Below are 67801 nucleotides of genomic sequence, written 5' to 3'. Positions count from 1 at the left end.
TGGCAAAGACAAACCAACAAACAAAAAAACAGTCAACAAACAAATTATTTTAATGTCTGGCTTTTTTCAGCAAGATGCCAATAATCTGATAGACCAACTCCTTCTTAATGGACATGGGTAGACTGTTTGCTACTCATGTTGAGTCTCCTTTAAGCAAATCATAAAGAATGTTTGCTAAACGTGACAACAAATATTTAGTCAAAGACAGCTTTCCAAATATCTGACTCTGTACTGGGCCTTTATTTCGATCACACAATGACAACATTTCATTTTGCACCTTACATTTCCTCATAAATGATATTTTGCCCTATACCAGTCTCATCCTGGTAATTACAACCACTTTGACATTTACTCAAAGTTAAAACATCCGCTTAATGGAGTTAAAAACAAAACTAAAGAACTGTACATGTTTCTGTTCACTTTTGCAGATGGGCATCAATCTTTTCGCAAACAAACCACATCTTTGATCATTACCCCAATTTAGTACAAAATACCAGTAACTGATGCCATCACAATTCTGCTGGTTGTGCAACTGTTTCTGGGTTTGGTGGCCACTTGCCCTCCTTGATCAGCTTCTCTTTTTGTCTTTGAATCTTTCCAAGTCTTGTATACTATGAGAAAGAAAAGCAGCAAGGACATCTAAGGTGGGGTGATAGTATTTTAGGGTTGGACGTGAATGAATGAAAAAGAGGTTGAGTATTCTGTAAAATGCTGTGTAATACTACTGAGAATTTTAATTGGCGAGCTTTCATTTTTTCAAGCCTCAGAAAACAACTGATGCAGAAAAAATATCCAGTAATGTTACACACATTTCCTCTGAATAAATCATTTATTATTATGCCATTTTTCTTCAAAACTACACTATTCACTCTTTCAGCCAAGGTGCATACAAATAGTATACAACTGTGTGGTCTGGTGTTGGCACTAGTTTTGGTGCATGTCTGTACTATAAAATGCTGTGTGATAAACATATCACACTTAAGTCATATGAGCGCACAAAGGAGGGGAAATTAAAGGTGTTGGGGAGGCAGGATAAAGGGAGCTCTTAAGTGAGATTTCTAGAGTGACAGAAAGTGAGAGAAATCCCACAATATGTACTGACAGCTTGTTACAACAGAAAATGTGCAAAGGGATGAGAGCCACTGAGGACGGAGTGGAAACTGAGGGATCAGACCAGCCTTCAGCTTGCATATTTAATGAGGACAGTTAACTGACTTTTAACAATCAGGGTTGAGTTGCTCAAAGCATGGTTAGCGCTAACCATTGGTTAAGAGGTATTAAAACTTATAGGTTGTCATGGTATTTAACCCGGGTTAGCGCTAACCATGCTTCGAGCAACTGGGCCCAGGGTGTCATTGCCATTGTGTTGTCGTAAGTTGGGAAAATCTGGGATGATCTGCAAACAATAAGATAATTCTCAATCACCTGTGATTTTCCCAATGTACAAAAACCAAGGGTTACTTTAACCAGATGACCCTGAAGGTGCTACTTTTCAGTGCATTACAGAATTTTCCTCCTTTCGATCACCCATCAGTTGAACTGTGCTGCGTATGCTTGACTGTGGGTGTGTTTCTTTGGTAAAATCCAAATCCGGATTTCTGATCCAAGATCACTTGGATGTTGGTGTATCAAAGGAACCGACAAATCCACTCTGCATAAGGATTTGTCGGTTCCTTCATACACCATGATCTGAGTGATTTTGGATCAAAAATCCGGATTCAGATTTTCCCATAGAGACGCACCCTATGCATTATACGCTGTAAGGTTATAGAGGGTTTTCACAGTGGCCATGTTGGACGAACAGAACAATAAAAAAATATCTGCATAACAGTTATATTTATTTCCCAAAGAGCAATCGTTATAAATTGTTTTGTACCTCAAACATGGCCCCCGTCAAAAACCTCTTTATGTAAGGTTAGTATTATAAATGCTGTATGTTGTGAAGGGAAACTTGATTTTGATAACACATCTAGTAGCTTACCAGTTTTTTGTGATGCAGACATTCAAAATAATCTTCCCTATAATTCGCACACTGCGTCCACTGATGATTACGACCAACTCGATAAACACAGCTCAAAAAGTCATCCCAAAAATGCGAGCAACGGGACCTATTCCCATCTATACCGTACATTGACATCTTTCCAGGTGAAGTCTGGCCAAATAAAATGATTGCAGTTAGACTAATGCCCGCTAACAGGTCTTTGAGAGATAAATTACCAAAAATGTAAGATATATAATGACAAAAACCTAGCTTACCAACTTCCAATATCTGTGTTTCTGTTGGTTTCAGAAGTACAAAACAAAATGGCGCAGGAATATCCGGGGATTTTTCAAGCGACCATCTGCTGGTTAATGTCACGCGGGCGCTAACGCATTGTCGTTCTCGTCTGGGAACGAGGCTGGCACAAAGGGTTTTGTTTCCCGCTGTTTTTTGTTGTTTGCCAGCTATTGTTCTCCAAATATGGCAGAAGATTGGCACCGCATCAAAAAGAGACTTTTCCCGGGAATGAAGCCAGCCAATTAAAATCAATATTTCTTATATAACACCGTCGCTGATTGGCTATTATATTTTGCCCGGGTAAATTCAAGTTTTAGCGTCGCGTCGTTCATCGATCATTCCTTCCTCTGCTTCTTTGTACATTGCATCTCCCAGCTTTTTGTAGTTTCTTCCCTGTAGTCAGTTTTAGCTCCGTAAATAATCATGATTGGAGAATTCAACTATATAGTTAAGAACGACGACCTCAGCAAGCTCACGAAGAACCTCAAGGATATTGATATCAACGAGGACGACGACAAATGCAACCAAAAGAACGTCGAGGTAGGACGGTTGAATCGCAACCACAACTTCGATTTTGGCGGGAGAAAAAAATTTCATTTCAGATTTCTGGCCGTTTATGAGTGTGCAGGCTACCAAAAATAGCTCAAATGAGTGAAGTTTGTCTACGTACTTTATCTTAAGGTCCAAGACTTTTCCGTTCTAAAATGTTTTTAGCTCCAAATGCCCAACCGGCTTGAGCTTCGCCACAAGCGTGCACGGATATCACGAGGGCTTTTGGAATGGTAGACTTTGGCACGTCTTCGCTGGGGTATAAATGATTTGGCTAAATTTTACTGAAAGTTTCCTTCGCATAAGTTGAGATTGTGTCGTAGGTTTGTAATATTTTGCTCTTTTGGCAAACAAAATGTTGAAACCAACGTTGGTGAACAAAAGAAGTTCGTTGCAACTACAATGGTATTTGGCGCTATAAAATCCTAAAGCGGAAAAAATTCTTCTCGAAAAGGCGTGTTTACAGCAAACTATTTCATAGGTTTCACATAGTCCAACACTTTATTTGACTGTAAAAATTAAGTTGTCATGCTTTTTTTTCTTCTCAGCATCATGGGCCCGAGAAACCAGTCTACAAAGCCAAACCGAAGTTCGATACCGAAAGCGAACCCCTTCTTCGTGAAAATCCACGCCGATTTGTTCTCCTACCCATTCAATATAAAGACATCTGGCAAATGTACAAAAAGGCTGAAGGTAAGAGCGTATTTTAAAGAGCCTTGTATTAACATAGCAATACCTCAACCCTAAAAAATAGAATCTGCTACGCCAATAAAACAATAATTACAAGCTTTTGAGTCAGAGAGCTGCACCACTACTGTTTTAAGAGCTTTTTAAAGCTAAAAACTCCTTTTTCATTGGAACTTTATAAAGAGAATGGTCTGTGTACTGTTTCCCTGTAAGAAAAACTTTCAAAAGATTGTTAAACAAATAAAATCGGTAATGGTATTGACGGGGTTTATGGTAGGTTTACATAACTTCTGACAATAGTGAATTTATTTCTTCCATGTTTAATTAAGTCTTGACTGGAGACTTCATAATGTCCAAGAAATGCAGACTTAGAACTAAATGAATATAAATCCCTTTCATAACGAAGATTATCTTGGTTTTCTGCTTTTCTACCTCTGTTATGAATTGACTAACTTTATTTTTATGATAACAGCATCCTTCTGGACGGCAGAGGAAGTTGATCTCTCCAAAGACAAGGATGATTGGGCCTCTCTTTCGGTAAGATTTGAAACCAGTGCTCAGCATCATATTGCTCCTTACAATCTCACTCCTTGTTCAAACATCCAACTAATGAGAATAGATGAAATGATCACCAAAGCTGAACAACTTGATGTTTAAGAAAATTCTTCCAACTGGCACCATAAGAAATATTGAAAACAATAAGAAGAATATCCGTATTGATATTGTGGCGTAAAGGTTGTCCATTGTGCTAACCTCTGCTTTTCTTCTAAACATTTTCAGGACAATGAAAGGTACTTCATCTCGCATGTCCTGGCCTTCTTTGCTGCCAGCGACGGCATTGTCAATGAGAACTTGGTGGAATGCTTCAGTCAAGAAGTCCAGGTACCAGAAGCAAGATGTTTCTATGGTTTCCAGATTGCAATTGAGGTGAGAAAGAATTCCTATGCATTTTGATGATGATACTATTTTGTGCAGTGAATTGCATATATAGTTGTCAGGTTGATTGGCTTCAGTAAACACTTATAAAGAAGTACTTGAAGATTCATTACTTTTGTTTCTTTTATTTGCCAGAATATCCACTCTGAGATGTACAGTCTGTTGATTGAAACCTACATTGAGGACTCCATTGAAAAGTAAGTTATCTCAGTCAGGTCAATTTGTATCTCTCCCTTTTCATTATGCACCCTTGTTAGGAACTTGACCCCTCCCATGTATACAAACCTAATTAGTAGCAGACATGGCACAACAGCCAGTTACTTTGGGCCCATATAAAAATATAAAATCTTGACTCTAGATTGCGAGCAGCATCACACTTCAACCAAATAGTTTTCATTGCGTGAGAATCATTACAAAGATACAGAGGAAATCTGACAGGACAAAATGCCAAGGGGCTAGGGAAGTGTTCTTTCTAATGGAGATTTGTAATATCAGGCTTCTGTTACATGCATTGTACTACAACTGGGCTGAAGAATAGAGTTTGTGGTTTTGAGGTTCCATGGCAGATGGAACTCACGGCCCTGTGGCCATGACCTAAGTTCAATTTCCAGCTGCTGTAAGGGAAATGAGACTAGTCTCCTTCTCTTCCTTGGAAGGAAGACACGGAGGCAAGGGAGTAGAGTAAATTGTGTTATGTAATCTAAAGACTGCCCTCTATGTGTGCCATGTGTAACCTCTGTCATGATTGTTTCGTAGGGAGCGGCTGTTCAATGCTATTGAGACAATGCCTTGTGTCAAGAGGAAGGCTCAGTGGGCTCTTAACTGGATCAACCCTGAGAGAGTGAGTAATTTTCTTATCTAGTCTTAATCCACTTGTTCTTTTATGTGGGTGTTTACTGTACTACAGCTGTAGGAATCCTTGGTGAAGTCTTGGAATGTTTCTTGTGGAAATATTGGGGCTTTTACATGCAAATATTTTGCTACTCTAGCCTTGGAAAATATAAAAAAAGTCCTGGAAGTTGTTTTTTGATAAAACATTTATGTATGCATTGGATAAACAAATTTTGGGTTTAAAAAAAAATAAAAAAAAAATTGGCATAAAAATTCGTGAAAGTCTGTGAACTCATTGTTGATTCTATCCCATCAACATAGGTGAGCCTTTTACATGTCTAACATTTATAATTATTAAATCTTCACAGGCATCCTATGGCGAGAGGGTAGTTGCCTTTGCTGCTGTGGAAGGGATCTTTTTCTCTGGATCTTTTGCTGCCATCTTCTGGCTGAAAAAGAGGTGAGAATGCTCGAATCTACTTCATGACATAAAGATAAAGGCTTACACTGACTATAAATATCTCTTTTGTAATGTCAAAGTCTCAACTGCTGTGCTTTCTCCCCAAGGGGCAAGATGCCAGGACTGACCTTCTCAAATGAACTCATAAGCCGTGATGAGGTATGTGAACAATTTAGATATAACACCTGTGCCAAGTGTACAAATGAGTACAAATTAACCATCTGTGAAGACGACTCCGCCATGTTGAATGGTAAACTGAAGTAGATTTAGGGAAAATGCAGTGTTCTACTGATCCCTTGAATATAATTACTTCACTCACTGACTTTAAAGCTTTTTATCTGGAGCACTGTTGACTCTGTCTAATGTATTGCACCAATCTGTTCCCTCCAGGGTCTTCACTGTGACTTTGCCTGCCTGATGTTTTCGTACCTGGTCCACAAACCATCGGAAGAGAAGATCAAGGAAATCATCAAGGATGCTGTTGTCATTGAACAAGAGTTCCTCACAGAAGCCCTTCCTTGTAAACTCATTGGCATGAATCACACTCTTATGAAACAGTACATTGAATTTGTTGCTGACAGACTTCTAGTGGCTCTCAACTGCTCTAAGGTAAATATTTAATGATCAACTTTACCTCCGCTGTGCAGTTATGAATTGGCCTCCAGGCATTAAAAGGAAGGTTTCACCCCGTTTATTGGAGTACATTTTGTTTGAGACTTGCCAAAAAATTTACCTTTAATTTCAAGGAACAAGTGTTTAACAAATAATGCCTGAAATTTTACTGAGTCCTTTTTTCAGGACTTGAAAGTCTAAGAAAATGGCTTTCATTACAGGTCCTCCAAAGACTTGGACAATTTACACTATTTCGGGATAATTTGGAGCCCTGGAGAATCTGAGATCTGTTTTGTAATTTAACTAGAGCTGTGCATGAGAAATTTCTGAGTAAGCACTCTTTTATTGTTCTGTTGGCGATTATTGTAATTAAATATTTTTTCTTTTTTTCACAGGTTTACAATGTTCCAAATCCATTTGACTTCATGGAAAACATTTCCTTGGAAGGAAAGACAAACTTTTTCGAGAAGAGAGTTGCAGAATACCAGAAGGCTGGAGTGATGTCCATGAGCAAGAAATCGACTTCAGAGCATACATTCCAAACAGACGCAGATTTTTAGATAACAATATTAAGTGTTTCTGAAACAGCAAAAAAAAAAAAGGCAAAATGAGCAAGTTTTTACAATTTAAACAAGAAATGGAAACAAGTCGTGCTTGCACATAAAAACTGTACATATTGTGCACTATGGCCACAATTAATTAGATAGTTTTCTTTTTACTTGTAAGCCAAAGCTCTAATTTAATTTTGTGAAATGACTTTTTCCAAATGCATTAGTTTGATTTTTTACCAGTGTACATATTTTTTATACTTTTGTTTCTCATTGTTAATTATTGTATTACTTTGTACAGTTAGTATATTTTTAAGTTTTTCCTAAGGCTCTCTTTATTAAAAATTGCCTTGAGTAATGTTTGTTCTTGGTGAGTTTCTGTCTTCAAACTCCTTTTTCCTTTCATTCCTACACAGGCATTCAAATGTTTGTTGAAATCTTGCTTTTACACAAAAGCATTTTTTTGCAATTTATGTTCTTTATTTTTTGAGTTATTTTGTTCTTGGTAAATCATGGTACAACTGCTTTTTCTTTATACACTGAACAGAATGGCATGCACGGGGTGAAACTTCTTGTTTAAGCCCTGGTTCAATACTTTGGGTAGGGTGCTTGTTTTTCAAACTGGGTCGGGTTGACAAATACGTCGAAAATCACGTCTCGTTGGTAAACCATGTTTTCACATACCAGTACAGTCGAAACCTCCGTGTTAGACCTCCCATCCAAAACACCAAATTTTTTCGGAAAGACGAAGCTAACCTTCAGGGGCTGCAAAAGGCTAAGTGATTAACTTTTGTAACATAAGTGTATCTGTACAATTTTTGTTCTCTTATGTTACAGAGAAACAATAATGTAAAGCAAAATAACTGATGGGGTTTTTTGGACTCGAGGCATCAGCTGCAGAAAATTTCGTGAAGCATATTATATTGACCTCTTTTGATAGATAGATCCTGATGAAGACCTTTGAGTTGAAAGGTCGAGGGAACCAACAAAGTTACATTCTACCACTTAAGTCCAGGAAAGGTATAAAAAGGTATTTTTTAAATTGTGTCAATTACTTGTCTTTATAGAAATGAATTTAAGGACGGTGCCTAATAATGAAGAAGTATTTTTGTGCGGTTTTTGACTATGCGGGAAAAGCAGATCTTAGCAAGGTCTATTGGTATCCAAAAGGAAAATTGGGGGTAACCACGCATTTTTCAGAGATAATTTAGCAACAATATTTCTAATAAGTGCCAAAATATAAAGCAATGTATGTGATTTTTTTCTAAATTGAAGATCAATTATCTCTGAAAAATGCATGGTTACACCCAATTTTCTTTTGAGATACCAAAAGCATTTGGTAAGTTCTGCTTTCTCCGTATAGTTTTAAGGACGGTGCCTACTATTGTTACTGCGTATACGTTCTGCGCATCGCGAGATACTCGGGTTTCCTATAGGTAGTGCCTACTAATACAGAAATATTTTTGCGCGGTTTAAAACTATACGGAGAAAGCAGAACTTAGCAAATGCTTTTGGTATCTCAAAAGAAATTTGGGAGTAACCATGCATTTTTCAGAGATAATTAGGCTTCAATTTAGGAAAAAATCCCATACATTGCTTTATATTTTGGCGCTTTTTAGAGATACTAATGTTTAATTATCTCTGGAAAATGCATGGTTTCCCCCAATTTTCTTTTCGGATTCCAATAGGCCTTGCTAAGATCTGGTTTTTTCGCATAGTATAAAAATGGCACAAAAACACTTCGGTATTAATAGGCACCGTCCTTAAACCGCGCAAAAATATTCCTGTATTAGTAGGCACCACCCATAGGAAACCCGAGTATCTCGCGATGCGCAGAACGTATGCGCAGTAACAATAGTACACACCGTCCTTAAGAACATTGCACATTGAAATATTTGAATGAGAGTGTTTTCTTGTTTTAGCCATCCAAAGAAACCACGCCCTTCTAATTCTCTTGGACGACGAATCTGGAAAGAATAAACAAAGAATGGCACAGGTTCAAATTGGATTTCTGCTTGCATGGGATTCTTCATGAATAGAAAACTGACAAGAAAATGATGACGTCGATATGGTGGCGGTAGCGGTGGTGGCGGTAACTTTTAGTTTAAAAGTTTTAAAGTTATCCGCGTTTTCTCTAACTTTGCTTTACTACGCTTTGTGATTGGCTAGCAAATTTCGTGCCACTCGCCACTTTCTCAATCGATGAGAAGCCAAACCAAAACCAATCGTGACTGCTCCCATGCGTTTTCCCGCGCTTGCCGCTGGTGACATACATTTTCTTTGAATTCTGATTGGTTCATTGCGTTGTTTGCGTCTCGTGATTGGTCAGAATAATTACTTTGTTTTTGGTTTCACAACACTCAACTGAAAACCGCTATTTTGAGTCCCAGATAGGACAGAATCAATTTTTCAGTCAATTGATTTGGTACAGCTCTTAGCAGGTGAAAGAGAATTTAAGGTACGTCAACAAAACGAGATTCTGAATGGTATCTGTAAATTTTAGTGTTTTCCGATAATCATTTTGAGTCGTCTGTAGTCTACACAAAGACAGCTCACGTACCTGTTGGGCTTTAAGGATAGCTGTACTCTTCTTGTCATCGATAATTTTTCTGGAAAAACGAGAAGAAAAACTGATAAGCGACAGTTTGAAGAAAATATCAGAGAAAAATTTTTGGCCAGTGAAAACTTACTTCTCAATCACTGCTTTGTCATAGTATTCCTGAAAGAAAAATGAACGAATAGCTTCGCCATGAACAACATTGAATCAAGGAAAGAAAAAATAACTAAAAAAAACGAAACAAATACAAAACAGCTAATAGCAATTAATACTGTAGCCCCTCAACAAAGAAAACATAACTGAAAGAAACCAACAAACACTTCAGACAAGCAAAAAGTTTGTCATCATTTCGGATGATTACTTTTATCAGACCTGTGGTAAAATAATCACTACTATTTTTTTGCCGAACGTTGCCTGGATTTTTCGCTACCAAGACGAACACGTTTCTTTTTTATTTTACTCTAGATCGTTTAACTCCAAAGGTTTTCGACTTTTATGGAAGCGTATTGGAGAAAACACGATAATGCCGGCGTTTAACCGGGTGTACATGGATGCGTTTTTAAAAGTGAGGTGACCTTTATCGAAAGCTCCGTAGCCAAAAGCACTTCTTTTCTTTTTATGAGTTTCATTTTACAAGCAGGCGCCGGAAATGCGGGAGGACCGCAAGGTGAAATTGTGTCACTGTAGTCCCGAAATCTTTAGGTTTTCAAAAGGTTGTTTTTTGTTGTTTGCCATGCATTGTTCTCCAAATATGGCAGAAGATTGGCAACAGACTTTTCCCGGGAATGAAGCCAGCCAATTAAAATCAATATTTCTTGTGTAACACCGTCGCTGATTGGCTATTATATTTTGCCCGGGTGAATTCAAGTTTTAGCGTCGCGTCGTTCATCGATCAGTCCTTCCTCTGCTTCTTTGTACATTGCTTCTCCCAGCTTTTTAGTTTCTTCCCTGTAGTCAGTTTTAGCTCCGTAAATAATCATGATTGGAGAATTCAACTATATAGTTAAGAAGGATGACCTCAGCAAGCTCACGAAGAACCTCAAGGATATTGATATCAACGAGGACGACGACAAATGCAACCAAAAGAACGTCGAGGTAGGACGGTTGAATCTCAACCACAACTTCTATTTTGGCGGGAGAAAAAAATTTCATTTCAGATTTCTGGCCGTTTATGAGTGTGCAGGCTACCAAAAGTAGCTTAAATGAGTGAAGTTTGTCTACATACTTTATCTTAAGGTCCAAAACTTTTCCGTTCTAAAATGTTTTTAGCTCCAAATGCCCAACCGGCTTGAGCTTCGCCACAAGCGTGCAAGGATATCACGAGGGCTTTTGGAATGATAGACTTTGGCACGTCTTCGCTGGGGTATAAATGATTTGGCTAAATTTCAATGGAAGTTTCGTTCGTTGAGATTGTGTCGTAGGTTTGTAATATTTTGTTCTTTTGGCAAACAAAATGTTGAAACCAACGTTGGTGAACAAAAGAAGTTCGTTGCAACTACAATGGTATTTGGCGCTATAAAATCCTAAAGCGGAAAAAATTCTTCTCGAAAAGGTGTGTTCACAGCAAATTATTTCATGGGTTTAACATAGTCCAACACTTTATTTGACTGTAAAAATTAAGTTGTCATGCTTTTTTTTCTTCTCAGCATCATGGGCCCGAGAAACCAGTCTACAAAGCCAAACCGAAGTTCGATACCGAAAGCGAACCCCTTCTTCGTGAAAATCCACGCCGATTTGTTCTCCTACCCATTCAATATAAAGACATCTGGCAAATGTACAAAAAGGCTGAAGGTAAGAGCGTATTTTAAAGAGCCTTGTATTAAATTTTGAAGTTGAAATTCTATTTTGTCTCACGTGATTAGATTGCGACCCTTCAAGAAAACGATAGAACTAACATAGCAATACCCCCAACCCTAAAAAATAGAATCTGCTACACCAATAAAACAATAATTACAAGCTTTTGAGTCAGAGAGCTGCACCACTTTTGTTTTAAGAGCCTTTTAAAGCTGAAAACTCCTTTTTCATGGGAACTTTATGAAGAGAATGATCTGTGTTTCCCTGTAAGGAAAACTTTCAAAAGATTGTTTTAACCAAATAAAATCGGTAATGGTATTGACGGGGTTTATGGTAGGTTTACATAACTTCTGACAATAGTGAATTTATTTCTTCATGTTTAATTAAGTCCTGACTGGAGGCTTCATAATGTCCAGGAAATGCAGACTAAATCTTTATTATCAAAGGGATTTATATTCATTTAGTTCTAATAGAACTAAATGAATATAAATCCCTTTGATAATAAAGATTATCTTGGTTTTCTGCTTTTCTACCTCCGTTATGAATTGACTAACTTTATTTTTATCATAACAGCATCCTTCTGGACGGCAGAGGAAGTTGATCTCTCCAAAGACAAGGATGATTGGGCCTCTCTTTCGGTAAGATTTGAAACCAGTGATCAGCATCAAATTTCTCCTTACAATCTCACTCCTTGTTCAAACATCCAACTAATGAGAATAGATGAAATGATCACCAAAGCTAAACAACTTGATGTTTAAACAAATTCTTTCAACTGGCACCATAAGAAATATTGAAAACAATAAGGAGAATATCTGCATTGATATTTGTGGCGTAAAGGTTGTCCATTGTGCTAACCTCTGCTTTTCTTTTAAAAATTTTCAGGACAATGAAAGGTACTTCATCTCCCATGTCCTGGCCTTCTTTGCTGCCAGTGACGGCATTGTAAATGAGAACTTGGTGGAATGCTTTAGTCAAGAAGTCCAGGTACCAGAGGCAAGATGTTTCTATGGTTTCCAGATTGCAATTGAGGTGAGAAAGAATTCCTATGCGTTTTGATCATGATACTATTTTGTGCAGTGAATTGCATGTATAGTTGTCAGGTTGATTGGCTTCAGTAAATACTTATAAAGAAGTACTTGAAGATTCATTACTTTTGTTTCTTTTATTTGCCAGAATATCCACTCTGAGATGTACAGTCTGTTGATTGAAACCTACATTGAGGACTCCATTGAAAAGTAAGCTATCTCAGTCAGTTCAATTTGTATCTCTCCCTTTTCATTATGCACCCTTGTTAGGAACTTAATGCCTCCCATGTATACAAACCTAATTAGTAGCAGAGATGCCACAACAGTCGGTTACTTTGGGCCCATATAAACATAGAAAATCTTGACTCTAGGTTGCGAGCAGCATCACACTTCAACCAAATAGTTTTCATTGTGTGAGAATCATTACAAATATACTGCAGAAATCTGATAGGACAAAATGCCAAGGGGTTAGGGAAGTGTTCTTTATAAGGGAGATTTGTAATATCAGGCTTCTGTTACATGCATTGTACTACAACTGGGCTGAAGAATAGAGTTTGCCGTATTGAGGTTCCATGGCAGATGGAACTCACGGCCCTGTGGCCATGACCTAAGTTCAATTTCCAGCTGCTGTAAGGGAAATGAGACTAGTCTCCTTCTCTTCCTTGGAAGGAAGACACGGAGGCAAGGCAGTAGAGTAAATTGTGTTACGTAATCTAAAGACTGCCCTCTATGTGTGCCATGTGTAACCTCTGTCATGATTGTTTCGTAGGGAGCGGCTGTTCAATGCTATTGAGACAATGCCTTGCGTCAAGAGGAAGGCTCAGTGGGCTCTTAACTGGATCAACCCTGAGAGAGTAAGTAATTTTCTTAATCTAGTCTTAATCCACTTGTTCTTTCATGTGGGTGTTTACTGTACTACAGCTGTAGGGATCCTTGGTGAAGTCTTGGAATGTTTCTTGTGGAAATACTAAGGCTTTTACATGCAAATATTTTGCTACTTTAGCCTTGGAAAATATAAAAAAAAGTCCTGGAAGTTGTTTTTTGATATAACATTTATGTAGATAAACACATTTTGGGTTAAAAAAAAAAATGAAAAAAAAAAAATGGCGTAAAAATTCGTGAAAGTCTGTGAACTCATAGTTGATTCTATCCCATCAACATAGGTGAGCCTTTCACATGTCTAACATTTATAATTATTAAATCTTCACAGGCATCCTATGGCGAGAGGGTAGTTGCCTTTGCTGCTGTGGAAGGGATTTTTTTCTCTGGATCTTTTGCTGCCATTTTCTGGCTGAAAAAGAGGTGAGAATGCTCGAATCTACTTCATGACATAAAGAGAAAGGCTTACACTGACTATTAACATCTCTTTTGTAATGTCAAAGTCTCAACTGCTATGCTTTCTTCCCAAGGGGCAAGATGCCAGGACTGACCTTCTCAAATGAACTCATAAGCCGTGATGAGGTATGCGAACAATTTAGATATAACACCTGTGCCAAGTGTACAAATTAACCATCTGTGAAGACAACTCCACCATGTTGAATGGTAAACTGAAGTAGATTTAGGGAAAATGCAGTGCTCTACTGATCCCTTGAATATAATTACTAGCTGACTTTAAAGCTTTTTATCTGGAGCACTGTTGACTCTGTCTAATGTATTGCACCAATCTGTTCCCTCCAGGGTCTTCACTGTGACTTTGCCTGCCTGATGTTTTCGTACCTGGTCCACAAACCATCGGAAGAGAAGATCAAGGAAATCATCAAGGATGCTGTTGTCATTGAACAAGAGTTCCTCACAGAAGCCCTTCCTTGTAAACTCATTGGCATGAATCACACTCTTATGAAACAGTACATTGAATTTGTTGCTGACAGACTTCTAGTGGCTCTCAACTGCTCTAAGGTAAATATTTAATGATCAACTTTACTCTGCTGTGCAGTTATGAATTGGGCTCCAGGCATTAAAAGGAAGGTTTCGTTCTGTTTATTGAAGTACATTTTGTTTGAGACTTGCCAAAAAAGTTACCTTTAATTTCAAGGAACAAGAGTTTTAAAAAATAATGCCTGAAATTTTACTGAGTCCTTTTTTCAGGACTTGAAAGTCTAAGCAAATGGCTTTCATTACAGGTCCTCCAAAGACTTGGACATTTTTAAATACATGTAGCAGTAACTGGCTTATGGGAGTTTTTGCACACGCAATTTACACTATTGTGGGGTAATTTGGAGCCCTGGAGAATCTGAGATCTGTTTTGTAATTTAACTAGAGCTGTACATGAGAAATTTCTGAGTGAGCACTACTTTCTATTGTACTGTTGGTGGATATTGTAATTAAATATTTTTCCTTTTTTCCACAGGTTTACAATGTTCCAAATCCATTTGACTTCATGGAAAACATTTCCTTGGAAGGAAAGACAAACTTTTTCGAGAAGAGAGTTGCAGAATACCAGAAGGCTGGAGTAATGTCCATGAGCAAGAAGTCAACTTCAGAGCATACATTCCAAACTGATGCAGATTTTTAGATAACAATAGTATAGAGTGTTTCTTAAACAAAAAAAGGCAAAATGAGGAAGTTTTTACAATTTAAACAAGAAATGGAAACAAGTCATGCTTGCACATAAAAACTGTACATATTGTGTACTATGGCCACAATTATTTAGATAGTTTACTTTTTACAAGCCAAAGTTTTACTTAATTTTGTGAAATGACTATTTTTCCAAATGCATTAGTTTGATCTTTTACCAGTGTACATATTTTTTATACTTTTGTTTCTCATTGTTAATTATTGAATTACTTTGTACAGTTAGTATATTTTTAAGTTTTCCCCCAAGGCTCTCTTTATTAAAAATTGCTTTGAGTAAGTTTTGTACTTGGTGAGTTTCTGTCTTCAGACTCCTTTCCTTTCGTTCCACACAAAAGGAATACAAATGTTTGTTGAAATCTTGCTTTACACAACGGCATTTTTTTCGCAACATACAACGCTACTCTAGCACTGCTCGTGTTGTAACTAGAAAAATATGCAACATAAATGCTCTCAGTCTTATCTTTATGAGAGTTGTCCGTGTTATTTGAGAACATTTTGTTTTTTGCGGTACATATACAGATATACTTGTGCTACGCTAGTTGATAATTAACTAGCAAATAATGGAAGGACCACTTGTACAAACAGCAGCAAAGTGAAGCCGGATCTTTGTAGATCAGTAGCAGCAATGTTGAATAAAACACAAAACCAAATGCAAGGCTGATTGGACAGCTAAAAAGGGTTATTTTATTGCCCAATATTTTGGAAAGACAAAACTAACCAGGGGCTGCAAAAAGCTAAGTGATTAACTGGTGTAGGATAAGTATATCTGTACAATTTTTGTCCTCTTATTTTACAGAGAAACAATGATGTAAAGCAAAATAACTGAAGGGGTTTTTTGGACTCGAGGCATTAGCTACAGAAAATTTCATGAAACATTTTATTGACCTCCTTTGATAGATAGATCCTGATGAAGACCTTTGTGAGTTTAAAGGTCGAGGGAATTAACCAACAAAGTTACATTTTTTCTACCACTTAAGTGCAGGAAAGGTATAAAAAGGTTTTTTTTGAATTGCGTCAATTACTTGTCTTTATAGAAATGAATTTAAGAACATTGCACGTTGAAATATTTGAATGAGTGTTTTCTTGTTTGTGCCATCCAAAGAAACCACGCCCTTCTAATTCTCTTGGACGACAAATCTGTAAAAAATAAACAAAGAATGGTACAGGTTCAAAATGGATTTCTACTTGCACGATATTCTCCATGAACAGAAAACTGACTGCAAAATGATCTCGACGATAACTGATTGGTGGCACAGGCAGTGGTCGTGGTGGCGATCATAATGATAGTCTTGGATGGGTGTCACGCACCTTTTACGGTTTGGTACCGTGTAAATGGCAATCGTTAAAGTTATGGCGGTAACTTTTAGGTTAAAAGTTAAGCCCTTTAACTAATTAGCGTTTTCTCTAGTTTTGCTTTACTTCACTCTGATTTGCTAGAAAAAATTCGTGCTACTTTCTCAGCCAATAAGAAGCCAAACCAAAACCAATCGTGACTGCTCCCATGCGTTTTCCCGCGCTTGCCGCTGGTGACATACATTTTCTTTGAATTCTGATTGGTTCATTGCGTTGTTTGCGTCTCGTGATTGGTCAGAATAATTACTTTGTTTTTGGTTTCACAACACTCAACTGAAAACCGCTATTTTGAGTCCCAGATAGGACAGAATCAATTGTTCAGTCAATTGATTTGGTACAGCTCTTAGCAGGTGAAAGAGAATTTAAGCTACGCCAACAAAACGAGATTCTGAATGGTATCTGTAAATTTTAGTGTTTTCCGATAATCATTCTGAGTCGTCTGTAGTCTACACAAAGACAGCTCACGTACCTGTTGGGCTTTAAGGATAGCTGTACTCTTCTTGTCATCGATAATTTTTCTGGAAAAACGAGAAGAAAAACTGATAAACGACAGTTGAAAGAAAATCTCAGAGAAAAATATTTGGCCAGTGAAAACTTACTTCTCAATCACAGCTTTGTCATAGTATTCCTGAAAGAAAAATGAGCGAATAGCTTTGCCATGAACAACATTGAATCAAGGAAAGAAAAAATAACTAAAAAAAAACGAAACAAATACAAAACAGCTAATAGCAATACTGCAGCCCCTGAACAAAGAAAACATAACTGAAAGAAACCAACAAACACTTCAGACAAGCAAAAAGTTTGTCATCATTTCGGATGATTACTTTTGTCAGACCTGTGCTAAAATAATCACTACTATTTTTTGCCGAACCTTGCCTGGATTTTTCGCTACCAAGACGAACACGTTTCTTTTTGATTTTACTCTAGATCGTTTAACTCCAAAGGTTTTCGACTTTTATGGAAGCGCATTGGAGAAAACACGATAATGCCGGCGTTTAACCGTGTGTACATGGAGGTAAAAGTGAGGTGACCTTTATCGAAAGTTCCGTAGCCAAAAGCACTTCTTTTCTTTTTATGAGTTCCATTTCACAAGCAGGCGCCGGAAATGCGGGAGGACCGCAAGGTGAAATTGTGTCACTGTAGTCCCGAGCCCAAATCTTTAGGTTTTCAAAAGGTTGTTTTTTGTTGTTTGCAATGCATTGTTCTCCAAATATGGCAGAAGATTGGCACTGCATCAAAAAGAGACTTTTCCCGGGAATAAAGCCAGCCAATTAAAATCAATATTTCTTATGTAAGACCGTCGCTGATTGGCTATTATATTTTGCCCGGGTGAATTCAAGTTTTAGCGTGGCGTCGTTCATCGATCAGTCCTTCCTCTGCTTCTTTGTACATTGCATCTCCCAGCTTTTTAGTTTCTTCCCTGTAGTCAGTTTTAGCTTCGTCAATAATCATGATTGGAGAATTCAACTATATAGTTAAGAAGGACGACCTAGGCAAGCTCGTGAAGAACCTTAAGGATATTGATATCAACGAGGACGACGACAAATGCAACGAAAAGAACGTCGAGGTAGGACGGTTGAATCGCAACCACAGCTTCGATTTTGGCGGGAGGAAAAAAATTTCATTTCAGATTTCTGGCCGTTTATGAGTGTGCAGGCTACCAAAAATAGCTCAAATGAGTGAAGTTTGTCTACATACTTTATCTTGAGGTCCAAAACTTTTCCGTTTTAAAATGTTTTTAGCTCCAAATGCCCAACCGGCTTGAGCTTCGCCACAAGCGTGCACGGATATCACGAGGGCTTTTGGAATGATAGACTTTGGCACGTCTTCGCTGGGGTAAAAATCATTTGGCTAAATTTCACTGGAAGTTTCCTTCGCATAAGTCGAGATTGTGTCGTAGGTTTGTAATATTTTGCTCTTTTGGCAAACAAAATGTTGAAACCAACGTTGGTGAACAAAAGAAGTTCGTTGCAACTACAATGGTATTTGGCGCTATAAAATCCTAAAGCGGAAAAAATTCTTCTCGAAAAGGCGTGTTCACAGCAAATTATTTCATGGGTTTAACATAGTCCAACACTTTATTTGACTATAAAAATTAAGTTGTCATGCTTTTTTTCTTCTTCTCAGCATCATGGGCCCGAGAAACCAGTCTACAAAGCCAAACCGAAGTTCGATACCGAAAGCGAACCCCTTCTTCGTGAAAATCCACGCCGATTTGTTCTCCTACCCATTCAATATAAAGACATCTGGCAAATGTACAAAAAGGCTGAAGGTAAGAGCGTATTTTAAAGAGCCTTGTATTAAATTTTGAAGTTGAACTTCTATTTTGTCTCACGTGATTGGCTTGCGACCCTTCTAGAAAACGATTGAACTAACATAGCAATACCCCCAACCCTAAAAAATAGAATCTGCTACACCAATAAAACAATAATTACAAGCTTTTGAGTCAGAGAGCTGCACCACTACTGTTTTAAGAGCTTTTTAAAGCTGAAAACTCCTTTTTCATGGGAACTTTATGAAGAAAATGGTCTGTGTTTCCCTGTAAGAAAAACTTTCAAAAGATTGTTTTAACCAAATAAAATCGGTAATGGTATTGACGGGGTTTATGGTAGGTTTACATAACTTCTGACAATAGTGAATTTATTTCTTCCATGTTTAATTAAGTCTTGACTGAAGGCTTCATAATGTCCAGGAAATGCAGACTTAGAACTAAATGAATATAAATCCCTTTGATAATGGAGATTATCTTGGTTTTCTGCTTTCTACCTCTGTTGTGAATTGACTAACTTTATTTTTATCATAACAGCATCCTTCTGGACGGCAGAGGAAGTTGATCTCTCCAAAGACAAGGATGACTGGGCCTCTCTTTCGGTAAGATTTGAAACCAGTGCTCAGCATCAAATTTCTCCTAAGTTACAATCTCACTCCTTGTTCAAACACATCCAACTCATGAGAATCGATGAAATGATCACCAAAGCTAAACAACTTGATGTTTAAGCAAATTCTTCCGACTGGCGCCATAAGAAATATTAAAAACAATAAGGAGAATATCCGTATTGATATTGTGGCGTGAAGGTTGTCCATTGTGCTAACCTCTGCTTTTCTTCTAAAAATTTTCAGGACAATGAAAGGTACTTTATCTCGCATGTCCTGGCCTTCTTTGCTGCCAGTGACGGCATTGTAAATGAGAACTTGGTTGAATGCTTCAGTCAAGAAGTCCAGGTACCAGAAGCAAGATGTTTTTATGGTTTCCAGATTGCAATTGAGGTGAGAAAGAATTTCTATGCATTTTGATCATGATACTATTTTGTGCAGTGAATTGCATGTATAGTTGTCAGGTTGATTGGCTTTAGTAAACACTTATAAAGAAGTACTTGAAGATTCATTACTTTTGTTTCTTTTATTTGCCAGAATATCCACTCTGAGATGTACAGTCTGTTGATTGAAACCTACATTGAGGACTCCATTGAAAAGTAAGCTATCTCAGTCAGGTCAATTTGTATCTCTCCCTTTTCATTATGCACCCTTGTTAGGAACTTAATGCCTCCCATGTATACAAACCTAATTAGTAGCAGAGATGCCACAACAGTCGGTTACTTTGGGCCCATATAAAAATATAAAATCTTGACTCTAGATTGCGAGCAGCATCACACTTCAACCAAATAGTTTTCATTGTGTGAGAATCATTACAAAGATGCTGCGGAAATCTGATAGGACAAAATGCCAAGGGGCTAGGGAAGTGTTGGTTCTAATGGAGATTTGTAATATCAGGCTTCTGTTACATGCATTGTACTACAACTGGGCTGAAGAATAGAGTTTGCCGTATTGAGGTTCCATGGCAGATGGAACTCACGGCCCTGTGGCCATGACCTAAGTTCAATTTCCAGCTGCTGTAAGGGAAATGAGACTAGTCTCCTTCTCTTCCTTGGAAGGAAGATACGGAGGCAAGGGAGTAGAGTAAATTGTGTTATGTAATCTAAAGACTGCCCTCTATGTGTGCCATGTGTAACCTCTGTCATGATTGTTTCGTAGAGAGCGGCTGTTCAATGCTATTGAGACAATGCCTTGCGTCAAGAGGAAGGCTCAGTGGGCTCTTAACTGGATCAACCCTGAGAGAGTAAGTAATTTTCTTAATCTAGTCTTAATCCACTTGTTCTTTCATGTGGGTGTTTACTGTACTACAGCTGTAGGGATCCTTGGTGAAGTCTTGGAATGTTTCTTGTGGAAATACTAAGGCTTTTACATGCAAATATTTTGCTACTTTAGCCTTGGAAAATATAAAAAAAAGTCCTGGAAGTTGTTTTTTGATAAAACATTTATGTAGATAAACACATTTTGGGTTAAAAAAAAAATGAAAAAAAAAAAAAATGGCGTAAAAATTCGTGAAAGTCTGTGAACTCATAGTTGATTCTATCCCATCAACATAGGTGAGCCTTTCACATGTCTAACATTTATAATTATTAAATCTTCACAGGCATCCTATGGCGAGAGGGTAGTTGCCTTTGCTGCTGTGGAAGGGATTTTTTTCTCTGGATCTTTTGCTGCCATTTTCTGGCTGAAAAAGAGGTGAGAATGTTCGAATCTACTTCATGACATAAAGAGAAAGGCTTACACTGACTATAAACATCTCTTTTGTAATGTCAAAGTCTCAACTGCTGTGCTTTCTTCCCAAGGGGCAAGATGCCAGGACTGACCTTCTCAAATGAACTCATAAGCCGTGATGAGGTATGTGAACAATTTAGATATAACACCTAGTTGTGCCAAGTGTACAAATGAGTACAAATTAACCATCTGTGAAGACAACTCCGCCATGTTGAATGGTAAACTGAAGTAGATTTAGGGAAAATGCAGTGTTCTACTGATCCCTTGAATATAATTACTTCACTCGCTGACTTTAAAGCTTTTTATCTGGAGCACTGTGTCTAATGTATTGCACTAATCTGTTTCGTATAGGGTCTTCACTGTGACTTTGCCTGCCTGATGTTTTCATACCTGGTCCACAAACCATCGGAAGAGAAGATCAAGGAAATCATCAAGGACGCTGTTGTCATTGAACAAGAGTTCCTCACAGAAGCCCTTCCTTGTAAACTCATTGGCATGAATCACACTCTTATGAAACAGTAGATTGAATTTGTTGCTGACAGACTTCTAGTGGCTCTGAACTGCTCTAAGGTAAATATTTAATGATCAACTTTACTCCGCTGTGCAGTTATGAATTGGTATCCAGGCATTAAAAGGAAGGTTTCATTCCGTTTATTGGAGTACATTTTGTTTGAGACTTGCCAAAACATTTACCTTTAATTTCAAGGAACAAGAGTTTAAAAAATAATGCCTGAAATTTTACTGAGTCCTTTTTTCAGGACTTGAAAGTCTAAGAAAAAGGCTTTCATTACAGGTCCTCCAAAGACTTGGACATTTTTAAATACATGTAGCAGTAACTGGCTTATGGGAGTTTTTGCACACACAATTTACACTATTGTGGGATAATTTGGAGCCCTGGAGAATCTGAGATCTGTTTTGTAATTTAATTAGAGCTGTGCATGAGAAATTTCTGAGTAAGCACTCTTTTATTGTACTGTTGGTGGATATTGTAATTAAATATTTTCCCTTTTTTTGCACAGGTTTACAACGTTCCAAATCCATTTGACTTCATGGAAAACATTTCCTTGGAAGGAAAGACAAACTTTTTCGAGAAGAGAGTTGCAGAATACCAGAAGGCTGGAGTGATGTCCATGAGCAAGAAATCGACTTCAGAGCATACATTCCAAACAGACGCAGATTTTTAGATAACAATATTGAGTGTTTCTTAACAGCAAAAAAAAAAAAAAAGGCAAAATGAGAAAGTGTTTACAATTTAAACAAGAAATGGAAACAAGTCATGCTTGCACATAAAAACTGTACATATTGTGCACTATGGCCACAATTAATGAGATAGTTTTCTTTTTACTTGTAAGCCAAAGTTTTAACTTAATTTTGTGAAATGACTTTTTTCCAAATGCATTAGTTTGATTTTTTACAAGTGTACATATTTTTTATACTGTTTCTCATTGTTAATTATTGTATTACTTTGTACAGTTAGTATATTTTTTAAGTTTTTCCCAAGGCTCTCTTTATTAAAAATTGCTTGGAGTAATGTTTGTTCTTGGTGAGTTTCTGTCTTCAAACTCCTTTTTCCTTTCATTCCCACACAGGCATTCAAATGCTTGTTGAAATCTTGCTTTTACACAAAAGCATTTTTTTGCAATTTATGTTCTTTACTTTTTGAGTTATTTTGTTCTTGTTAAATCATGGTACGACTGCTTTTTCTTTATACACTGAACAGAATGGCATGCACGGGGTGAAACTTCTTGTGTAAGCCCTGGTTCAATACTTTGGGTAGGGTGTTTGTTTTTCAAACTGGGTCGGGTGGACAAATACGTCGAAAATCACGTCTCATTGGCAAACCATGTTTTCACGTACCAGTACAGTCAAAACCTCCGTGTTAGACCACCCATCCAAAACGCCAAATATTTTTGGAAAGACAAAACTAACCTTCAGGGGCTGCAAAAGGCTAAGTGATTAACTTTTGTAACATAAGTGTATCTGTACAATTATTGTTCTTTTATTTTACAGAGTAACAAAATAATTGAAGGGGTTTTTTGGACTCGAGGCATTAACTGCAGAAAATTTCGTGAAGCATATTTTATTGATCTCTTTTGAAAGATAGATCCTGATGAAGACCTTTGAGTTGAAAGGTCGAGGGAATTAACCAACAAAGTTACATTCTACCACTTAAGTCCAGGAAAGGTATAAAAAGGTATTTTTTAAATTGCGTCAATTACTTGTCTTTATAGAAATGAATTTAAGAACATTGCACATTGAAATATTTGAATGAGTGTTTTCTTGTTTGAGCCATCCAAAGAAACCACGCCCTTCTAATTCTCTTGGACGACGAATCTGGAAAGAATAAACAAAGAATGGTACAGGTTCAAAATGGATTTCTGCTTGAATGGGATTCTTCATGAATAGAAAACTGACAAGAAAATGATGACGTCGATATGGTGGCGGTAGCGGTGGTAACATGTAAATGGCCATCGTTAAAGTTATGGCGGTAACTTTTAGGTTAAAAGTTAAGCCCTTTAAGTTATCCGCGTTTTCTCTAGCTTTGCTTTACTACGCTTTGTGATTGGCTAGCAAATTTCGTGCCACTTTCTCAATCAATGAGAAGTCAAACCAATCGCGACTGTTCCCATGCGTTTTCCCGCGTTTGCCGCTGGTGACATACATTTTCTTTGAATTCTGATTGGTTCATTGCGTTGTTTGCGTCTCGTGATTGGTCAGAATAATTACTTTGTTTTTGGTTTCACAACACTCAACTGAAAACCGCTACCTTGAGTCCCAGATAGGACAGAATCAATTTTTTCAGTCAATTGATTTGGTACAGCTCTTAGCAGGTGAAAGAGAATTTAAGCTACGCCAACAAAACGAGATTCTGAATGGTATCTGTAAATTTTAGTGTTTTCTGCTAATCATTCTGAGTCGTCTGTAGTCTACACAAAGACAGCTCACGTACCTGTTGGGCTTTAAGGATAGCTGTACTCTTCTTGTCATCGATAATTTTTCTGGAAAAACGAGAAGAAAAACTGATAAGCGACAGTTTGAAGAAAATCTCAGAGAAAAATATTTGGCCAGTGAAAACTTACTTCTCAATCACAGCTTTGTCATAGTATTCCTGAAAGAAAAATGAACGAATAGCTTCGCCATGAACAACATTGAATCAAGGAAAGAAAAAATAACTAAAAAAAACGAAACAAATACAAGACAGCTAATAGCAATTAATACTGCAGCCCCTGAACAAAGAAAACATAACTGAAAGAAACCAACAAACACTTCAGACAAGCAAAAAGTTTGTCATCATTTCGGATAATTACTTTTATCAGACCTGTGCTAAAATAATCACTACTATTTTTCGCCGAACCTTGCCTGGATTTTTCGCTACCAAGACGAAAACGTTTCTTTTTGATTTTACTCTAGATCGTTTAACTCCAAAGGTTTTCGACTTTTATGGAAGCGCATTGGAGAAAACACGATAATGCCGGCGTTTAATGAACCGTGTGTACATGGATGCATTTTTAAAAGTGAGGTGACCTTTATCGAAAGTTCCGTAGCCAAAAGCACTTCTTTTCTTTTTATGAGTTCCATTTCACAAGCAGGCGCGGGAAATGCGGGAGGACCGCAAGGTGAAATTGTGTCACTGTAGTCCCGAGCCCAAATCTTTAGGTTTTCAAAAGGTTGTTTTTTTGTTGTTTGCCATGCATTGTTCTCCAAATATGGCAGAAGATTGGCACCGCATCAAAAAGAGACTTTTCCCGGGAATAAAGCCAGCCAATTAAAATCAATATTTCTTATGTAGCACCGTCGCTGATTGGCTATTATATTTTGCCCGGGTGAATTCAAGTTTTAGCGTGGCGTCGTTCATCGATCAGTCCTTCCTCTGCTTCTTTGTACATTGCATCTCCCAGCATTTTAGTTTCTTCCCTGTAGTCAGTTTTAGCTCCGTAGATAATCATGATTGGAGAATTCAACTATATAGTTAAGAACGACGACCTCAGCAAGCTCACGAAGAACCTCAAGGATATTGATATCAACGAGGACGACGACAAATGCAACCAAAAGAACGTCGAGGTAGGACGGTTGAATCGCAACCACAACTTCGATTTTGACGGGAGAAAAAAAAATTCATTTCAGATTTCTGGCCGTTTATGAGTGTGCAGGCTACCAAAAATAGCTCAAATGAGTGAAGTTTGCCTACATACTTTATCTTGAGGTCCAAAACTTTTCCGTTTTAAAATGTTTTTAGCTTCAAATGCCCAACCGGCACAAGCGTGCAAGGATATCACGAGGGCTTTTGGAATGGTAGACTTTGGCACGTCTTCGCTGGGGTATAAATGATTTGGCTAAATTTCACTGGAAGTTTCTTTCGCATAAGTTGAGATTGTGTCGTAGGTTTGTAATATTTTGCTCTTTTGGCAAACAAAATGTTGAAACCAACGTTGGTGAACAAAAGAAGTTCGTTGCAACTACAATGGTATTTGGCGCTATAAAATCCTAAAGCGGAAAAAATTCTTCTCGAAAAGGCGTGTTCACAGCAAATTATTTCATGGATAGTCCAACACTTAATTTGACTATAAAAATTAAGTTGTCATGCTTTTTTTTCTTCTCAGCATCATGGGCCCGAGAAACCAGTCTACAAAGCCAAACCGAAGTTCGATGCCGAAAGCGAACCCCTTCTTCGTGAAAATCCACGCCGATTTGTTCTCCTACCCATTCAATATAAAGACATCTGGCAAATGTACAAAAAGGCTGAAGGTAAGAGCGTATTTTAAAGAGCCTTGTATTAAATTTTGAAGTTGAACTTCTATTTTGTCTCACGTGATTGGCTTGCGACCCTTCTAGAAAACGATAGAACTAACATAGCAATACCACCAACCCTAAAAAATAGAATCTGCTACACCAATAAAACAATAATTACAAGCTTTTGAGTCAGAGAGCTGCACCACTACTGTTTTAAGTGCTTTTTAAAGCTGAAAACTCCTTTTTCATGGGAACTTTATGAAGAGAATGATCTGTGTTTCCCTGTAAGGAAAACTTTCAAAATATTGTTAACCAAATAAAATCGGTAATGGTATTGACGGGGTTTATGGTAGGTTTACATAACTTCTGACAATAGTGAATTTATTTCTTCATGTCTAATTAAGTCCTGACTGGAGGCTTCATAATGTCCAGGAAATGCAGACTTGGAACTAAATGAATATAAATCCCTTTGATAATGAAGATTATCTTGGTGTTCTGCTTTTCTACCTGTTATGAATTGACTAATTTATTTTTATGATAACAGCATCCTTCTGGACGGCAGAGGAAGTTGATCTCTCCAAAGACAAGGATGACTGGGCCTCTCTTTCGGTAAGATTTGAAACCAGTGATCAGCATCAAATTTCTCCTTACAATCTCACTCGTTGTTCAAACATCCAACTAATGAGAATAGATGAAATGATCACCAAAGCTAAACAACTTGATGTTTAAACAAATTCTTCCAACTGGCACCATAAGAAATATTGAAAACAATAAGGAGAATATCTCTATTGATATTGTGGCGTAAAGGTTGTCCATTGTGCTAACCTCTGCTTTTCTTCTAAACATTTTCAGGACAATGAAAGGTACTTCATCTCGCATGTCCTGGCCTTCTTTGCTGCCAGCGACGGCATTGTCAATGAGAACTTGGTGGAATGCTTCAGTCAAGAAGTCCAGGTACCAGAAGCAAGATGTTTCTATGGTTTCCAGATTGCAATTGAGGTGAGAAAGAATTCGTATGCATTTTGATCATGATACTATTTTGTGCAGTGAATTGCATGTATAGTTGTCAGGTTGATTGGCTTCAGTAAACACTTATAAAGAAGTACTTGAAGATTCATTACTTTTGTTTCTTTTATTTGCCAGAATATCCACTCTGAGATGTACAGTCTGTTGATTGAAACCTACATTGAGGACTCCATTGAAAAGTAAGCTATCTCAGTCAGTTCAATTTGTATCTCTCCCTTTTCATTATGCACCCTTGTTAGGAACTTGACGCCTCCCATGTATACAAACCTAATTAGTAGCAGAGATGCCACAACAGCCAGGTACTTTGGGCCCATACAAAAATATAAAATCTTGACTCTAGGTTGCGAGCAGCATCACACTTCAACCAAATAGTTTTCATTGTGTGAGAATCATTACAAAGATACAGTGGAAATGTGATAGGACAAAATGCCAAGGAGCTAGGGAAGTGTTCTTTTTAATGGAGATTTGTAATATCAGGCTTCTGTTACATACATTGTACTGTAACTGGGCTGAAGAATAGAGTTTGTCATATTGGGGTTCCATGGTATATGGAACTGATCAATGCCCTGTGGCCATGGCTTAAGTTCAATTTCCAGCTGCTGTTAGGGATTCATTCATGGATCCTTCTCTTCTCAGGAAGGAAGACACGGGATTGAGGGAGTAGAGTAAATCGTGTAATGTAATCTAAAGACTGCCCTCTGTGTGCGTCACTATTTTTTTTTGTGATTGTTTCGTAGAGAGCGGTTGTTCAATGCTATTGAGACAATGCCTTGCGTCAAGAGAAAGGCTCAGTGGGCTCTTAACTGGATCAACCCTAAGAGAGTGAGTAATTTTCAGATACTTCTGGCAGCACTTGAGGTACATCAATTTCAGATGGGAATCACCGTAAACACCAACATTTAAGAACCTTCTTTTTTCAAGGTCATCCTAAATAAGTCTTCATATATTTATTGTAAGGTTCTCATTTAACAGGTGTCTAAAATGACGAATTTCAGCCTGGAGGTTCTTAATCCACTTGTTCTTTAATGCAGGTGTTTGCTGTACTACAGCTGTAGGGATCCTTGATGAAGTCTTGGAATATTTCTTGTGGAAATATAGGTTTTTACATGAAAACGTTTTGCTACTTTAGCCTTGGAAAATTGGCACAATTCCTTAAAACAAGGGCCGGAAGTTGTTTTTTATAAATATATATATGTATGCATTGGATTAACAAATGTTGGCATAAAAATTCGTGAAAGTCTGTGAATTCATTGTTGATTCTATCCCATCAACATAGGTGAGCCTTTCATATGTCTAACAATTTTTTTTAATTGTTAAATCTTCACAGGCATCCTATGGCGAGAGGGTAGTTGCCTTTGCTGCTGTGGAAGGAATCTTTTTCTCTGGATCTTTTGCTGCCATTTTCTGGCTGAAAAAGAGGTGAGAATGCTCAAATCTACTTCATGACATGAAGATAAATGCTTACACTGACTATCAAAACATCTCTTTTGTAATGTCAAAGTCTCAAATGTTGTGCTTTCTTCCCAAGGGGCAAGATGCCAGGACTGACCTTCTCAAATGAACTCATAAGCCGTGATGAGGTATGTGAACAAGTTAGATATTACACCTGTGCCAAGTGTACAAATGAGTACAAATTAACCATCTGTGAAGACGACTCTGCCATGTTGAATGGTAAACTGAAGTAGATTTAGGGAAAATGCAGTGTTCTACTGATCCCTTGAATATAATTACTTCACTCGCTGACTTTAAAGCTTTTTATCTGGAGCACTGTGTCTAATGTATTGCACCAATCTGTTTCCTCTAGGGTCTTCACTGTGACTTTGCCTGCCTGATGTTTTCATACCTGGTCCACAAACCATCGGAAGAGAAGATCAAGGAAATCATCAAGGATGCTGTTGTCATTGAACAAGAGTTCCTCACAGAAGCCCTTCCTTGTAAACTCATTGGCATGAATCACACTCTTATGAAACAGTACATTGAATTTGTTGCTGACAGACTTCTAGTGGCTCTGAACTGCTCTAAGGTAAATATTTAATGATCAACTTTACTCTGCTGTGCAGTTATGAATTGGCCTCCAGGCATTAAAAGGAAGGTTTCATTCCGTTTATTGGAGTACATTTTTAACTCGTGAATGCGCGCATGCGCAATGAACGAGTTATAGCGATAGCTGACTCTCGACTTGGTCGATCAGTCGATCAGTCGGTTTTGTCGTTAACTTTCGGGCGTGCGCAGTGAATGAGTTTTAAATTCAATTAGTGGAAAAAAACACGCGAACATTTGTTGTTCATGGCGCATCAGGAAATTCTTATTCAATATGTAGAGAATAATTTGACGATCATTTAGTGCAAGAATGGCGATTTTTCGTTCAATCTGAGCAAAGTTTCAAGTTTTTTCAGTTTTTCAGAAAGTCCGGGGTCGTAAACTCAATTAGTGAAAAAAAAAAAAAACGGGAAAATTTGTTTCACGACGCGTCAGAATTCTCTCATTCATTCTGTAGAGAATAATTTGACAATCATTTTAGTGTAAGAATGGGGATTTTTCGTTGAATCTGAGCAAAGTTATAGGATTTTTTCGTTTTTTTCTACGAAGTGCGGTTTCTTTCAAGAATTAAAAATAATTTAATTTAGAAATAATTTAATTAAAAAATAATTTAATTTGTCAGTTTTCACGCGAAAGCGGAACGTGCCATGTCACGCATCATTGACGTGGTAAACAAAATTATGCAAATTTCTGGTGAAATGAACACTTTAAGATCTTGTCAGCTTTCATAGAGGTTTCACAGGGAAAAAATGTTTCATTTTCGAAATTTACAACTGGAAATTTATGGGAAAGCAAAAGGACGCGGTCGATAAATAATTCTTATTTAGCAAGAGCTTGTCATAGTTCATTATTTTTACTTGAGGATTGCGTGGACTGAACTCCAAAGGAAAAATTTCACGCATTTATGTCGGGCATGAAATGTAATGCGATACTTTGTTGAACATATTTCCCTTTGTGCGATCGGCTTGCCCTACAGTAATTTTGTAATTTTAATTCCCAAAAAAACTTCACTTGCCCATCGGGCAAGTGATGGTTAGAATCCACTAGCCCGATGTAGCCCCGGACTATCGGGGACACGAATTTGCATGACGTAGCTGCACATGGCGTGCTCCTATGAACTTTGAATAAAAAAAACACATGATTTTTTTTAATCGGCGCATCAGAATAATCGGCTTATTTAATCTGTACAGAATAATTTGACAACCATTTTAATAGTACAAGAATGGTCATTTTTCGTTACATAATCGGGCAAAGATATAATTTCTTTTAGCTTTTGAGGAAGTTTCCGTAGCCGTCTAAATTTCAATTACTATGTGTCATCTGCATTCACGAGTTGGCTCACAGGAGCCTTTGATGTTTGAGACTTGCCAAAAAATGTACCTTTAATTTCAAGGAACAAGAGTTTAAAAAATAATGCCTGAAATTTTACTGAGTCCTTTTTTCAGGACTTGAAAGTCTAAGAAAATGGCTTTCATTACAGGTCCTCCAAAGACTTGGACATTTTTAAATACATGTAGCAGTAACTGGCTTATGGGAGTTTTTGCACACACAATTTACACTATTGTGGGATAATTTGGAGCCCTGGAGAATCTGAGATCTGTTTTGTAATTTAACTAGAGCCGTGCATGAGAAATTCTGAGTAAGCACTCTTTTATTGTACTGTTGGTGGATATTGTAATTAAATATTTTTCCTTTTTTTCACAGGTTTACAATGTTCCAAATCCATTTGACTTCATGGAAAACATTTCCTTGGAAGGAAAGACAAACTTTTTCGAGAAGAGAGTCGCAGAATACCAGAAGGCTGGAGTGATGTCCATGAGCAAGAAATCGACTTCAGAGCATACATTCCAAACAGACGCAGATTTTTAGATAACAATATTGAGTGTTTCTTAAACAGCAAAAAAAAAAAAAAGGCAAAATGAGAAAGTTTTTACAATTTAAACAAGAAATGGAAACAAGTCATGCTTGCACATAAAAACTGTACATATTGTGCACTTTGGCCACAATTTATTAGATAGTTTTCTTTTTACTTGTAAGCCAAAGTTTTAATTTAATTTTGTGAAATGACTTTTTTCCAAATGCATTAGTTTGATTTTTTACAAGTGTACATATTTTTTATACTTTTGTTTCTCATTGTTAATTATTGTATTACTTTGAACAGTTAGTATATTTTTAAGTTTTTCCCAAAGCTCTCTTTATTAAAAATTGCTTTGAGTAATGTTTGTTCTTGGTGAGTTTCTGTCTTCAAACTCCTTTTTCCTTTCATTCCGACACAGGCATTCAAATGTTTGTTGAAATCTTGCTTTTACAGAAAAGCATTTTTTTTTTTTGCAATTTATGTTCTTTATTTTTTGAGTTATTTTGTTCTTGTTAAATCATGGTACGACTGGTTTTTCTTTATACACTGAACAGAATGGCATGCACGGGGTGAAACTTCTTGTGTAAGCCCTGGTTCAATACTTTGGGTAGGGTGCTTGTTTTTCAAACTGGGTCGGGTTGACAAATACGTCGAAAATCACGTCTCGTTGGCAAACCATGTTTTCACATACCAGTACAGTCAAAACCTCCGTGTTAGACCACCCATCCAAAACACCAAATTTTTTCGGAAAGACAAAACTAACCTTCAGGGGCTGCAAAAGGCTAAGTGATTAACTTTTGTAACATAAGTGTATCTGTACACTTTTTGTTCTCTTATTTTACAGAGTAACAACAATAATGTAAAGCAAAATAATTGAAGGGGTTTTTTGGACTCGAGGCATTAACTGCAGAAAATTTCGTGAAGCATATTTTATTGATCTCTTTTGAAAGATAGATCCTGATGAAGACCTTTGAGTTGAAAGGTCGAGGGAATTAACCAACAAAGTTACATTCTACCACTTAAGTCCAGGAAAGGTATAAAAAGGTATTTTTTAAATTGCGTCAATTGTCTTTATAGAAATGAATTTAAGAACATTGCACATTGAAATATTTGAATGAGAGTGTTTTCTTGTTTGAGCCATCCAAAGAAACCACGCCCTTCTAATTCTCTTGGACGACGAATCTGGAAAGAATAAACAAAGAATGGTACAGGTTCAAAATGGATTTCTGCTTGCATGGGATTCTTCATGAATAGAAAACTGACAAGAAAATGATGACGTCGATATGGTGGCGGTAGCGGTGGTAACATGTAAATGGCCATCGTTAAAGTTATGGCGGTAACTTTTAGGTTAAAAGTTAAGCCCTTTAAGTTATCCTCGTTTTCTCTAGCTTTACTTTACTACGCTTTGTGATTGGCAAGCAAATTTTGTGCCACTTTCTCAATCAATGAGAAGCCAAACCAAAACCAATCGTGACTGTTCCCATGCGTTTTCCCGCGCTTGCCGCTGGTGACATACATTTTCTTTGAATTCTGATTGGTTCATTGCTTTGTTTGCGTCTCGTGATTGGTCAGAATAATTACCTTGTTTTTGGTTTCACAACACTGAAAACCGCTATTTTGAGTCCCAGATAGGACAGAATCAATTTTTCAGTCAATTGATTTGGTACAGCTCTTAGCAGGTGAAAGAGAATTTAAGCTACGCCAACAAAACGAGATTCTGAATGGTATCCAAAACTGATAAGCGACAGTTGAAAGAAAATCTCAGAGAAAAATATTTGGCCAGTGAAAACTTACTTCTCAATCACAGCTTTGTCATAGTATTCCTGAAAGAAAAATGAACGAATAGCTTCGCCATGAACAACATTGAATCAAGGAAAGAAAAAATAACTAAAAAAAACGAAACAAATACAAAACAGCTAATAGCAATTAATACTGCAGCCCCTGAACAAAGAAAACATAACTGAAAGAAACCAACAAACACTTCAGACAAGCAAAAAGTTTGTCATCATTTCGGATAATTACTTTTATCAGACCTGTGCTAAAATAATCACTACTATTTTTCGCCGAACGTTGCCTGGATTTTTCGCTACCAAGACGAAAACGTTTCTTTTTGATTTTACTCTAGATCGTTTAACTCCAAAGGTTTTCGACTTTTATGGAAGCGCATTGGAGAAAACACGATAATGCCGGCGTTTAATTAACCGTGTGTACATGGATGCGTTTTTAAAAGTGAGGTGACCTTTATCGAAAGTTCCGTAGCCAAAAGCACTTCTTTTCTTTTTATGAGTTCCATTTCACAAGCAGGCGCCGGAAATGCGGGAGGACCGCAAGGTGAAATTGTGTCATTGTAGTCCCGAGCCCAAATCTTTTTTACGGTTGTTTTTTGTTGTTTGCCATGCATTGTTCTCCAAATATGGCAGAAGATTGGCACCGCATCAAAAAGAGACTTTTCCCGGGAATAAAGCCAGCCAATTAAAATCAATATTTCCTATGTAACACCGTCGCTGATTGGCTATTATATTTTGCCCGGGTGAATTCAAGTTTTAGCGTGGCGTCGTTCATCGATCATTCCTTCCTCTGCTTCTTTGTACATTTCTTCTCCAAGCTTTTTAGTTTCTTCCCTGTAGTCAGTTTTAGCTCCGTAAATAATCATGATTGGAGAATTCAACTATATAGTTAAGAAGGACGACCTCAGCAAGCTCACGAAGAACCTCAAGGATATTGATATCAACGAGGACGACGACAAATGCAACCAAAAGAACGTCGAGGTAGGACGGTTGAATCGCACCCACAACTTCGATTTTGGCGGGAGAAAAAAAATTTCCTTTCAGATTTCTTGCCGTTTATGAGTGTGCAGGCTACCAAAAATAGCTCAAATGAGTGAAGTTTGTCTACATACTTTATCTTGAGGTCCAAAACTTTTCCGTTTTAAAATGTTTTTAGCTCCAAATGCCCAACCGGCTTGAGCTTCGCCAGTCACTCGCCACAAGCGTGCACGGATATCACGAGGGCTTTTGGAATGATAGACTTTGGCACGTCTTCGCTGGGGTATAAATGATTTGGCTAAATTTCACTGGAAGTTTCCTTCGCATAAGTCGAGATTGTGTCGTAGGTTTGTAATATTTTGCTCTTTTGGCAAACAAAATGTTGAAACCAACGTTGGTGAACAAAAGAAGTTCGTTGCAACTACACACTGAACTACAATGGTATTTGGCGCTGTAAAATCCTAAAGCGGAAAAAATTCTTCTCGAAAAGGCGTGTTCATAGCAAATTATTTCATGCGTTTAACATAGGCAACACTTTATTTGACTATAAAAATTAAGTTGTCATGCTTTTTTCCTTCTTCTCAGCATCATGGGCCCGAGAAACCAGTCTACAAAGCCAAACCGAAGTACGATACCGAAAGCGAACCCCTTCTTCGTGAAAATCCACGCCGATTTGTTCTCCTACCCATTCAATATAAAGACATCTGGCAAATGTACAAAAAGGCTGAAGGTAAGAGCGTATTTTAAAGAGCCTTGTATTAAATTTTGAAGTTGAACTTCTATTTTGTCTCACGTGATTGGCTTGCGACCCTTCTAGAAAACGATAGAACTAACATAGCAATACCCCAACCCTAAAAAATAGAATCTGCTACACCAATAAAACAATAATTACAAGCTTTTGTGTGAGAGAGCTGCACCACTACTGTTTTTGAAAAGAGCTTTTTAAAGCTGAAAACTCCTTTTTCATGGGAACTTTATGAAGAGAATGGTGTGTGTTTCCCTGTAAGAAAAACTTTCAAAAGATTGTTTTAACCAACTAAAATCGGTAATGGTATTGACGGGGTTTATGGTAGGTTTACATAACTTCTACCCTGCGAGCAGAGGCCCTTCGATCTTCCTAGATAAGTCGGGAAGAGGAAGGGACCTCTGCGAGCCGCCTCGACGTTTGACAATAGTGAATTTATTTCTTTCATGTTTAATTAAGTGTGGACTGGTTTTCTTGGTTTTCTGCTTTTCTACCTCTGTTGTGAATTGACTAACTTTATTTTTATCATAACAGCATCCTTCTGGACGGCAGAGGAAGTTGATCTCTCCAAAGACAAGGATGACTGGGCCTCTCTTTCGGTAAGATTTGAAACCAGTGCTCAGCATCAAATTTCTCCTAAGTTACAATGTCACTCCTTGTTCAAACACATCCAACTAATGAGAATAGATGAAATGATCACCAAAGCTAAACAACTTGATGTTTAAGCAAATTCTTCTGACTGGCGCCATAAGAAATATTGAAAACAATAAGGAGAATATCCATATTGATATTGTGGCGTAAAGGTTGTCCATTGTGCTAACCTCTGCTTTTCTTCTAAAAATTTCAGGATAATGAAAGGTACTTTATCTCGCATGTCCTGGCCTTCTTTGCTGCCAGTGACGGCATTGTAAATGAGAACTTGGTGGAATGCTTCAGTCAAGAAGTCCAGGTACCAGAAGCAAGATGTTTCTATGGTTTGCAGATTGCAATTGAGGTGAGAAAGAATTTCTATGCATTTTGATCATGATACTATTTTGTGCAGTGAATTGCATGTATAGTTGTCAGGTTGATTGGCTTCAGTAAACACTTATAAAGAAGTACTTGAAGATTCATTACTTTTATTTCTTTTATTTGCCAGAATATCCACTCTGAGATGTACAGTCTGTTGATTGAAACCTACATTGAGGACTCCATTGAAAAGTAAGTTATCTCAGTCAGGTCAATTTGTATCTCTCCCTTTTCATTATGCACCCTTGTTAGGAACTTAACGCCTCCATGTATACAAACTTAATTAGTAGCAGAGATGCCACAACAGTCAGTTACTTTGGGCCCATATAAAAATAGAAAATCTTGACTCTAGGTTGCAGGCAGCATCACACTTCAACCAAATAGTTTTCATTGTGTGAGAATCATTACAAAGATACAGTGGAAATCTGATAGGACAAAATGCCAAGGGGCTAGGGAAGTGTTCTTTCTAATGGAGATTTGTAATATCAGGCTTCTGTTGCATGCATTGTACTGTAACTGGGCTGAAGAATAGAGTTTGTCGTATTGAGGTTCCATGGCAGATGGAACTCACGGCCCTGTGGCCATGACCTAAGTTCAATTTCCAGCTGCTGTAAGGGAAATTAGACTTGTCTCCTTCTCTTCCTTGGAAGGAAGACATGGAGGTAAGGGAGTAGAGTAAATTGTGTTATGTAATCTAAAGACTGCCCTTTATGTGTGCCATGTGTAACCTCTGTCATGATTGTTTCGTAGGGAGCGGCTGTTCAATGCTATTGAGACAATGCCTTGCGTCAAGAGGAAGGCTCAGTGGGCTCTTAACTGGATCAACCCTGAGAGAGTGAGTAATTTTCTTAATGTAGTCTTAATCCACTTGTTCTTTTATGTGGGTGTTTACTGTACTACAGCTGTAGGAATCCTTGGTGAAGTCTTGGAATGTTTCTTGTGGAAATATTGGGGCTTTTACATGCAAATATTTTGCTACTTTAGCCTTGGAAAATATAAAAAAAGTCCTGGAAGTTGTTTTTTGATAAAACATTTATGTATGCATTGGATAAAGAAATTTTGGAGAAAAAAAAAATTAAAAAGAAAATTGGCATAAAAATTCATGAAAGTCTGTGAACTCATTGTTGATTCTATCCCATCAACATAGGTGAGCCTTTTACATGTCTAACATTTATAATTATTAAATCTTCACAGGCATCCTATGGCGAGAGGGTAGTTGCCTTTGCTGCTGTGGAAGGGATCTTTTTCTCTGGATCTTTTGCTGCCATTTTCTGGCTGAAAAAGAGGTGAGAATGCTCGAATCTACTTCATGACATAAAGATAAAGGCTTACACTGACTATTAACATCTCTTTTGTAATGTCAGTCTCAACTGCTGTGTTTTCTTCCCAAGGGGCAAGATGCCAGGACTGACCTTCTCAAACGAACTCATAAGCCGTGATGAGGTATGTGAACAATTTAGATATAACACCTGTGCCAAGTGTACAAATGAGTACAAATTAACCATCTGTGAAGACGACTCCGCCATGTTGAATGGTAAACTGAAGTAGATTTAGGGAAAATGCAGTGCTCTACTGATCCCTTGAATATAGTTACTTCACTCACTGACTTTAAAGCTTTTTATCTGGAGCACTGTTGACTCTGTCTAATGTATTGCACCAATCTGTTCCCTCCAGGGTCTTCACTGTGACTTTGCCTGCCTGATGTTTTCGTACCTGGTCCACAAACCATCGGAAGAGAAGATCAAGGAAATCATCAAGGATGCTGTTGTCATTGAACAAGAGTTCCTCACAGAAGCCCTTCCTTGTAAACTCATTGGCATGAATCACACTCTTATGAAACAGTACATTGAATTTGTTGCTGACAGACTTCTAGTGGCTCTCAACTGCTCTAAGGTAAATATTTAATGATCAACTTTACTCCGCTGTGCAGTTATTAATTGGTATCCAGGCATTAAAAGGAAGGTTCCATTCCGTTTATTGGAGTACATTTTGTTTGAGACTTGCCAAAAAATTTACCTTTAATTTCAAGGAACAAAAGTTTAAAAAATAATGCCTGAAATTTTACTGAGTCCTTTTTTCAGGACTTGAAAGTCTAAGAAAAAGGCTTTCATTACAGGTCCTCCAAAGACTTGGACATTTTTAAATACATGTAGCAGTAACTGGCTTATGGGAGTTTTTGCACACACAATTTACACTATTGTGGGATAATTTGGAGCCCTGGAGAATCTGAGATCTGTTTTGTAATTTAACTGGAGCTGTGCATTAGAAATTTCTGAGTAAGCACTCTTTTATTGTACTGCTGGTGGATATTGTAATTGAATATTTTCCGTTTTTTTGCACAGGTTTACAATGTTCCAAATCCATTTGACTTCATGGAAAACATTTCCTTGGAAGGAAAGACAAACTTTTTCGAGAAGAGAGTTGCAGAATACCAGAAGGCTGGAGTGATGTCCATGAGCAAGAAATCGACTTCAGAGCATACATTCCAAACAGACGCAGATTTTTAGATAACAATATTGAGTGTTTCTTAAACAGCAAAAAAAAAAAGGCAAAATGAGAAAGTTTTTACAATTTAAACAAGAAATGGAAACAAGTCATGCTTGCACATAAAAACTGTACATATTGTGCACTATGGCCACAATTAATTAGGTAGTTTTCTTTTTACTTGTAAGCCAAAGTTTTAATTTAATTTTGTGAAATGACTTTTTTCCAAATGCATTAGTTTGATTTTTTACAAGTGTACATATTTTTTATGCTGTTTCTCATTGTTAATTATTGTAATACTTTGTACAGTTAGTATATTTTTTAAGTTTTTCCCAAGGCTCTCTTTATTAAAAATTGCTTGGAGTAATGTTTGTTCTTGGTGAGTTTCTGTCTTCAAACTCCTTTTTCCTTTCATTCCCACACAGGCATTCAAATGCTTGTTGAAATCTTGCTTTTACACAAAAGCATTTTTTTGCAATTTATGTTCTTTATTTTGAGTTATTTTGTTCTTGTTTAATCATGGTACGACTGCTTTTTCTTTATACACTGAACAGAATGGCATGCACGGGGTGAAACTTCTTGTGTAAGCCCTGGTTCAATACTTTGGGTAGGGTGTTTGTTTTTCAAACTGGGTCGGGTGGACAAATACGTCGAAAATCACGTCTCATTGGCAAACCATGTTTTCACGTACCAGTACAGTCAAAACCTCCGTGTTAGACCACCCATCCAAAACGCCAAATATTTTTGGAAAGACAAAACTAACCTTCAGGGGCTGCAAAAGGCTAAGTGATTAACTTTTGTAACATAAGTGTATCTGTACAATTATTGTTCTCTTATTTTACAGAGTAACAACAATAATGTAAAGCAAAATAATTGAAGGGGTTTTTTGGACTCGAGGCATTAACTGCAGAAAATTTCGTGAAGCATATTTTATTGATCTCTTGAAAGATAGATCCTGATGAAGACCTTTGAGTTGAAAGGTCGAGGGAATTAACCAACAAAGTTACATTCTACCACTTAAGTCCAGGAAAGGTATAAAAAGGTATTTTTTAAATTGCGTCAATTACTTGTCTTTATAGAAATGAATTTAAGAACATTGCACATTGAAATATTTGAATGAGAGTGTTTTCTTGTTTGAGCCATCCAAAGAAACCACGCCCTTCTAATTCTCTTGGACGACGAATCTGGAAAGAATAAACAAAGAATGGTACAGGTTCAAAATGGATTTCTGCTTGAATGGGATTCTTCATGAATAGAAAACTGACAAGAAAATGATGACGTCGATATGGTGGCGGTAGCGGTGGTAACATGTAAATGGCCATCGTTAAAGTTATGGCGGTAACTTTTAGGTTAAAAGTTAAGCCCTTTAAGTTATCCGCGTTTTCTCTAGCTTTGCTTTACTACGCTTTGTGATTGGCTAGCAAATTTCGTGCCACTTTCTCAATCAATGAGAAGCCAAACAAAAACCAATCGTGACTGTTCCGACTGTTCCAATGCGTTTTCCCGCGCTTGCCGCTGGTGACATACATTTTCTTTGAATTCTGATTGGTTCATTGCCTCGTTTGCGACTCGTGATTAGTCAGAATAATTACTTTGTTTTTGGTTTCACAACACTCAACTGAAAACTGCTATTTTGAGTCCCAGATAGGACAGAATCAATTTTTCAGTCAATTGATTTGGTACAGCTCTTAGCAGGTGAAAGAGAATTTAAGCTACGCCAACAAAACGAGATTCTGAATGGTATCTGTAAATTTTAGTGTTTTCCGATAATCATTCTGAGTCGTCTGTAGTCTACACAAAGACAGCTCACGTACCTGTTGGGCTTTAAGGATAGCTATACTCTTCTTGTCATCGATAATTTTTCTGGAAAAACGAGAAGAAAAACTGATAAGCGACAGTTTGAAGAAAATCTCAGAAAAATATTTGGCCAGTGAAAACTTACTTCTCAGTCACAGCTTTGTCATAGTATTCCTGAAAGAAAAATGAACGAATAGCTTCGCCATGAACAACATTGAATCAAGGAAAGAAAAAATAACTAAAAAAAAACGAAACAAATACAAAACAGCTAATAGCAATTAATACTGCAGCCCCTGAACAAAGAAAACATAACTGAAAGAAACCAACAAACACTTCAGACAAGCAAAAAGTTTGTCATCATTTCGGATGATTACTTTTATCAGACCTGTGCTAAAATAATCACTACTATTTTTTTGCCGAACGTTGCCTGCATTTTTCGCTACCAAGACGAACACGTTTCTTTTTGATTTTACTCTAGATCGTTTAACTCCAAAGGTTTTCGACTTTTATGAAAGCGCATTGGAGAAAACACGATAATGCCGGCGTTTAACCGTGTGTACATGGATGCGTTTTTAAAAGTGAGGAGACCTTTATCGAAAGTTCCGTAGCCAAAAGCACTTCTTTTCTTTTTATGAGTTCCATTTCACAAGCAGGCGCCGGAAATGCGGGAGGACCGCAAGGTGAAATTGTGTCACTGTAGTCCCGAGCCCAAATCTTTAGGTTTTCAAAAGTTTGATTACTTTGTCGACTGAGGATTACTTCAAACATCTTGTATTATTTAATGAAACATATTTATATCGCTGGGCGGATGAACAAAGCAGGGAACTTACCATAACTCGCTTGATTTCCATCTCATCTTCTCTGTCATTGTTAAGGCTGTAATTCAGGAAAAGAAAATTGTGAAAAATAATTCTTTATACAGTTCCTCCAAGCAACTCGTACAGTGGTAAAATTATTGTACAGGTGTAAAATTATGCTATCATGGCTAGATATGCAAACAATCTGCAATCGTGTCATGATACGACTTTGCCAGCCGGGTGCCACAACAAAAATGCAATAATACACAACATACCGTTTAATCTCCTCATTTTGTCTTTTCCACCACTATAAGGAACACGAATGGGTGTGAGTTTAAGGACGGTACCTTATTAAACTATTGCGCATCAGTCATGCACATCTTGGGATGTGCTACAGATCTTTTCTCGAAATCGTTAATAACTCATCGAGAGAAAACAAAGAAAATCACTACTGTGAACGCGGTTTGGATATGTGTTCCCAATTACCACAAAATTTTGCCAACTTTAGCTTTGAATTTCTCCAAGAATTATTGATCATTTGAGAAGCCATATCAAACACTCGAAAGTGTGTTTCATCAGATATCCAAACACCTCGAAGTCAGTTAAAAAAACTCGGCTGCGCCTCGTTTTTTTTTCAACCTGCTTCTCAGTGTTTGGATACCTGATGAAACACTCCTCTTGTTTGATATATTACTTGAATCAGGGTGATTTTTATATCGCGCTAAGCCAACTTATAAATAAATCAGCCGATAAATTGGAACGTGTAAACTGTCCCATGCGATTGACCAGAAGCCCTTCTAAGTTAAGATGTCTTTAACAATAACCTGTTGCATGTTGGAATAAAAAACCAGACTATTGTTCAAAAACAACACTTAGGATTCATCTCACCTTAGGAGGGTTTCATGAGTGTGCTCCCGGGCCGACAAATCGGTGCGTGTAAGATAAGACTAGGAATCAAACAAGTCAGTATCCGAAAGTTAATACAGATAGATTCAAGAACGCTTACGTTCAAATCGCCTAATTTTTAAATACAATTTAGCTATGTGAGCGTATTTTAATGGTAAATAACTTAGATATATGTACTTTTTACTCAAATATTGTGACATGAGATATGTATTTTTTATCTTGTGAGAAAATAAAGACTTTTAGTATTATTATTATTATTATTATTATTATAGTAACGACTGCGTATTTGTTTTCTATTTTCATTCATGTTTTGCCGCGAAATTCCACAAGCGTGGGTTATGTAACCCCTTTTGTCAAATATTGGTTGCGTAAAAAAGTGTCAAATTATCATGTGCAATGTGTTAAAGATCTGAATCCCCAATTAATTAAAATCAATATTTCTTATGTAACACCGTCGCTGATTGGCTATTATATTTTGCCCGGGTGAATTTAAGTTTTAGCGTCGCGTCGTTCATCGATCAGTCCTTCCTCTGCTTCTTTGTACATTGCATCTCCCAGCTTTTTCGCTTTTTCCCTGTAGTCAGTTTTAGCTCAGTAAATAATCATGATTGGAGAATTCAACTATATAGTTAAGAACGACGACCTCAGCAAGCTCACGAAGAACCTCAAGGATATTGATATCAACGAGGACGACGACAGATGCAACCAAAAGAACGTCGAGGTAGGACGGTTGAATCGCAACCACAACTTCGATTTTGGCGGGAGAAAAAAATTTCATTTCAGGTTTCTGGCCGTTTATGAGTGTGCAGGCTACCAAAAATAGCTCAAATGAGTGAAGTTTGTCTACATACTTTATCTTAAGGTCCAAAACTTTTCCGTTTTAAAATGTTTTTAGCTCCAAATGCCCAACCGGCTTGAGCTTCGCCACAAGCGTGCACGGATATCACGAGGGCTTTTGGAATGGTAGACTTTGGCACGTCTTCGCTGGGGTATAAATGATTTGGCTAAATTTCACTGGAAGTTTCCTTCGCATAAGTTGAGATTGTGTCGTAGGTTTGTAATATTTTGCTCTTTTGGCAAACAAAATGTTGAAACCAACGTTGGTGAACAAAAGAACGAAGTTCGTTGCAACTACAATGGTATTTGGCGCTATAAAATCCTAAAGCGGAAAAAATTCTTCTCGAAAAGGCGTGTTCACAGCAAATTATTTCATGGGTTTAACATAGTCCAACACTTTGTTTGACTGAAAAAAATTCTTCTCGAAAAGGCGTGTTCACAGCAAATTATTTCATGGGTTTAACATAGTCCAACACTTTGTTTGACTGAAAAAAATTCTTCTCGAAAAGGCGTGTTCACAGCAAATTATTTCATGGGTTTAACATAGTCCAACACTTTGTTTGACTGAAAAAAATTCTTCTCGAAAAGGCGTGTTCACAGCAAATTATTTCATGGGTTTAACATAGTCCAACACTTTGTTTGACTGTAAAAATTAAGTTGTCATGCTTTTTTTTCTTCTCAGCATCATGGGCCCGAGAAACCAGTCTACAAAGCCAAACCGAAGTTCGATACCGAAAGCGAACCCCTTCTTCGTGAAAATCCACGCCGATTTGTTCTCCTACCCATTCAATATAAAGACATCTGGCAAATGTACAAGAAGGCTGAAGGTAAGAGCGTATTTTAAAGAGCCTTGTATTAAATTTTGAAGTTGAACTTCTATTTTGTCTCACGTGATTGGCTTGCGACCCTTCTAGAAAACGATAGAACTAACATAGCAATACCTCAACCATAAAAAATAGAATCTGCTACACCAATAAAACAATAATTACGAGCTTTTGAGTCAGAGAGCTGCACCACTACTGTTTTAAGAGCTTTTTAAAGCTGAAAACTCCTTTTTCATGAGAACTTTATGAAGAGAATGATCTGTTTTTCCCTGTAAGGAAAACTTTCAAAATATTGTTAACCAAATAAAATCGGTAATGGTATTGACGGGGTTTATGGTAGTTTACATAACTTCTGACAATAGTGAATTTATTTCTTCATGTTTAATTAAGTCCTGACTGGAGGCTTCATAATGTCCAGGTAATGCAGACTTAGAACTAAATGAATATAAATCCCTTTGATAATGAACATTATCTTGGTTTTCTGCTTTTCTACCTTTGTTATGAATTGACTAACTTTATTTTTATCATAACAGCATCCTTCTGGACGGCAGAGGAAGTTGATCTCTCCAAAGACAAGGATGATTGGGCCTCTCTTTCGGTAAGATTTGAAACCAGTGATCAGCATCAAATTTCTCCTTACAATCTCATTCCTTGTTCAAACATCCAACTAATGAGAATAGATGAAATGATCACCAAAGCTAAACAACTTGTGGGTTTAAACAAATTCTTCCAACTGGCACCATAAGAAATATTGAAAACAATAAGGAGAATATCTGTATTGATATTGTGGCGTAAAGGTTGTCCATTGTGCTAACCTCTGCTTTTCTTCTAAAAATTTTCAGGACAATGAAAGGTACTTCATCTCGCATGTCCTGGCCTTCTTTGCTGCCAGCGACGGCATTGTAAATGAGAACTTGGTGGAATGCTTCAGTCAAGAAGTCCAGGTACCAGAGGCAAGATGTTTCTATGGTTTCCAGATTGCAATTGAGGTGAGAAAGAATTCCTATGCATTTTGATCATGATACTATTTTGTGCAGTGAATTGCATGTATAGTTGTCAGGTTGATTGGCTTCAGTAAACACTTATAAAGAAGTACTTGAAGATTCATTACTTTTGTTTCTTTTATTTGCCAGAATATCCACTCTGAGATGTACAGTTTGTTGATTGAAACCTACATTGAGGACTCCATTGAAAAGTAAGTTATCTCAGTCAGTTGAATTTGTATCTCTCCCTTTTCATTATGCACCCTTGTTAGGAACTTGGCGCCTCACATGTATACAAACCTAATAAGTAGCAGAGATGCCACAACAGAGCCTCTCTATGGGTATCCACGGTCTTCGTTTTCTTCGCGAGTTTTTCGCTAATCTTCGTTTTTTTAGGAAGACCTTCGTTTTTTCAGATTGAAATGGTTTAAAGGTTTATTAAGTGTTATTCACAATTGATAAATATTTCACTTCAATAGCAAATTGCATAACTCACTGTTTAAATTCACGAAAAGCAATTGAAACAGTTCTTGAAACAATAAAATATTGTTGGATTCTTTGGCGACGTTTTAACCCCATTCTAACATGTTGGCCTCTGATGAGATTCCAAGAAATCGAAACTGCAGTATTGTATGAGAAACAACATTAGACACTCGCCAGAAGAAATACACCAACATCCTAGAGACTCACAAGAACGTTGTCAGCTCTAAGAACACAATAGCTGTTTTTCAGATAAGAAGCAACTCAGAGAGCTAAACGGACAGCGCTAGAACGAAGTTGTAGCTCTCGAAAGCGAGAGACAACAATGATAAGCTTTGTAAAGATGACGATCTGTTAGACACTCATATCCGTGCAATCCTCACGCAGCGAGATACAATAGCAGAAGCCTTAATTCACGAGTTAAGAAATCCACGGATCCTGTATCTTTACAGACAACATTTATTAATAGCACTACCTAAAATCTTAAAGTCAATAGAAGCCGATAAGCTTAACAAATGTCACAGAGCTAGCATACACAACTGGTATATCAACACCTAATCCTTACTGCTCTTAGCGATCAGTAAGAAACCCTCCGTTCAATATATTGGAGAATTCCCACTCACGATCAAGACAAACACCATTAAGAGCAGTCGCATCACATTTTAATCGAAAGGGAAGATTCTCTTATACAAAAGGAAAATGGCTTAAAGACATGCGCATGCTTGTAAAACTAAAACTGAAAAGGCTTTTATCAACACAACGGACACACAGTGGGAGTCGCGCAGGTCTGTCAACCCAATTTCAGCACACAGAAATGTGGTTAAAAATGCCAAAATACAGAAATAACAGATACTTTCTGTAGCGTTTACGAGTTTTGACAGTTTTAATTTATATCTGAGTGTTCAATTTGATCGCGCAAATTTTGGTAAATTTTCAGATCTTCGCTTCAATCTTGAGATCTTCGTTTTTTCAGCGTTGATCTTCGCGTCTTCGATTTCTTCGGAAATACCCATAGAGAGGCTCACAACAGTCAGTTACTTTGGGGCCATATAGAAATATAAAATCTTGACTCTAGATTGCGAGCAGCATCACACTTCAACCAAATAGTTTTCATTGTGTGAGAATCATTACAAAGATACAGTGGAAATCTGATAGGACAAAATGCCAAGGGGCTAGGGAAGTGTTCTTTCTAATGGAGATTTGTAATATCAGGCTTCTGTTACATGCATTGTACTGTGACTGGGCTGAAGAATAGAGTTTGTCATATTGGGGTTCCATGGTAGATGGAACTCAATGCCCTGTGGCCATGGCTTAAGTTCAATTTCCAGCTGCTGTTAGGGATTCATTCATGGATCCTTCTCTTCTCAGGAAGGAAGACACGGAATTGAGGGAGTAGAGTAAATCGTGTTATGTAATCTAAAGACTGCCCTCTATGTGTGCCTCACTATTTTTTTTTTTGTGATTGTTTCGTAGAGAGCGGCTGTTCAATGCTATTGAGACAATGCCTTGCGTCAAGAGAAAGGCTCAGTGGGCTCTTAACTGGATCAACCCTAAGAGAGTGAGTAATTTTCAGATACTTCTGGCAGCACTTGAGGTACATCAATTTCAGATGGGAATCACCGTAAACACCAACATTTAAGAACCGTCTTTTTTCAAGGTCATCCTAAATAAGTCTTCATATATTTATTGTAAGGTTCTCATTTAACAGGTGTCTAAAATGACGAATTTCAGCCTGGAGGTTCTTAATCCACTTGTTCTTTAATGCAGGTGTTTGCTGTACTACAGCTGTAGGGATCCTTGATGAAGTCTTGGAATATTTCTCGTGGAAATATAGGTTTTTACATGAAAACGTTTTGCTACTTTAGCCTTGGAAAATTGGCACAATTCCTTAAAACAAGGGCCGGAAGTTGTTTTTTATAAATATATTTATGTATGCATTGGATTAACAAATGTTGGCATAAAAATTCGTGAAAGTCTGTGAATTCATTGTTGATTCTATCCCATCAACATAGGTGAGCCTTTCATATGTCTAACAATTTTTTTTAATTGTTAAATCTTCACAGGCATCCTATGGCGAGAGGGTAGTTGCCTTTGCTGCTGTGGAAGGGATCTTTTTCTCTGGATCTTTTGCTGCCATTTTCTGGCTGAAAAAGAGGTGAGAATGCTCAAATCTACTTCATGACATGAAGATAAATGCTTACACTGACTATCAAAACATCTCTTTTGTAATGTCAAAGTCTCAAATGTTGTGCTTTCTTCCCAAGGGGCAAGATGCCAGGACTGACCTTCTCAAATGAACTCATAAGCCGTGACGAGGTATGTGAACAAGTTAGATATTACACCTGTGCCAAGTGTACAAATGAGTACAAATTAACCATCTGTGAAGACGACTCTGCCATGTTGAATGGTAAACTGAAGTAGATTTAGGGAAAATGCAGTGTTCTACTGATCCCTTGAATATAATTACTTCACTCGCTGACTTTAAAGCTTTTTATCTGGAGCACTGTGTCTAATGTATTGCACCAATCTGTTTCCTCTAGGGTCTTCACTGTGACTTTGCCTGCCTGATGTTTTCATACCTGGTCCACAAACCATCGGAAGAGAAGATCAAGGAAATCATCAAGGACGCTGTTGTCATTGAACAAGAGTTCCTCACAGAAGCCCTTCCTTGTAAACTCATTGGCATGAATCACACTCTTATGAAACAGTACATTGAATTTGTTGCTGACAGACTTCTAGTGGCTCTCAACTGTTCTAAGGTAAATATTTAATGATCAACTTTACTCTGCTGTGCAGTTATGAATTGGTATCCAGGCATTAAAAGGAAGGTTTCGTTCTGTTTATTGAAGTACATTTTGTTTGAGACTTGCCAAAAAATTTACCTTTAATTTCAAAGAACAAGAGTTTTAAAAAATAATGCCTGAAATTTTACTGAGTCCTTTTTTCAGGACTTGAAAGTCTAAGAAAATGGCTTTTATTACAGGTCCTCCAAATTAAAGTCTTGGAAATTTTTAAGTAGCAGTAGCTGAGCTGTAACTTACTGGCTCTTTTGACACTGCTTCAGTGGGCTTATGGGAGTGTTTGCACACACAATTTACATTATTTGGGGATAATTTGGAGCCCTGGAGAGTCTGAGATCTGTTTTGTAATTTAACTAGAGCTGTACATGAGAAATTTCTAAGTGAGCACTACTTTCTATTGTACTGTTGGTGGATATTGTAATTAAATAATTTTCGTTTTTTTCACAGGTTTACAATGTTCCAAATCCATTTGACTTCATGGAAAACATTTCCTTGGAAGGAAAGACAAACTTTTTCGAGAAGAGAGTTGCAGAATACCAGAAGGCTGGAGTAATGTCCATGAGCAAGAAGTCAACTTCAGAGCATACATTCCAAACTGATGCAGATTTTTAGATATTGAGTGTTTCTTAAACAAAAAAAAAGGCAAAATGAGGATGTTTTACAATTTAAACAAGAAATGGAAACAAGTCATGCTTGCACATAAAAACTGTACATATTGTCATGTGTTCTATGGCCACAATTATTTAGATAGTTTACCTTTTACAAGCCAAAGTTTTACTTTAATTTTGTGAAATGACTATTTTTTCAAGTGCATTTAATAAGTTTGATTTTTTACCAGTGTACATATTTTTTATACTTTTGTTTCTCATTGTTAATTATTGTATTACTTTGTACAGTTAGTATATTCTTTAAGTTTTCCGCAAGGCTCTCTTTATTAAAAATTGCCTTGAGTAATGTTTGTTCTTGGTGAGTTTCTGTCTTCAAACTCCTTTCCTTTCGTTCCACACAAAGGCGTACAAATGTTTGTTGAAATCTTTACACAACGGCATGTTTTTTTCGAAACTCGTGTTCTTTATTGCGTTCGACGAAGGAAGAACGCTTCCTAATCTTCTGGGTTGCCTGTTATCGCATAGGGTTCCTGTGCACGCAAGCGAAAGCTGACCCGTGTTTTTTCGTTCCATGATTCATCTTTTCGGCGCCATTTGTCCCTGAATTCATGAATTTCCGTCTCCCCAGAGTCCTTCGTTTCTTCTTCCGGTATAGGAGGGCCGCGTTCCATTAGTCCCAGGAAAAAAACTTTGTTTGCAATACAAGCTGAATTGGTACGTGTCGCAGAGCAGTTTTCAGTCATTGAGTGCAAAACTAGTGATTGTTCTGATCAGCAGCGATGCCAAAACCGAGACGTAGGCAACGCAATGAACCAATCAGAAATCGAAGCAAATACATGTAACCGGCGCCAAACGAAAAAGGGCGGGAAAACACGCTGCTGCTTTGGTTCGCAAAGTGGCCCCAGTCTTTCCAACCAATCACAGAGCGTAGAGAATCCAAAGCAAACGCTGGTAAGTTACTTTCGACAGTTTTTCTGTGATTGCGACGTGATTACTTTTTCTAGCAATTGAGCACAATCATTTGCGGCCATAAACCAGCGATAGTGCGGCTCTAGTGTTTCTTGCAATCAACGAGAGGAGATGAAATGATAGGAAAGGAGGACGATTGGAATGACAATTTTATACATCGTGAAAAGGGAAAAGAAAAAGACTTGACTAAGTATTTTACATACACAATATTCCTTACTAAAAAAGAAAGAAAGCTACAATGTTGAGAACTATACAATATTAAGAAACAAGTTGGACTAGTTTCATTACTGAGAAACTTTTCTCAGGCCTGAATGAGTATTTGTCAAATCTTCGTCCTGTCTACTCTAACTTCCCTCAACACTTTTGTTTAAATTAATTATCTTCTGTGTTATGACTGTTATCCTTTAAGAGTTTTCACATGCTGCAAAAAGCAAATATTTGGTTAAGTTGGAATTTTTTCCTTCTCAGGCTACTGAACAGAACGAAGAGGGATCCTCATTCTCGCCCAGATTTGCTCAGAACCTCTCGGCCGTTTCAACTTTTATATTTGTTTATGTTAGGTTTTAACTTTGTTTGGTCTTGTTGAAGCGAAATAAACTTGTTATCCCTTGTTTTGTTTTTCTCTAAAAATGTTCTCGCTTGCTGAAAATGTTGGGAAAATAATAAGCGCCCCCCCTCACGGGCCTAAAATTAAATAACCCGGCTAATGCCAGGGCGGTTAATCGAAAAAATACGGTAAAGAGGTTCTTAGGATGCGTTTCTTTGGGAAAATCCGAATCCGAATTTTTGATCCAAGATCACTCGGATCATGGTGCATCAAAGGAACCGACGAATCCTTACCCAGAGTGGATTCGGCGGGTCCTTTGATACACCATGATCCGAGTGGTCTCGGATCAAAATCCGGATGCAGCCTGGACTTTGACCTTCAGTGTTTATCTCGAGACTGGGCTCTAGTCTACAACGACGCCATCTTGGAAAGAATCAAAGATGACATTGCAAAGCGCAGTAGTTTTAGGGTAAAAAGTCAAAGATTAGGGGATGTCTGCCCCACCAAAACCATGGGAAGGAGTAGGAATAAATGCAAGGTCCAGTAGGCTATCGTTTGATTCGCCATCTCGGCGTCCATTAGTGGCTGGTGGTCCCAGATCGAATGCTCTTCGCGACTCAAGTGAAATGGATGCTACAGCTTCTGACTCCAAACCTGGCTCTAAAGCGCCTCCTTTGCCTCCAAGACCTCAAACACAGAGATCGAATGGTGGAATGATGTATGGAGGATCGAGATATGGTATGGTAGTTGTCTGATATAGTTTTATACGCACAATATTTACAAGATCATAATATTAAACATTTTAAAATATTACTAATATTGCGACACGTCAATATTGTATCGTTTTGTGCGTATAACTGCATTGTGAGAAAGACCTGAAGTCAAAAGTTCACACAGTGTCTGAAAAAGGCATTTACCATGCAAGAAAATTTGGTTCAGTGTAGATAATATTATTTTTATTAATCATTTAGGGACCGGTCATTATTTATGTAGAGGGGTGGGGGGGGGGGGGGGAATATTTTGATAGATGAAAATTTTTGCCAGGCCCTCCCTCCTCAGGTCTAAAAATGGCAAGTAGCCCCCCCTCTTAATTCAATATTTCATTGACGACCCCCCCCCCCCCAAGCATCAGGAAAGGTTCTATCAGGGCGAGGCCCTTAGACTTTTAAGAACCAATTCTTCAAAAACTCTTTTTGAAGAAAATATAACAGATTTTAAATCATGTTTGCGTGTACGAGGCTAACCAGATCTTCTGGTCAATAAAGTCCTCGCAGGAGTTCAATTTACAGACAGGAAGTCGGCACTTCATCAGAAACATATTGCACTTTGTCACACAATACAATCCATCCGCGCCAAACTTAAAAGAACATCTTAATGAGTAAATGGCATTTAATCGCGAATCAACCTTTGCTGAAGGAAATTTATCGGGAAACACCAATAATTATTATATCCTACAAGAGAGGAAAATCTTTAAAAGACATACTCGTAAGAGTCAAACTCTACAAAACACTACAAAACATCTTTACAAATATTTTGTTAATTTTGATATTAAATGCAGCCAAAATCAAACACTGAAACAGGCTGATCTGGATTTGTCTTGTATTAAAGTGTGAAATATCAAAGCAATGAAGTTTATGACAATATTCTTCTCACTGAGCTGTCCATCTTCACCACCTGGATCTTTGAAATTAATTTATTTCGTAAAAGTAATCCCATTTGCAAAAGCACAGACAAGACCCCTTGCAAAACCTAAAAAATGATGACCCCCCTATTAATTGTTTAAAAAAATTAGCCCCCCCTCTAGCCAAGCTAAAACAGCCTTGACCCCCCCCCCCCCTTCTTCTTTCCCTCCCCCCCCCAATCTACATAAATAAGGACCGGTCCCTTATACTTTTATGCCATGTTACCATGTTTTTATAAGATTCGTCTGGACGATGTTATTTTTTTGGAAGTTTTGTGGTCATGATAGAAGTCTGTGGACCAAAAAGGAAAAAAAAAAAAACAACAACAAGCAACAAGAGCAACAATAAAAAACAAAATAAAAATATTTCCAGGCTGGTCTTTGCAGTTGCAATGTGGAAAATACAGTCGAACCTGTATTAAGCGGTCACCCTTGGGGAATGGCTAAGTGACTGCTTAATACAGGTTGACCGCTTAACGCAGGTTAACCTCTTAACACAGGTTGTACACAATACAGGTCAGAACACGGTGAAAATGCCATTTTATATTACGTAGGAAACAGCTTATGCATAAAAGCGCTCAAAAATCACTTACTCGGTTAAAAGTAACTGCAACAATAACATGGTTTGAGAAAAATAGAACATAGAAAGGGAGTAACAAAACAGTAACGTCAAGTTGATGCCGCCGATATTACAGGCGGTCGTTAGAAAAAGACATACTTCTAATCTTTTGAGTCTTGTCTTTTAAACCTATTAGTCCTAAGAAGAAAAATAATTAGATATTAATGTCTGTTGTTTAGGTTTCCTTAGTTTAATATCGCTAAGTATGTCATTCACTTTGTTTAACGCCAGAGAAAGTTCCTGGTGTCCGTTAAACTGGGATGACTTCTCGTGCAACTGGCTTAAACAGAAATCAATGAAAGAAGAATTCGATCCGCAATGATAACAAGACTTTTGACCTCAAGGCATAAACAGTAATGTTTGAGTAATGTATTCGGCGATTTAATGATTTGTGAAAATAAGCAAGGAAATCAATTACCTGGTGTGCTATTTGTACTTGTATGAACTACTGTAGTATTTGAGTGGTTTCCTTTTACAAAGTGGCCGTTTAATACAGGTCAAGACAATAGATACAGCTCGTTGAGACTTAGCAAAGGGTGACCGCGACCGCTTAATAGAGGTGACCGCTTAATAGAGGTCAAAATTACAGTAATTAAGGGAAGTAATTTTCGGGACTTTGACAACTGATCGCTTAATAGATGGTGACCGCTTAATACAGGGCCGCTTAAAACAGGTTCGACTGTACTCAGGTTCATGCCTTCTACAGTCAAACGTCTATCAGTAGCCACCTACTGTTCAGTGGGCAGTTCTCAGAGTCCTAAAAATAAACACTGTTAAGTGGTCACCTCTTTTTGTAGTGGCTGTGAGCACCTTTGTGCCAAATTAATAAGTGTTTTCTATTCAGTTAAACAGACAGTGAGAGTTCAGAGTATTAATGCTCAACTGAAATTTTTAAAGAATTAAAAATATGTTTAAGTGACAAGTGTAAACACATTGATGTCATATGAATTTCTCTACAAGATACTGAAAAGGTCTTGTCATCTCGAACTAAAAAAAGGATAGTTGAGTTATTGATGGTTTCTGCAGACTGTACAGTGAGCGTCTTAAAGTGCGACTGCAAAAACTGTGAACACTAGAATAATTTCTGGAATGTTTAGTTTGTTGCAAAAGAGAACCAATCAGATACAAGATTAGATAACATCTGAACTGTAATGTTAATTGTTTCTGTGTTTTTTTCGTGTGGTCCTGCAGTTTGATCGAGCATCTCATTGGTCATAAAACAGACAAAATTTCAGAAATGTTTATGTCAATACATGAACGCTAGTCTTGTAATTTCTCACTTGTTTTTCATGTGCAGAGGAAGAAAACTGTGTGTATTAAAAATATGAATGGGATTGTTGAATACTCAGAATGAAAAAACTGAGGAATCGAGAAACTGTGAGACTAAAGCACCAACTATCCCCAGTCTCCCATCTTGTGTAGAAGATTGAATGTTTTCTGTTTGGTTCTCCAGATTTGCAATTTCAGTCTAATGTTCATTTATTTGAGCAAGTTCAGTCATTTATTTCCCATTCATCTCGTTTTTCTTAGTTTAGCTTTCTAGTTTTCTTTTTTTAACTTGCACTTGTGTTAGCCCTGTAAATTAGTCTGTCTCTGCCCTGTGTTTATGCGGGTTAGTTGATCTGACCTAAGCTCTCTTGATGAGCACTTAGTTGCTCTTAGGGCAAATGTTGTGTTCAAATATTGTTTAAATAATAAATAAAAAAATTTGTCCCCAACTGGAAGTGAAATTTCCCACTTTAATACACTTCAAACGTGGGGAAGAAAAAGTGATGAGGAATTTTTTTATTTTCATATGAAAACAACATTACAATACACGTAACATTTGATCAAGCAAATAAACAAATTTTGTTATACACACTTTAAAATAATGTTTATTAGTACTACATAAAATATTCGCGTCCTCTTTGTCCAATCTGTATGGGCGTTTACAATGGCGAGCCAAAGGCGAGCCATTGTAAAGCCCATACAGATTGAGACGCGAATATTTTATCGTACTTGTGAAATGATACAATAAATTGAATGTATTGTGTTTTGCATTTTAATCAGTAGAGATCTGCATCAAAAGTTAATGATTACTAATAAGCTGATTAGGAGTTTGTATCAAAAGTTAATTCTACTGTTTAATAATTCATTGATTTGTAGAGGTGTGCATGTGACTTAAATTCTACCTATTGATTGCTCATAACTTTGATGAATAATTAATAAATTTTACAATTGGATTTAATTCCATTTCAGGATATGGAGGCAGTATGTATGGGGGTTATAGTGGCATGTATGGCGGAGGATTGGGAGGTAAGTACTGTTAGCGCCTGATTACATGGCAAATGTTTAGCTCAGTTGAGGGGACTTTCACCCTGGCAAAAATATATAAAAAATATATATATAACCTTTATTTACCCTCAGCAGTATTTATAGCATAAGGTGTAAGTGGGGCTGAGCATTAAACTTCACAGACATAAAATTAAAATTGAACGTAACATAGTTGAATATCCCAACTGCAGGAGACACACCAGCTGGCTTTTTTCAAGTGTGGCTGAGGAGTTGAACTCGGGTCTACCAGGAAACAACTCCAGCTAGCGGTCGGAGTGGCATTTGAATGTGGGAGCTCTGGATTTCATGTCTGGGGTCCTAACTGCTCTGCCACGTTGCCTTCACAGTAGATGGTATTTGTATTCTTGGTAATAAACTGGAACTACCTTGCACACAAGGCTTCGGCAGGGGAATACGAGTATGGGTTATTGAAATTACTTGAGAGAAGAATGGCCTTAGAAGAAACTAGTGATTTTGAATATTTAAAACACATTTTCATGTAGAATGTTTCCAATGATCATTTTACAAGTGGAATGTTGACTTCTTAGCGTTTTCTGGCACTGTTTTTCAAAAAGTAAATATTGGTCAATGTCTTTGCCTGTTGCTACGGCAAAATGCTCTTCTATCTTGAAGGTTTTGAAAAATGTCTTTTATTGGACTGAAGTGATTCTAGTCTTAGTGAGATCACATGGGCAATATCCTCATACATGTCCAAGCTTTATGTGAAGCATATTGGTCATGTGATGCATTTTGACCAATCACAGACAAGCAAAATATTTGTTAGATGATAGAGCTAATAGTCTGTCATCGACAAACCAGTCGCAGTTTATTGATACTGTAGATTATGGGCCTGATCCAAGGATGGCTGTTGAGGAGGGGAGCATGTTTACAATGTATTTTCCATAAGTAGGGGGTGGGATAAAATTACATTTTTTCAAGTGAAAATAAAGACCAAGTTTCAAAACAAATTGAGCAAAACTTAAGTAAAATGTACAGCCGTAGTCTTCAACATGTCATGGACAAAGACAAAAGCCCCATGAACCGAACCCTTGATTAGGAATCAAATTTACAATCTTTTCCCTTCTGATCAGATCAGGCACTGAGGTCATTTAGGAGTTTTATATAGAGAGTCAGAGTACTGACAAATGTGACTTCCAAGGGGTTAGGGCGGTGGGGCTCATTAGAGTTTTATAGATCTTTATTGTACAGTGGAAGCTCTTGTAAGCGGACACCCTTGGTATACGAAAAAGATGTCCGTAACTGGAGCTGGCTGCTTACATGTACGAGAATGGTTCTTGTAAGCTGCCACTTTTGGTGCAAGGGATAGATGGCCGCCTACAAGAGCTTGCCCAGCTGACAATAAACATTTGCAATGCAAAAAAAAAAATACCACCATAATTATTTAATGATTTTCTTTGTTTTATTGCCTTATGCAATGCTGCAATGATGTCGGTAACTGTAATTAATGCACTGTAAAATCATTGATGAACAGCGATGTAAGGTTGATTGATTAAAGTAAGATTCGTCCTTTCAAGTGTCCGTTTACTGGAGCTTAAAAAAAAAGAAGGAAAAGTCTAATTTGTAACCCCTGAAAGTGTCTACGGTCGGTTATGGGAATGTGTAAATACAGAGTTTGTATGGGAGTTCAAACAGGGTTTTGCGAAGGCAGTTGTAAGTAGAGCTGTTTGCTTACGAGAACGTCTGTCAAGAGAGCTACCACTGTATTTTTATTTGTGCGAGATTCGTTATTACACTGACTCATTTGAATTCTTCGCATCCAGGTTATGGTATGTACGGAAGTGGATATGGAGGGTATGGTGGTTATGGCAATTATGGATTTGGTATGAACCGTTTCGGCAGCCCATTGAACCAATCAGGAGCTAGCTCTTTTGTGGGACAGGCAGAAGAAAACAGCCGGGCAGCATTTCAGTCCATTGAATCAATTGTTCAAGCATTTGGATCTGTTGCCATGATGTTGGAATCAACACACTTTGCCATGCGTAATACATTTATGGCAGTTTTGAGCATGGCGGACCATTTAAGTCGACTTCGCGCTCATCTAGTTAGTGTGCTTGGTGCATTCACCTTGTTCAAGGCCATTCGATATATCTTCAGAAAGATTCGTGCTTTGTTGGGTTTTGCACAAAACCAAGGATTGGAAGAAGAGTTGTGGGACAAAGCAGCAGCTGTTGTTCCGTCGAGCAGCCGTGGAGGAGGTGATTCTAAGAAGCCAATATCATGGCCAATTTTGTTGTTTTTTGGAGTTGTACTTGGTACACCCCTTATCATATGGAAATTGTTGCAGTCCCTTATTAATGATGAGAGCAATCTTAAAGACTGGAAAACAGGTACTTATTTTTTTTGCTGTCAACACATCTGTTCCTATTATTTTTTACCAAGGCCATCCTTTTTTTCTCCATGTACCATTGTTGCAGTTTCAAAATTTGGGGTTTGGTGGTTGTGTCAGTAGGAACATTGAAAGAAGGAAAACAAAAAAGGAAAGGAAGAGTCTGAAACTAGGAGTTGTTGCAACCCAGCATAATCTGGAAATAAGATTGTAATTAAAAACAACCACAACGGATTACAAAACAATATTGAAGAGCCTGCTGGAGGGAGGGCAAGAGTGAGGATTTGGCATTAAAATCTGGGTTTCTCTAAATTTGCTCTAATTTGGCGTACAGACTGGTTATTGTGTCAGAAACATAATTCCATATTTACGTTGTGATTTAAGGGTTCAAATTTGTGCAATAGGTTTACAAGTTTCACCTAAAAACTGACCCAACTGAGGTAATGATTTTTTTTCCTTCTTGGGAACTTCTAAGTGATAACAAGTCTGTAGGCCAAAGTAGAGTGTTTTTTTTGAGAAGTTTGGATTCTAAAAGCCGAATTTTCATGTACGCCCTTCTTACGCAACATTGTTATTGAAAGGAACCTTGCAAAGAGGTTTGTGTAAAATACCCCCCTCCCCACACAATATTACAGACTTTACTGTGGATAACAAAGCAAAGGAGTTGACTGTTTACTACACATTGAAAGGAATAATAGTTATTGTAAGGCAGTGGCGATACAGGGCTGGACCAAATGTCTGACATAAGTACGAACTATCTAAGCTCCAACAGAGATCAACATCTTGTTTCTCCTTACAATGTTGCTGCTTGATCAAATATTCAGGTCGTGAGAATAAGGATAATGATCACCAAAGGTGAAATGTCTTGATTTTTCAACAAATTCTCCCAACCATTTCCATAAGAAATTAATGGATAACAGTGTGGAGAAGATACATGTTGATACTCAGAACTTTGTTTCCTTTTTTTCAGGAGAAGGGGAGCATGTCATTGCAAGAGCAGAGTATGATTTTGATGGTGAAGGAGAGGAAGAGTTATCATTTCGTGCTGGCAGCATCCTCCGACTTGCTCCCAAGGGGAAGCAGCCTCGTATCAGAGGATGGCTCCTGGGTACAGTTGATGGCAGCACTGAGGGGATTGTTCCTGCTAATTATGTTAAGGTTAGTAGTGTGAGTCTGAGAGAAAGGGAGGTTAGGGGTTGTTAATTTATTTTATTTTAATCTATTTTATTTGAACTCCACTGGCTTCCAGTTTCCGAGCGAATCAAATTCAAAATAATTCTGCTCACCCACAAAGCTCTTCACCAACAGTCCCCCATCTACATACAAGACCTGATACGCCACTATACAACTTCAAGAACGCTCCGATCGTCGTCTGACGCATTTCGCCTATGTCATGTGAACCATAATCTAAAGTCGTATGGCTCCAGAGCTTTCGCTGTTTCGGCCCCAGAACTCTGGAACAAACTACCTATCGACATCCGTAATTGCGACAATTTAAATGTTTTTAAACGTAAACTTAAGACTCATCTTTTTTCGAATTATTTTAAACAAATATGATTTTTACTTTGTAAAGCGCTTAGAACAGAACTGGATAAGCGCTATATAAGTAGTTATTATTATTATTATTATTATTATTAATTATTGCTTACCAGCTCACCGATATACTGTAAAGTGATGAGTAGGTGCAAATCATAGATCTCTCACCCAGATGGCAAATCCTTTCAATTATTGTGCCTTTCAATAACATACAGTCTTTGAACTTCAAACACAAGTAACAATTTGCATGTTTACTGCCGTCAATCATAATTATGACAACAACCAACCGGCTGACCACAAAAATACAGAAACCAACAAAGTGGATTGAAATCCTCCAATCACAGTGCACGAATGTGACCTTTTAAGCCCAACGTTCTTGTTTTCTAAGAGGTCCTGCTGAAGTGATTTACAGCTGTGAAAAGCATAACAGTTGGTTGAATCTTGAACTTTATAGTCTGCATGTTACTGAAAGGTGCAGTAAGATTCCAACCCTGGTGTATTATGTCATGGTTCAGATATGGGAACAGTGCTTTGGTATTGGTTTATGATGTGACAGCCTTTGGGGCAAGGGCAAAATTATTTTTGATTTTTGATAACAGACACTTAATATGTTTTATTTTGCTTCCCTTTCTTCCAAACAGATTTTGGGACGCAGTCTTGGAAAAAAGAAAGATACACAACAGGAAGGCAGTGAAGCATCAGCAACACCAACAGATCAGAGCAGTGCCTCTGAAGTCAATGTGGATCAGGAATTCGAGAGGATAGCAGAAAAAACAGATGGGAATGGTTTGCTTTCAGCACAGGACTTGCTCCCTGAGGAATCTTTAAATGAAAGAACTCTTGTGGATGATGAACTTTCGGACGCTGATTTGCAAAGTTTTAATGAAGGGCAAACATAGCTCTATATAAGATGTTTGTACTGTAGATGGTATTGTGTGATTGAGGGATAAGTCATTGGTGCAGTTCTAAGCCTTGTAGAGGCCTACGTTTGCTGTGATGAAGGGATTGCTCTGAAAGGGCAGTTGATTCACCTGATTACTTGCAAGTTGTAATAAGCCAGAAGTGGCAAAGTGGCAAAGCGAGTTTTTGAACTCTGGTAATTCTTGTTGAGTATGAAATGGGCATATATGTCTTGACTTTTAATAAATTAGATAAAAAGTTCAGAATGAAATAATATAAGGACGGTGCCTCCTAACACAGAAGTATTTTTGCGTGGTTTTTGACTATACAGGAAAACCGGATCTTAGCAAGGGCAACTGAAATGACAAAAGAAAACTTGCTGGAGGGAGGGAACCACGTATTTTTCAGAGATAATTAAGCAACAATAATTCTAAAAACCTTTGATAACATAACAATGTATAGCATTTTTTTCCTAATCGAATCTTGATTATCTTTGAAAAATACGTGGTTAAACCCAATTTTCATTTTTTCTTTTGATGGCGTTTGGTAATATCTCCTTTTCCCGCATAGTCAAACCGTACAAAATACTTTTGAATTAGTAGGCACCTCCCCTTCACAAGTTGGAGTTTCTTGGACCATTCCGACATGCGCAGAACGCATGCGCAGTAGTAAAAGGAGGCATCGTTCTTAACCCTCTCATGATCTCACTCCCAAGAGTGCCAAAAGTCATTACGTGCCCAATATTGGGTCAATTTGTATCAAATTTGGACACCAAACAGATCTTGGAGAGATCTGCACAATGGGAGCATAAAATCTTACCCCTCTCCTACATAAGACATGATTAACCACCCCTCCATTTTTTGTAACTTTTTCCTCTTACACTTTTAAGACCAAGTCACCATTTGACAAGAAACTATGTGCTGAGATCTGCAAATTAAGCGATAGTTTAGGGGTATACCCAGTGTATACGAGAAGTGAGATGTGTTTTAAAGTTTATATTTTCTCGTTTTTAACACTTTTCATTCTCTTCTGTTACTTCCTTTGTCTTAGCTGGAATGATTTATACAATGTCCCAGATAAAACCTTTTAATTTGTGTATTACAGTTGGTCTAGGGGTTCACAGTTGCCGTTTTACAAAAATACGACATTTCCCATGGAAGTGAAAGACCTAAGAATGATTCATGCATCTATACTCTGAAATTTATGCCACAAGCTGCCAAAGCTTGTTAGCAGAGAACGTTTTTCTTGTTCCCTTCTAGCATGTAGAGCTGCGCATTTAGAAGAAGCTTGCTTTCATTTGGAAAAAGTCTTTCATTCACAATGCCCGTTCTTTCCCACACACTGCTTCAAAATCAACAAGAAATGTTAGCAGCAAAGTTAATTCTCACATCCGTGTCGAACACGTTGTAATGGGATTCACTTCTTCGTAGATGAAGCAAATGGTAAACAAGCTATGTGACTCACTAACATCATTTGCTTTAGAACCTTCTGGCAGACGCAAAAGCTTCAAGATTTGTGGTCAATTTCATTTCCGAAGAAGTGAATTCCAAATATTGATTTTACAGAAAAAAAAAAAAAAAAAAAAGAAAAAAAGGTAGAAATCTTGTACCGTTCTCTTGTACCAACTACTTTTCTGCATCAACCATTGATATTCATTTTGCGTCCAATGTTTGGACGCTCTCGACCCAGTCTCACTCCACATCAAACGTCGCCCAGTGACTGCTCTCTTACTAAAAGAATTTCCCTCATTTTTAACTCGTGAATGCGTGCATGCGCAATGAACGAGTTATCGTAATGTACGGAAATGTCACTCGCTTGGTCGTTCCATCTGTGGACTGTAAACTTTCGGGAAACATTATCGTGTCGTTTAAAGTAGCTTTTTGCCCGTGGCAACACCGCTCGAATTCCATGTTTCCCACAGCTCATCCTTGGACGAGACGTAACAGAAAACCATGGCCGATTTGCCGATTCCCTTACCACAAACGGTCGTTATACACGTGCGCCATGTGGGAATTTTGTTTCAACCAACCCGAATTACAACCCTGCCCAGGCCCCAGTTGTTCAAAGAGCGGGTAACTTTATCCAGTGCAGGTGGATAAACTACTATCTAGCGGATAAAGTGTATTGGTTGGAGTATATCTAATCCACTGGATAAAGTTATCTACTCTTTGAACAACCGGGACCTGATCAAGGAAGTAATTACATCATCAGTACGGTATTTCCGCGGTTATTACTCAGACGTCGCTTTCGTGGGTCTAAGAAATAAAGGATCCCCCCCCCCCCAATAGATCCGCCACTGCTTATGCTATTAATAATGTTGTGGAGTGTTGATCGGGCTTACTGTCTTCTACCTCATAAATTATTATCATAAGTTATAGCCCGTTTACTAAATAAATACTAGCCTTAGTAGTAAACAGATGTCGTTTAGCGGTGTCACCACTTGTCTCCCAAAGAGGCGAGGCCCGTAAGCCCTTGACTAGTTGACTATCTCTGTCTTTCATCTCGGTCAATCCGTTTCGAGTCACGTGGTCCGTACGAAAAAGCGTCGGCTATGTCACTCAAACGGGCATCCCACTTAGCTGAAAGACTGGATCAGTTACTGATAAGGAATACAGATCTGAGTGTTCTGAACGAGGATGGGTGTTTTAATTGTAATATACCTACTACTTGACACTTGTATCAATTTTATTGCCAAATTTTCGAGTAACAATTTTTTGTTATAGAGACTGCTCTAATATTAAAATTGTATTTGGAGTTAATTCGTACTATAATTATTCTTATAATTTTAATTGAATGATAAATTTGAATAGTGGCCAAGAGACAATGGGGCAGTTTTAGTACACTGTGAGTAATTTATAGCAAAACTGGACGATCATTTTTAGTTTTCTGTTAATGCGAAAACGTTTTGGGAGTTTTGAGATAACACCAAATCTACGTGACAACTCCAACACAGCTTAAAATAAACTGTACCGAGAAAACGAAATTTCTTGTTTTGAAAGCTCAGCAGCTGAGACCATTTCCTTAACCTTTAAGCTCTAACAGTGATCAGCATAAAATTTCTCCTTGTAATATCAATGCTTATTCAAACCCTGAGGTGACGAGAAAAAAGGTTATGATCATGCACCCATGGTGAATTTTATTGATGTTTTAATAACTTCTCCTCTGCACTTTTATAAGAAAAGTATGGGGACAAGATAGGAGAATTTGTTCTTTTGATACTGGGGATTATTATGGTGAATATCTGTTCGCAAGTCCAAAACGCCTCAGAAATTCGAGTGAAGAAAACCTCGCGATATATTCGGTGTTTTGTCACATAAAACTTTAGTGTCATAGGAGAATCAACTGCTTTTGTTTCCGAAAGGACAGAACTGATGTTACCAAGCCGAGCGCAAAATAAGGCAAGCTAGGATGTGGGCAAGCACAACAGAAGCTCGTTCATTCCGGGGATAAGGCTTTGGTCCCTAAAAATTGTTTGCAACTTAAAAATTCAGCTTGAAAGAATCAGAACAGATCCAACTATGCTAAGGTACAAAAATATTATTTTTGAGGGCCCAAAAAACAGCTTACAAAACGGAAAACAACATGTGAAGCATTTTTCTTAACTATTCTCATGGAGTGTCCCCGATTCAAACTAAGTGTCAAGATTTGTTCAGTGTATTTGTCAGTGAATAAGTTGACTGTATATGTCTTGTTCAATTTGATGTCTAATTTTTAAAGATATTGGAACTTTATCGTCACCAAAATTACGAAAATAACTAAATCTAATTAAATAACTAGGGTACCCGACTGAGGAAACGTAAACAAATTGTTAAAATACCGTGATTTTGGGGCTTATAAAAGGGATATTTGAACAAGCTAACAGTCCGATCTGTATGGCATTTTTTAAACTAAATATTCAACTCGCAAAAAATTCTAGCTAACGGCATTTTATCTCCCGATTGTTGAGTTTCCGAAAATCCTACGCTTGCCTTATAAATGTATCATTTTCCCATATTAAGAAACGTTGAAGAGATATCGCTAGTATTTCATCACATTTAAATCCGAAAATCTGAGGGGGTTTAGGCTTTCTAAACAAATGGTCTCGTATACCGAAACAAACAGTTAGACGGTGCCCCTCAGTGAATATGTCCCAAAATAGTTTCCACCGAGTTTTCCTGGACGACGATGGCAGAGCTCTGATTAGTTTTTTTTTTTGCTAGGAGAGTTGCCAAAACAAAATTTTACGAGAAGAGCAGATCTTCTTTGAATACCCTCGATGTCTTTGATGTGTTTTGGGTGTGAAGCTCCCCAGCATTGCGCATGCCCCGAGTCCTCTTTGGTGCGAAGTTGAATGTGACGTCACCAGCCAAGCTTATCAACCTCGTTCCCAGGGTCCCCTCTTCCTCCCTTAAACATTCTCGAGGGAAGCTAATCTGTCGAGTTCGGGCCCAAGCCCTCGACATGAAACTCTGCTCACTCGATAGCGCCATGAGGCCTGGTCGCGAGGCTGCGGCAGACATGTTTAATTCAACATGGCGGAGTGGTTGTTCAGTCCTTTTTACTTTCGTTCACATTTACTCAGGCCGTCACTATAGACAGTGATCCAGCTCCTTAGTAGTATTAAATTCACAGTAGCATCACATTTTGTATTAAGCTTAAACGGATGAACAAACGCTAGCTTCTCGTCATACAATTCCCAAACTTGCTCTGCCTCTTTTTGCAACGATTCCCCTCTCGCCAAGTACACACCAGCGAAATACTCGAAATTCCTCTCAAAGTCAATCAACCGAAAAATCAATGGCACAGCAATTTCCAGGAACGTCCTGTGCTTGTAGAAAATATCAGAGAGTTTTGTATATGCATCCGCAAATCTTCCAGGAATGTAGAACGCATCCGCGTGCCAGTTGATACAGTGCAATGTACCGTTTTGGTTCTTTTTCAAAATATCTATCGCCTTCTTCATATTCCATACCATACTTCGTGGATGTGTTTGATTATCGGTGTGATTATTTAACCTTTCTGGCAACCGTTCATTAGGATTCGACATGCTAAAATTCTTGATTTCATTTAACGAATTTTGGCACGCTTCTTTTCCAAACGTGGTGTTCCACCATGCCCATCCTTTATTTTCGGGTTCACTGACCGTTTGAAACTGTACCTCCCCCTGGGGCCCTTCCCATAATTGACTTCGATTCAAGCCAACTAAAGTCCAGTAGTTCAAGATTACGTCATCACTGATTAGCAAATACCCTGAGTATCCCGGATGTTTATGGATAGCACGTGACATACACAAATAGCCAAAGATTCCATCCTGAATGTCAAGAGCCTCTACTGTGTGTTCTCCAGTAGCATTTTCCGATCCACAAAACATTATGGTGGGAAATGCGTTTTTGTAGAGCGCAATGAGGTCTGGAATACTTGAGTAGTGAGGAAAGTTGTACACTATGACCAGTACTACGTCCGAAAATTCATTTCGTAAGCACTCGTGGTTTGTCTGATTGCGGAGAGGAGAACTGACCTTCAATGTCAAGTTGAAGCCATCTTGGGTTGTCCAAGCCAAAGATCTCAGGAAAGAGATTGCTTGTTGTCGTCTGCTCCAGGAGTAGAGACCCTTTCAAAAATAAAAGGAAGCACTTTTTTAACGCCTTCAATTAGCCGGTAATTCGTGTATGTATGTCCTTAATACCGCCTACCTAGATTAGCTCGCTATTTGCAGGCGGTGTTCATTGTAAGTAACTGTTTGAAAAACTGAATAAACTTGAAACTTGAACTTGAAACTTGAAACATAATCACTTAAGCAAAATTCCGGTAAGCATTTGCGGACAACTGTTGAACTACCCGCAACTTTAATTTTTGGACAGAAATTGGTCAACAAAGCTGGAGATAACTGGCGTCTCCAAGTAAAAGCTAGACAATGAACGCAAGTGTTCTATAAGCTAATTTACACGTATCGATCATGATTGACCCGACTAGTAGTTTCCGTCGTATGGGCCAATTTACACGTTACAATTTTTAAAAACCAATGTCGATATTTTAAAATTCTAGCTTGGCTACGAGGCTTAGGGATATAAAACAAAATAAATTGATTATTCATCTCTGAACATCAATGCAATTTCCATTGTTTTATTCCCCTAAACCTCATAATAGCCGAGTAAGAGTAAGAATTTTACTGATATATCGCAATTGATCTAATTGTCGACCGATTTTTTTTTTCAGGTCACTAATTTCTTTACCAAATCTATTGATTAAAAGCAAACTAACTGAACTGATAACCTCCTCAAATCACCACCCCTGATGGCCTGTTTACATGGTGGAAGGATACATTTGTGGCTTTTCCGGATTCACCACAGAGGAAGGATAGAGGAAGGATACAGCCTGGCTTTAATTTGTTTCTGTTTTATTGTCGTTGTTGTCTTTTAATGTGTTTTACATGTATGGCACCTGCCCAGCTATTTCCATCCCATCCCCATCTGCTTGTCTCCTTCTCTGTGAGCCATGATCTTCTTACTCGTTTTAAATGTTGTTTCTAGATGGAGAATTTTCTCCCTGTGTTTAACAGTTTCTATGCTCAAATAGTACCCATCTCGGAAAGAAAACTGTCCTAGAATTGAAAGGTTCTAGTTCTTTGTATTCAAGTCAGTTACTAATTTTAGTTGGTTCTGTCCTAAACTATTTTAATTGATCCTTCTTAGACACATTTTAGGACATCTGACCCTATGAAAGACTCAGAGCAAGTGCTTGGTACTGTAAAGGATACTATCGAAATGCCTCTACGGCAAATAGACCTATTTGATTTAATTTGAATTACCTGCAGCTGCCATTGTCACATTAGCATGTTTTATTTTATTGTTAGTGAGAACAACAAAGGAAATTAATGGTGTTATTCACTGGTTATCATTTCAGTTTTAAATGTTAAAAGGTATTAGAATCACCCTCATCACTGTGAGTAGGATTCTCTCCCCACCCACCTCTGTACGCTGTGGTTTCTGAGAGAGGGTAAAAATGAGTGGGGTCCTTAAATTGGGTAACCAGAAACAAAACTATACTGCAATTTGTTTGACAATTGTAACTGTTTCAAATTGTAACGTCTCTTGCCATATAACCTGCGAACACAGAGAGAGAAGCGACACTTGGAAATACGTCTGTGTTCGCAGGCTACTTCTTGCCACAGGGTCAGCCTCAAACATACCCCGAAGAAGAAAAGCTGTGCCTTTCGAGATATTGGAAAATTTACCTCCTTGAGCGTGAAGGTGGCAGCTTTGTTCTTTTTTAGATTATTTTTTCTACAATATTTTTGCTCATTAGATCCTTCAGTACAAGATCCGGTCCTTTTATTTTGTCACGGTGGTCCTTGCAAACACAGTTAATTACTGTTTTTTTTACTGGATAAATGGTTTACCCGATAAGTTTGGCGCGCAAGTTAATATTTTTGCTGACGACGAAGATATTAAGTTTTACAACCAGGGTTTTTTTGTAAGCCTTCACTGATATTCACTGATATTTCACGACGTGAGCCTAGTCCACGGAGTGAAATCAACCATGACTTTTTCAAGGCGTGAAATATACTCCACCGGCCGTTAAAAGCCTCTATTGCGACTGAATTGGCAGGAGATGTTGATGTTTATTGCTACCGTGTGTCTGAATTTGAAAGGATTTAGGTGGTGATGTGGTTCTATAAAGCACTGCGCTGGGTTTGTATTGGAAACATGTAAATTTACTTTTAAGTTCTTTTTGCGTTGCTATACAAAGCAATTCCCCAATAAAAAGTCTCAAGTAGACAACGTGACTTTTCTACATTTTCCACAAAAGCTCTCAATAACTGCAACATTGTATCATTTCAAAAAACACAACAAAAAAATCGAATGTATTTTACCGTAGACTTCTAGGAATTCTAATAAGATTAAATTTGATAATGGTGCCAGGATGACACCGAAACGTCGTTCTGTTTTTTTGCTTATTTTAATAGTCAACTGTACTTCTAGGAATTGCTTCAAATATCCTGAGAAACGTATCGCCTCAATTCAACGGAATTTATCTTCATTTGCTTTCAAACTCTTTGCCTTCTCAAAAACCTGGCTTTCTACATGAAACCGGATTTCTCCGCTATAAGTTTTCCACTTCCGACGGTCGGGTGTTCTTTAGTGTATTTTAAGGCCTCAATTCCAGGGACGCGAAATCGAGGCAAATTCGAAAAGTCTGAAAAGCCTCGGGACGGCACTTTCGTGGGGTTGATCGTCTTTCGAGAAAATAACGATGGCCGTTTCAAAATGTTTTGCAAACTGGACGCGATCGCATCTAAGCAATAACGTACTGGCGTTTAAATTTAGTTCCTAGTATTTTTAACCTGAACAACTCTGCACGATCAACACAGATATTTGTTCAAGTCACTTTCTTTAGATTTGCGATCCACGCTAAATTATGTAGCGTCTACTCGCACAGAGGTCTTTTTAAAAATTTAGGCACATCATACGTGCCAATACGTTCAATGAAGAACTTATAAATTAGTGAGGAAACAAGCAAATTACAGATTACAAGTTAAGTTAAAAAAATAAAATAAAATAAATCTAAAAAGGCATCTATTCACAACAGCCCGTTTAAACCGTTCAGTTTTCACTCTAGGGAGTTATCTACCAATTAGACTTAGCACGGATCGCGAAAGACTTAGCGCTGATCAAAAGAAAGTGACTTGAACAGCGATATGTATTCTACACTATTTCTGAGATGAGATATTGGTGCTCGAAACCGGTCGCAACACGCTCATAACTTCCGACGTTAATTTAAATTATAAATGAAGCACGAACAAAAGAAAATTCAGTGGTTTTAATTCAGTGAGGACTTATTTTGCCATGGACAAGCGGTTCAGGGTTCCGCCTCAAACGCGTACAATGTAATATCCTCTACATATCAGAAAAAAAAAAAAAAAATCAATCGACCCCGACACTCAACATGGAGGCGCGTGTTTTCTCACAACGCTTTAGTGCTGCTTGTTAAGCCGGTCATTTGTAAATGGTTTGCCTGTTTGTTCGCAAATGGCAAGTGTATATGGCAAGCTCAGTGTTTAAAATCTTTGAAAGGATTTAGGACAGTTTGGCCAGTCGTGCAAATTGGCAGATTCCATTTAATAAAAAAATCATTTCCTTCAACTCAGCTGATCTCTAATGTTGAAGCTACATTATTGTATCCATAATATAATAAAAATAGATTTTGGACTGAACGGCTGATGTTTCGAGCGCTAGCCGCTGTCAGCCAAATTTTTACGCTCCCTTAATTTCCCCCTTATGCAGCATCACAGTTTTGAGATTTCATTTTCAGATTTGTCAGCTAATAACTCGTTAGGAAGGCGGACAGTTTTGACAAAAGGCACTGAACTGAGCGCGCGCCCGAAAATTACGGCATGAAGGTTGTTAGACGAAC

At 37.8% G+C, this 67801-nt stretch overlaps 9 protein-coding genes and 1 long non-coding RNA gene across 10 annotated transcripts; 7 read left to right on the top strand and 3 right to left on the bottom strand.

Moving 5' to 3' along the window:
• The first annotated feature begins 2605 nt into the window (after window positions 1–2605).
• Window positions 2606–7259, top strand: LOC146485944 (ribonucleoside-diphosphate reductase subunit M2 B-like). The gene is made up of 10 exons (XM_085102583.1): window positions 2606–2818; window positions 3376–3520; window positions 3987–4051; window positions 4295–4441; window positions 4586–4647; window positions 5207–5291; window positions 5650–5741; window positions 5849–5900; window positions 6132–6350; window positions 6749–7259. The coding sequence occupies exons 1-10, from the start codon at window positions 2702–2704 to the stop codon at window positions 6911–6913; spliced, it is 1149 nt and encodes a 382-aa protein (XP_084958709.1). The 5' UTR covers window positions 2606–2701; the 3' UTR covers window positions 6914–7259.
• A 3079-nt stretch (window positions 7260–10338) lies between these two features.
• Window positions 10339–15128, top strand: LOC146485943 (ribonucleoside-diphosphate reductase subunit M2 B-like). The gene is made up of 10 exons (XM_085102554.1): window positions 10339–10553; window positions 11105–11249; window positions 11826–11890; window positions 12135–12281; window positions 12426–12487; window positions 13047–13131; window positions 13488–13579; window positions 13687–13738; window positions 13955–14173; window positions 14625–15128. Exons 1-10 carry the CDS (start codon window positions 10437–10439, stop codon window positions 14787–14789), a joined length of 1149 nt encoding a protein of 382 aa, XP_084958680.1. The 5' UTR covers window positions 10339–10436; the 3' UTR covers window positions 14790–15128.
• Window positions 15129–17560: 2432 nt separating this feature from the next.
• Window positions 17561–22339, top strand: LOC146485942 (ribonucleoside-diphosphate reductase subunit M2-like). The gene is made up of 10 exons (XM_085102558.1): window positions 17561–17771; window positions 18332–18476; window positions 19011–19075; window positions 19325–19471; window positions 19616–19677; window positions 20237–20321; window positions 20679–20770; window positions 20878–20929; window positions 21158–21376; window positions 21826–22339. The coding sequence occupies exons 1-9, from the start codon at window positions 17655–17657 to the stop codon at window positions 21326–21328; spliced, it is 936 nt and encodes a 311-aa protein (XP_084958684.1). The 5' UTR covers window positions 17561–17654; the 3' UTR covers window positions 21329–21376; window positions 21826–22339.
• A 581-nt stretch (window positions 22340–22920) lies between these two features.
• Window positions 22921–24753, bottom strand: LOC146485941 (uncharacterized). The gene is made up of 4 exons (XM_085102104.1): window positions 24649–24753; window positions 23887–23915; window positions 23757–23805; window positions 22921–23140 (listed from the first exon to the last, which is right to left on the bottom strand). Exons 1-4 carry the CDS (start codon window positions 24751–24753, stop codon window positions 23018–23020), a joined length of 306 nt encoding a protein of 101 aa, XP_084958230.1. The 3' UTR covers window positions 22921–23017.
• LOC146485940 (ribonucleoside-diphosphate reductase subunit M2 B-like) lies at window positions 24641–30821 on the top strand. Its single transcript, XM_085102516.1, has 10 exons — window positions 24641–24868; window positions 25408–25552; window positions 26082–26146; window positions 26390–26536; window positions 26681–26742; window positions 27301–27385; window positions 27891–27982; window positions 28092–28143; window positions 28368–28586; window positions 30308–30821. The coding sequence occupies exons 1-10, from the start codon at window positions 24752–24754 to the stop codon at window positions 30470–30472; spliced, it is 1149 nt and encodes a 382-aa protein (XP_084958642.1). The 5' UTR covers window positions 24641–24751; the 3' UTR covers window positions 30473–30821.
• Window positions 30822–33040: 2219 nt separating this feature from the next.
• Window positions 33041–37511, top strand: LOC146485939 (ribonucleoside-diphosphate reductase subunit M2 B-like). Its single transcript, XM_085102526.1, has 10 exons — window positions 33041–33229; window positions 33812–33956; window positions 34506–34570; window positions 34819–34965; window positions 35110–35171; window positions 35730–35814; window positions 36174–36265; window positions 36371–36422; window positions 36654–36872; window positions 37322–37511. Exons 1-10 carry the CDS (start codon window positions 33113–33115, stop codon window positions 37484–37486), a joined length of 1149 nt encoding a protein of 382 aa, XP_084958652.1. The 5' UTR covers window positions 33041–33112; the 3' UTR covers window positions 37487–37511.
• On the bottom strand, window positions 37394–39920 carry LOC146485938 (uncharacterized). The gene is made up of 4 exons (XR_014861053.1): window positions 39646–39920; window positions 39406–39434; window positions 39278–39326; window positions 37394–38647 (listed from the first exon to the last, which is right to left on the bottom strand). It is a non-coding gene; the product is annotated as an uncharacterized LOC146485938 (long non-coding RNA).
• A 1568-nt stretch (window positions 39921–41488) lies between these two features.
• LOC146485937 (ribonucleoside-diphosphate reductase subunit M2 B-like) lies at window positions 41489–47842 on the top strand. The gene is made up of 10 exons (XM_085102536.1): window positions 41489–41684; window positions 42483–42627; window positions 43158–43222; window positions 43467–43613; window positions 43758–43819; window positions 45561–45645; window positions 46151–46242; window positions 46352–46403; window positions 46628–46846; window positions 47336–47842. The coding sequence occupies exons 1-10, from the start codon at window positions 41568–41570 to the stop codon at window positions 47498–47500; spliced, it is 1149 nt and encodes a 382-aa protein (XP_084958662.1). The 5' UTR covers window positions 41489–41567; the 3' UTR covers window positions 47501–47842.
• A 1584-nt stretch (window positions 47843–49426) lies between these two features.
• On the top strand, window positions 49427–59443 carry LOC146485936 (peroxisomal membrane protein PEX13-like). The gene is made up of 5 exons (XM_085102508.1): window positions 49427–49750; window positions 53551–53607; window positions 55407–55973; window positions 56943–57130; window positions 58150–59443. Exons 1-5 carry the CDS (start codon window positions 49504–49506, stop codon window positions 58405–58407), a joined length of 1317 nt encoding a protein of 438 aa, XP_084958634.1. The 5' UTR covers window positions 49427–49503; the 3' UTR covers window positions 58408–59443.
• A 3373-nt stretch (window positions 59444–62816) lies between these two features.
• LOC146485935 (uncharacterized) lies at window positions 62817–65208 on the bottom strand. Its single transcript, XM_085102095.1, has 3 exons — window positions 65196–65208; window positions 64621–64625; window positions 62817–63998 (listed from the first exon to the last, which is right to left on the bottom strand). Exons 1-3 carry the CDS (start codon window positions 65206–65208, stop codon window positions 62946–62948), a joined length of 1071 nt encoding a protein of 356 aa, XP_084958221.1. The 3' UTR covers window positions 62817–62945.
• Window positions 65209–67801: the final 2593 nt, after the last annotated feature.

The sequence above is a fragment of the Pavona decussata genome, unplaced genomic scaffold (assembly GCF_977016875.1).
Source record: "Pavona decussata unplaced genomic scaffold, jaPavDecu1.1 SCAFFOLD_23, whole genome shotgun sequence".
Lineage (NCBI taxonomy): Eukaryota > Metazoa > Cnidaria > Anthozoa > Scleractinia > Agariciidae > Pavona > Pavona decussata.
The sequence above is the reverse complement of the archived record's forward strand: the minus strand, read 5'-3'. Positions and strand labels throughout refer to the sequence as shown.

Excerpts from the sequence above, each read along its gene's own strand:
- LOC146485944 (XM_085102583.1), top strand. The coding sequence starts at position 2,702 with ATGATTGGAGAATTCAACTATATAGTTAAGAACGACGACCTCAGCAAG. Across the intron at positions 5,292-5,649 it reads ACTGGATCAACCCTGAGAGA|GCATCCTATGGCGAGAGGGT; the intron begins GTGAGTAATTTT and ends AAATCTTCACAG. Across the intron at positions 5,742-5,848 it reads ATCTTCTGGCTGAAAAAGAG|GGGCAAGATGCCAGGACTGA; the intron begins GTGAGAATGCTC and ends TTTCTCCCCAAG.
- LOC146485943 (XM_085102554.1), top strand. The coding sequence starts at position 10,437 with ATGATTGGAGAATTCAACTATATAGTTAAGAAGGATGACCTCAGCAAG. Across the intron at positions 13,739-13,954 it reads AACTCATAAGCCGTGATGAG|GGTCTTCACTGTGACTTTGC; the intron begins GTATGCGAACAA and ends TGTTCCCTCCAG. Across the intron at positions 14,174-14,624 it reads TGGCTCTCAACTGCTCTAAG|GTTTACAATGTTCCAAATCC; the intron begins GTAAATATTTAA and ends TTTTTTCCACAG.
- LOC146485942 (XM_085102558.1), top strand. The coding sequence starts at position 17,655 with ATGATTGGAGAATTCAACTATATAGTTAAGAAGGACGACCTAGGCAAG. Across the intron at positions 19,678-20,236 it reads ATTGAGGACTCCATTGAAAA|AGAGCGGCTGTTCAATGCTA; the intron begins GTAAGCTATCTC and ends ATTGTTTCGTAG. Across the intron at positions 20,930-21,157 it reads AACTCATAAGCCGTGATGAG|GGTCTTCACTGTGACTTTGC; the intron begins GTATGTGAACAA and ends TGTTTCGTATAG.
- LOC146485940 (XM_085102516.1), top strand. The coding sequence starts at position 24,752 with ATGATTGGAGAATTCAACTATATAGTTAAGAACGACGACCTCAGCAAG. Across the intron at positions 24,869-25,407 it reads GCAACCAAAAGAACGTCGAG|CATCATGGGCCCGAGAAACC; the intron begins GTAGGACGGTTG and ends TTTTCTTCTCAG. Across the intron at positions 28,144-28,367 it reads AACTCATAAGCCGTGATGAG|GGTCTTCACTGTGACTTTGC; the intron begins GTATGTGAACAA and ends TGTTTCCTCTAG.
- LOC146485941 (XM_085102104.1), bottom strand. The coding sequence starts at position 24,753 with ATGATTATCTACGGAGCTAAAACTGACTACAGGGAAGAAACTAAAATG. Across the intron at positions 23,916-24,648 it reads TGATCGATGAACGACGCCAC|GAATACTATGACAAAGCTGT; the intron begins GCTAAAACTTGA and ends TTTTTCTTTCAG. Across the intron at positions 23,806-23,886 it reads GACAAAGCTGTGATTGAGAA|AAAAATTATCGATGACAAGA; the intron begins GTAAGTTTTCAC and ends TCGTTTTTCCAG.
- LOC146485939 (XM_085102526.1), top strand. The coding sequence starts at position 33,113 with ATGATTGGAGAATTCAACTATATAGTTAAGAAGGACGACCTCAGCAAG. Across the intron at positions 34,966-35,109 it reads GTTTGCAGATTGCAATTGAG|AATATCCACTCTGAGATGTA; the intron begins GTGAGAAAGAAT and ends TTTATTTGCCAG. Across the intron at positions 36,423-36,653 it reads AACTCATAAGCCGTGATGAG|GGTCTTCACTGTGACTTTGC; the intron begins GTATGTGAACAA and ends TGTTCCCTCCAG.
- LOC146485937 (XM_085102536.1), top strand. The coding sequence starts at position 41,568 with ATGATTGGAGAATTCAACTATATAGTTAAGAACGACGACCTCAGCAAG. Across the intron at positions 43,223-43,466 it reads ATGATTGGGCCTCTCTTTCG|GACAATGAAAGGTACTTCAT; the intron begins GTAAGATTTGAA and ends AAAAATTTTCAG. Across the intron at positions 43,820-45,560 it reads ATTGAGGACTCCATTGAAAA|AGAGCGGCTGTTCAATGCTA; the intron begins GTAAGTTATCTC and ends ATTGTTTCGTAG.
- LOC146485936 (XM_085102508.1), top strand. The coding sequence starts at position 49,504 with ATGTCTGCCCCACCAAAACCATGGGAAGGAGTAGGAATAAATGCAAGG. Across the intron at positions 53,608-55,406 it reads GTATGGCGGAGGATTGGGAG|GTTATGGTATGTACGGAAGT; the intron begins GTAAGTACTGTT and ends CTTCGCATCCAG. Across the intron at positions 57,131-58,149 it reads TTCCTGCTAATTATGTTAAG|ATTTTGGGACGCAGTCTTGG; the intron begins GTTAGTAGTGTG and ends TCTTCCAAACAG.